Raw genomic sequence first — 72,089 nt, 5'->3', positions numbered from 1 at the left:
TCAAAGGGAGATACAGACGAGCATCAAAAGGGATACAGACGAGCATCAGAGGAGATACAGACGAGTATAAAGAGACACAGACGAGCATCAGAGGAGATACAGACGAGTATAAAAGAGACACAGACGAGCATCAAAAGGAGATACAGACGAGTATAAAAGAGACACAGACGAGCATCAAAAGAGATACAGACGAGTATAAAAGAGACACAGACGAGCATCAGAGGAGATACAGACGAGTATAAAAGAGACACAGACGAGCATCAAAAGGAGATACAGACGAGTATAAAAGAGACACAGACGAGCATCAAAAGAGATACAGACGAGTATAAAAGAGACACAGACGAGCATCAGAGGAAATACAGACGAGTATAAAAGAGACACAGACGAGCATCAGAGGAGATACAGACGAGTATAAAAGAGACACAGACGAGCATCAAAAGGAGATACAGACGAGTATAAAAGAGACACAGACGAGCATCAAAAGAGATACAGACGCGCGTTTGAGAAACTTGGTAGATGGGCTTACTGGGGATTGGGGATTGGTGAAAACCAAGTATCGGCACTGTGGGTGGAGGAGGTTTGCGATGTAGTAGCAGATATCAATTGGAATTTGTGAGGGCATTTTATGTGAGGATGTATCATTGTCCTGATAGAGGGGTGATTTGTATGATCTGGCTTATGCTTTGTATGCATGTTTGACTTTCTCTATGGCGTAATGTTCCATTTTGATGGATATGCTACGCTTCTGAGGATGCAAATGCTATATGCAATGGATTCTATATGCAAAGAGTGCCAAATAAAGGCATTAGTGAGGGAACCGGAGAGTAGGATCATTGGGGTCCGTTGCCTGTGATCTTGAGACGTCATTGTGGGTGGGCGTTGGAAGCTTCATGGTGCCAAAGATTATTGGCAACTGTGTGGAGGATTAGAACATAACTCTGTTGGGGAGGAAGTGACTTTGCTCGACTTTCTTTACATCCTATACTGCTCGGGGAATCACGAGCTTTTGAGAGACCATTCTTCGTCTGCCATATGGAAGGGGGATATGGACCTTTTCATGTGCTCCATGCTTACCAGTACTGATGAATTATATTCTGGGACTTTCATGCGGGATGATGATGACCTTTGTGACACGTCATGAGTCAAGATGATGGCTAGAACCTGCAACCTGCACAGAAAACAACGTTTGGATGCAAATGGTGCCCCTTCGAGCACTTTTATGTTTACGTAACATCATGTTTCGTTTTGATTTTGTGATTATTGCCCCCCATGTTCTCAATGCAATGTTTAATAACGAATTAAATCACACCTCGCATGCGTAAAATGAAAAGAAAGAAAGAAAGCTTTTGCATCGAAAGATCATTTTATTGATGGGATGCCTGTGAATAGGCTTCTGTACAAGGAAGCAACTCCTAAATGAGGTAGTTGCGAAAAGGAAAATACAACATGTAAAGAGCAAAATGGCAAAGAGAAATGCTCGGATTTCCATTAAAACTGATATTGCTACAGTTCCCATATCCTTGATCCTCTCAATGCTTTGCTTCAGAAGGGTAGCGGTTGGATTGATCTGTCCGTTTTGCCAAAGGCGTATAGTGGTCTTTGTGAAGGATATTCAGACTGCAGCCTCTCGCTTTTGATCCCTAACTTTTGCCTGGATCGCCCTTTCGGGTTTTCAATCCAGCGGGATACCCCTTTTTGCCTAAGTCGCCCTTTCGGGTTTTCAACTTAGCGGGTTATTCTTTTTTTGTTTTATCCCTAATTTTTGCCCAAACCCTTTTGGTTTGCCGGGATGCCCTTATTTTGCCTAGGTACGTCGACCTAGCGGGTCTTTTATGCGTAGTATTTTTTGACTGAGTCTGAATTGACTGGAAGTGGAACGTCTTCCCCATCCATCTTTGTCAGAATTAAAGCACCACCTGAAAATGCTTTCTTCACAATGTATGGTCCCTCATAGTTGGGAGTCCATTTGCCCCTTGGATCAGTGTGAATTGGCAAGATCTTCCTTACGACTAGGTCACCTGTGTGGAATTCTCGAGGCCGAATCTTCTTGTCATACGCTTTCTTGATCCTCTTTTGATACAACTGGCCATGGCAGATAGCAGATAAGCGTTTCTCCTCAATTAGATTGAGATGATCAAGCCTCGTTTGAACCCATTCTGTTTCATCGAGTTTGGCGTCCATCAGGACTCTCAACGAAGGAATTTCCACTTCGACAGGTAATACAGCCTCCATGCCGTAGACAAGAGAGAAGGGAGTTGCCCCAGTTGAAGTACGAACAGAAGTTCTATAGCCATGCAAAGCAAATGGCAACATCTCATGCCAATCTTTATACGTTCTAACCATCTTCTGGACAATCTTCTTTATATTCTTGTTAGCAGCTTCGACGGCGCCATTCATCTTTGGCCGATAGGGTGATGAATTGTGATGTTCAATCTTGAACTCTTCACACAACTCTGCCATCATTCTGTTATTAAGATTGGACCCATTATCAGTGATGATCTTGTTTGGAATCCCATATCGGCATATGATCTCTTTCTTGATGAAGCGAGTAACGACTTGCTTGGTCACGTTCTTGTAAGAAGCAGCTTCAACCCATTTGGTGAAGTAGTCGATGGCAACAAGAATAAATCTGTGTCCATTTGAAGCTTGCGGCTCTATCCGTCCAATCATATCTATGCCCCACATAGCAAAGGGCCAAGGTGATGTCAGGACATTCAGAGGAGTCGGGGGAACATGAATTCTGTCAGCATACACTTGACATTTGTGACATTTCTTCACGTACACATAACAATCACTTTCAATCGTCATCCAGTAATATCCTGCTCGCAAGATCTTTTTGGCCATAGAATGTCCACTGGAATGAGTTCCGAAAGATCCTTCATGAATTTCCCGCATGATCAGTTCTGCTTCGTGTCTATCCACGCATCTGAGCAAAACTGAATCATAGTTTCTTTTGTACAGGACGTCTCCTGACAAGAAGAACTTGGATGCTAACCTTCGAAGCGTTCGCTTATCACCAATCGTAGCATCTTCGGGATACTCTTGCTTCTCAACATACCTCTTGATGTCGTAATACCATGGCTTTTCATCATACACATCTTCAGTAGTGAGACAATGAGCAGGGAATGCATGGGCAGGCTCTTTGTAACGGAGGATCGTTATGTCTGGCACTTCCTTAGGGGAGCTAACTCTGAACATAGCCGCCAAAGTAGCCAAAGCATCTGCCAATTGATTTTCCTCTCGGGGGATGTGATTGAAAGTGATTTCCTCGAAAGCGGGCAACAACTCCAAGATATAGTCCCTATAAGGAACTAAATTGGGATGTCGTGTTTCCCAATCACCTCTTACTTGATGTATAACCAGGGCAGAATCCCCATAGACCTCAAGGATCTTGATTCTCATATCAATGGCCGCTTCGAGACCCATTATGCAAGCTTCGTATTCTGCGACATTGTTTGTGCAATCAAAGCATATTCTAGCTGTGAAAGGGATGTGAGTTTGACGAGGAGAAGTCAAAACTGCCCCAATACCATGGCCCATAGCATTTGATGCACCATCGAACGTGAGAGTCCATCGCTCTCCTGGTTCGGGTCCTTCGTTATCATCCAGTTTCATGATATCTTCATCAGGAAAGTCAAACTTCATTGACTGATACTCTTCTAATGGCTGATGAGCAAGATGATCTGCAAGGACACTTCCTTTGATGGCCTTCTGTGTGACGTACTGGATGTCATATTCTGATAAAAGCATTTGCCATCGGGCTAGTCTTCCTGTGAGAGCCGGTTTTTCAAAGATGTACTTTATCGGGTCCATTTTGGAGATCAATAGAGTAGTGTGAGTCAACATATACTGCCTCAGTCGGCGAGCAGCCCATACCAAAGCACAGCAAGTTTTCTCGAGTAGTGAGTAGCGGGATTCACAATCGGTAAACTTTTTGCTCAGGTAATAAATGGCGCACTCTTTTCGACCAGACTCGTCATGTTGGCCCAGCACACACCCCATAGATCCTTCAAGCACAGTTAAGTACATAAGAAGCGGCCTCCCAGGAACCGGAGGTATGAGAATTGGTGGCTCTTGGAGGTACTGTTTAATCTTTTCAAAGGCTTCCTGACAATGATCATCCCATCGGATATCTTGGTTCTTGCGCAGCAGTTTAAAGATGGGTTCACAGGTATCAGTGAGATGAGAAATGAACCTGGCTATGTAATTCAATCTCCCAAGGAACCCTCGGACCTCTTTTTCATTCTTTGGTGCTGGCATATTCTGTATTGCTCTTACTTTGTCAGGGTCGACCTCAATCCCTCGTTGGCTCACAATGAATCCAAGTAATTTTCCAGATCGCACTCCAAAAGTGCACTTGTTTGGATTAAGCCTCAACTTGAATTTACGCAAACGAGCAAACAATTTCCCAAGGTATACCAAATGTTCCTCCTCAGTTTGGGATTTTGCAATCATATCATCGACGTACACCTCAATCTCTTTATGGATCATATCATGGAAAAGGGTCACCATAGCTCGCTGATATGTTGCACCAGCATTCTTAAGACCAAAAGGCATCACCTTATAACAATACGTACCCCACGGAGTGGTAAAAGTAGTCTTGGTCATATCTTCAGGAGCCATTTTTATTTGATTATAGCCAGAAAAACCATCCATGAAGGAGAATACCGAATACTGAGCAGTGTTGTCGACTAGCACATCAATATGAGGCAGAGGGAAATCATCCTTCGGACTTGCCCTATTCAAATCTCGGTAGTCGACACACATGCGTACCTTTCCGTCCTTCTTAGGAACGGGTACTATGTTTGCAATCCAAGGAGGATACTCACACACAGATAAGAAACCAGCCTTCAACTGTTTTTCAACTTCTTCCTTGATTTTCAAAGCCATATCAGGTCGAGTTCTTCGTGGTTTTTGTTTTACCGGCGGACATTCTGGTTTGAGAGGTAGCCTGTGCATAACTATATCCGTGTCTAAACCAGGCATGTCTTCATATGACCAGGCGAAGATATCAACATACTCTCGAAGCAACTCAATCAACCTTCTTTTTACATCACTTTCCAAAGCGGCACCTATCTTGACTTCTCTCTTTGCTTCTTCTGTACCGAGGTTGATGATTTCTATGGCTTCCTGATGTGGCTGAATAGATTTCTCTTCTTGTCTCAAAAGTCTTGCCAATTCCTCGGGGACTTCACAATCTTCCCCACTATCCTCATCAGCTTGGTCAATTGGATTCTCAAGGATATCAAGACGTGGAACTGTAACATTATCATTTTTGATGGAATTCGAGCCGGATCTGCACGATGGATGATTTATGCCTTAGAATGTAATACATAAAAGAAAAAGAAAAAGCTTTGCCATTTTTGAAAAAGTTTTTAAAGTAAAACAAAAAATGAAAGAAATGGAACAGTAATTGCATGCGAAGATATGATTTTTATTCAATATTAAACAAATTGAAACAACATGGGGGCCCTTCTTTGTACAAAATGGTCAAAATGCTTAGGGCGAAGCATATGACTTATCGAAACAAGAAAATTACATCTCCATAAAAGTGACTCTGGGGATGTCCAAGATAGTCCAATTATTGAGTTCCTGTCCAGGCGCAGCATGGCAAATGAATTTGGAGAGATCTTCTTCATCATCATCATCCACGGCGAGAACCTGACCTCCAGAACTGGTGCTTGCACTGACGAACACTTGAGAAATGGGGGGAATCACCTTCTTTCCAGGAATTATACTGAGCTGAGTAGAGGAAGATGGTTGATACCCAAGGCCATACTTGTCTCGCTTCTCATGAACATCAATCAGCTTGCCCCAGGCACTATGGGGAGTACCAGCTTCTAAGAAGGCCTTAGCATCATTCAGAGACGAGAGGGGTGCTCCGAGTTCTTTCTTATTTTCAACGACGGGGAGTTTATCAACCGACACAATTTCTAAGGCCTGAAAAGGTGTCTCTTGTATCTCTCCCTCCACTTCAACATAACGGTATGACGCCAGATTATTGACGATCAAATCCTCTTCACCAGTGATCACAACAATCTTGTCATTCACAACAAACTTCAAACACTGATGGAGGGTAGATGTCACAGCTCCAGCAGCATGGATCCAAGGACGACCCAAGAGGCAAGTGTATGAAGGACTTATATCCATGACATAGAAGGCAATATAGAACATGTGAGGGCCAATCAAAACAGGCAGATCAATTTCCCCTTCTACGGACCTTCTGGAGCCGTCAAACGCTCTGACACTCATAGTGCATGGTCTCATCATAATCCCATCCATACTCAGCTTAAACAAAGTAGTCTTGGGCATCACATTAAGAGAAGAACCGGTATCAATCAGAACTCGAGACAACACAGCATCCAGACACTTGACGGAGATATGCAACGCTTTGTTGTGTGCTCTACCCTCAGGTGGAAGCTCATCATCAGAAAAACCCAGACAATTGCCAGCAGCAATGTTGGTCACAACCCCTTCAAACTGAGGCACGGTAATGTCTTGAGTTACGTGAGCGGAAGCCAGAACTTTCATCAGAGCATCACGATGAGCTTCGGAATGCACCAAGAGAGACAAGATGGAGATCTTGGCTTGGGTCTGATCAAGTTGGTCAATCACTTTGTAATCACTTTTCTTGATGATCTTCAAGAGTTGCTCGGCATCTTGTGCATTACGTGTTACAGGAGGATCAACAGCAACTTGCTTTCCTTTTGCTTGTGTACTAGCCTCTTTATTGGTCTCTTTAGGAGGTGGAGGAGGGGCAGCAAAGATCCGACCACTACGGGTAATGCCACTAGTGCCAGTAATATTGGTGATGCTCGAATTACCCACTGGAGGACAATCATATTTCTTCCCTCGAATATACACGGCATTATAACTCCAAGGAACAGCCTTAGAATCATTCACAGGAGAGGGAACAATAGACGAGGTTGAAGGAGTCGAAGGAACATTTGGAACCTGAATAACCAAAGGAGTCCTCGGAGCCTGAATGACCAAGGGAGTACCCGGAGCACGAATGACCAAAGGAGTACTCTGATTCTTTGACACCTCAGCAGGATAGTAAGGTATCTCTAGAGTAGCCACATCTTCGACAGGAACGACCCTTTCCACTCTAAGAACACCTTCATCCATTAGTTTCTGGATTTCTTCTCTCAACCTAACACATTCCTCAGGGTTAGAAGAACATTGCAAACAGTAGTCATGTAGTTCACACAAAACCTTTTGTTGCATAAGATATTCTCTGACAACTGCTAGCGGCATCCTTACCTCATTAACATCACTCACTAGGATCTGATCATCACATAGCTCAATAGCATGGGTCGCACCGGCATGAGGAGGCATAGGATTATTCTGCACATTAGGACCAGTAGGAGTGAACGAGATGAGCTTGTCATCGAGAAGATCCTGGACTTTCCACTTGAATGCCCTGCATTTCTCAATTGTGTGGCCGGGAGCCCCAGAATGAAATTCACAATGAGAATTCGCATCATACCCAGGAGGAAGAGGGTCAGGTGGAGGACCCATTTCGCGGAGTTGCACTAATTGACCAGCAAGTAATTGGGGAAGAAGCTGAGCATACGGCATTGGAACCGGATCTATACGCCTGTCAGGGTATCTTTGCCTCTGTGGACCTCTTTGACCTTGAGGCCTAGGATTCTGTTGGCGATTCTGAGAAACAGCAGCTTGTTGTTGTGGTACGAAAGGCTGTTGGGGTGCCATCCATGGTTGTGGAAGAGCAGCAGCATATGCTTGAGGGACATACGGACCTGGAACAGCATAAGGCATCGGATAATAAGGAGGTGGAACAGCAGAATATGCAGGAGCTCGACCTTGGTCAACAGAGGCAGTGCTAGTCTCACCTTCCTTCTTCTTCACAAACCCAGAATACGGCTTCTTACCATTACCACTTGAGTTGCTAGGATTAGTAACACCTTGAATGGTACCAGCTTTGACACAGTTCTCAACCCTCTCACCAATGATGACCACATCCGAAAAGGAAGGAGAAGTATTACTAACCATGTGCTGAAGATACGGCCCTTTTAGAGTCCCCATAAACAGATCAATCAACTCGCGGTCCAAAAGAGGAGGTTGGACACGGGACGCAAGTTCACGCCACCTCTGGGCGTATTCTTTAAAAGACTCTTCAGATTTCTGTGACATATTTTGTAGCTGGGCACGGCTGGGAGCCATAGCAGTATTGTAGTGGTATTGCTTCAAGAAGGCGTCGACAAGTTGTCCCCAAGTACTGACATTAGACCTCTCAAGTTTCATGTACCATTCCAACGGGGCTCCAGTGAGACTATCCTGGAAGAAGTGCATAAGCAGAGGTTCGTTCTCAGCGTGAGCGGCCATCTTACGGCAGTAGGAACGAATGTGAGTCTCTGGACAGGTGACTCCCTTGTATTTATCAAAATCTGGCACTTTGAACTTCGGGGGAATAACAATCCCAGGTACCAAGCACATAGCAGCAGTGTCGAAACTCGAAGTTTTAGCAACCTCAACAGCCTTAAGACGTTCTTCAAGAGCTTGGTACATCTTAGCAGTCTCAGTCAACTCAGCAGTAAGATCATGTTCAAGATCAATAACCTCATGGTGGTCGTCCACTACTTTCAGTGTCTCATTAATAGGAGTCTCTTTAGTTTTCACCCCTCCGTCAGCAGAATTGGTAGGAGTATCTTTGACCAAACTAGCGACGCTCTTTCTGAGTTCATCCTGTCCTTGAACAACGGCATGGAGAGTCTCCATAAGTTGGGCCATTCTCTCCCCCATAACATCCATATCCCTACGGAGGGCAGCTTGGTTCTGCTCAAATTGATCCATGAGTCTCTCGTTGCTCCGGGTACGGTAAGGATGTAAGAAAGTCAGCTTCGTCGTCGGAAAAGAAATCTGTTGCTGAAAGGGACCCCAATTAGTTTCTTGTACAATAACCTGAAAAATGCAATGTGATAATGTGAATGTATGAGTGCATGTGTGCGTATGACGTGATGTGCCATTTTCAGAGTATCCAAGATTTAATATTGATCCAGAATAGCTAACAATGTGACAAAAGATAAGTGTCAAGAGAAACTAGTTCTTTTTATTCATAACAAGAATTTTAAACTTGGGCAAGCCATACATTGACAAGATAGTTCAGCAAGGGAAATAAAAGACCCCATCCAACAAGTCTGGTGGTGGTCGAAACATACAGACCCAAACATCAATCCATCTGAATATAAAACAGAGGTCCTCCTTGTCTGAAGTGCTCGTCGCTCCACTTCTTAGTTTCATCAAACAGTTTCTTGGTTGCTTCTCGATCTCTTCCTTTAAGAAGGCTTTGAATCACCTCATCTTTGCGAAACAAATGCCCATCTAGCTTCTTGCAGCACTCCCTGAGTTCGTCACATCCTTTGCATTCTGGGAGATAATCCTTCTCAGATATGTCCTCCATCATTCGATCTCTGAGCTTGGCATTTTCTTCTGTTAGTCGAGTATTACGGAGGTGACTTCCTTTCAGTTGAGTCTCAATTGCCATTCTTTTAGTGGTCTCTTCTTCCAGTTTCTTTTTCAGATTCTTTACTTCAACTCTAGCATCCCTTTCTATCTTGAGCTTATAAGCTTTCAAGTCTTCTCGGTACTCTCGCTTGAGTTTCTCCTCTGCCTCTTTCATGGCCCTTTTTAGGATCTTCTGGTGATCTTCGACAGTAACAGTAGTATCTCTTTCACCTTTTTCGGTTCTAGCCCTCTTTTGAACTCTGGAAGATCCTCCCTTCAGCATTTTGGCTTCGTGTGTCAACTCAACCTTTTTCTGGTCCACAAGACAATGTTTCGGTTGCGCATCTGACTTCTTTTCGTGCAATTGGGTGCATTCCATATCTACCTGGACACGATTCTCAGCAGGTACAGTGGCAATTGGAATCTTAGGTGGCTGCTCGTACAATGGATTAACCTTCGGGAAAGGCAACAGGCGATCTTTAACTCTATTTTCAACCCAATCCGTGTAGGCTTGTTTGGCAACGGCATTCTTTTCACCTAGAGAAATCTGATCACTCGTATGGATGTCATTCCAGGCACTCACCACTTTTTCTAAACCTTTTAGATCGGTTCCCTTCTCAAAGCAAACGGATTCAAATATCTCTTTGTCCGAAGGCTTGTTTTCAAGTGCAAAACCCAGTTGACGCAGCGCTAGCTTAGGATTATAATTGATAACACCTTTTGTTCCTATGAGGGGAACATTGTCAAAAGCACCACAACTAGTTATAACCTCCTCTACGTCCATCCCAGTAGGACACCAGACAATGTCATTTTCGGTAAGCCCCATGATCCTTTGAGGCCATTTCTGAGTAGAAGTAATGAAAGGACCACTTGTAGGCAGGTGGGACTTAAACCAGGTGTATAACAACGGCAAACAATTTCTTATGGCTCCTCCTTTCCCATATCGAGAGTGAACAGAATAGTACGTATCGGCTAGCAAAGTAGGGACCGGATTCTTCTCCACAAAAAGACATATAGCAGCCAGATCAACGAACTTGTGAATGTTAGGGAACATCACGATCCCATAAATCAAAACGGCCAGAAGGGCGTTGAAGGCCTCCCACATCTTTTTGTTGGCCAACTCTTGGGCCTTCTCAACCAAGAAACTCATATAGAAACCATGGGTGTTACCATTCTTCTTCCAATTCCCAAGGACGTCTTCTATGCTCAAATAAAGAGCGTTGGCAATGTTGTTCAAATCAGGTTTCTCTGGGACACACACGAAAGGAACCTTGTGTTGAATCTTGATATTGAGAAAGTGAGAGTACTCCTCGAGAGTGGGAGCCAACTGATAGCCTGAGAAGGTGAAACAACGCAAGTCAGGATCATAGAACTGGAGAAGAGTAGACAAACCCCATTCGTCGACGTGTGAGTCCAAAAGAGTCAAGATGTTTCCATAATTCTCAGTGAACACAGTTTTATTATAACCAGTGATCAATCCACCCAATTGCCCCAACTGAACCAAACCTTCGCGATGGAAACTGTAAGTGTGAGTACGCCTTGTAGCTTCTCTGGTAGCGGTCACGTTGCTAGCCATCCTGGATGAAAAGTAATAACCTCGGATACCCTGAAAAATGGCATGCATATGAGAAATAATACTATTTTTCTTCTTTTCTTTTTTTCTTTTTTTTTTACTACATCTTTTCTTTCTTTTCTTTTCTCTTTTTTTTTTTTGGAAGGTAAATATGCCATGATGTAAATGATGCAATGGAAGTTTCCCCACATAGGAGAAGTGTGTGTTGCCTCTGGATAAGATCAGACGTTACAGGATCAAAGGTCCGGCATAGGCACAATGAAACCATGAGAACACAAGTCATCAGCAGAACAGAACGGTCACCAACTGTACCTGTCATGTATATCCCTCCCCACTCACGGGTGTAGTCTAGGTCAAGGTAGGTCAAAAAGCCAACAGAGGATTGAAAGTAGGCGTAATCATACGATATTGCCTCTTTCAACCAAGCTCTGCCCGTGGATACATGATCGGATCAATCAGACATACGTCTTCTGTCCGTCATGGCCACTCTATTCCTAGTTCCTAAGGTATCACTCATGGCCTGGGTATTGGGCCTTTTACCTCATAGAACAATCCCACCCAACCTGCAAAACAGAACAGAAGACCCCAAGGAACACAGAATATAATCCATATGCATGATGTGCAAACAGAAATAAACATGATATGCAGGCAGAAAAGTAAACATGCAAACATATATACAAGGTATAGACATAAAAACAAATAAACACCCAGTAAATAAACAAACAAACGCAGGCTAGGATCGACTCACTAAGGATGGACCAGCAACAGGTCTAGCAACATCCCCAGCAGAGTCGCCAGCTGTCGCACGCTCGCGAAAAATGAACAGAGTCGCCACCAATATATTTATCCCATAAGGGAAAGGAATACCAGGAAACCTAACAAAGGAAGGAACAAGGTCTTGCGACCAGAGAATCAAGGTACGGGAGTCGGTTACGCGAGGGGAAGGTATTAGCACCCCTCGCGCCCATCGTACTCGATGGTATCCACCTATGTTTGTTTCTATCTAAAGGGTGTATATCTATGTCTATGTCTAAATGCGAATGAATGCAAAATGTAGGGAAAATAAAGAATTGTACTCGCACGGGCCCTACCCCGCTGCCTACGTATCCTTTTCAGGAATCAGAGTTACCGTAGCTCGGCTCACGATTTTCTGTTTGTTTTTGTGTTTTTTAATTGGGCGGAGTCAACGCTCACGCTCTTGCACAAGGGGACAGCCTAGGATGCGATGGAGCGGAGATAACTTGCCCTTAGAAAGGAGAAAAAGAGATTGGTTTGTATCTTTTAAGGGTAATTCCATGATGACGAGAACCCACTACAAGGTCTCGCATCACTTCCTCACTTTTGTTTTAAGTCTGAACATTTATTAGGTTTTTTGAAGTGTTTTTGGTTGGTGTTTTTTATGGGGATTTTAATTTGTGACTTAGATCATACCAAAAAGAGTTTTTTGTTTGTTTTTGAATATTTAGAGAACGCACATCGAGGCCTACGCCACAATCGTTTCTCTAAATAACGGTTAAGAAATACATCGAGGCTTCACACCTCGATCATTTCTTCTCCGCTAGGTAAAAGAGATACAAAAAGAGTTTTTTATGAATATTTAGAGAATGCACATCGAGGCCTACGCCACAATCGTTTCTCTAAATAACGGTTAAGAAATACACCGAGGCTTCACACCTCAATCATTTCTTCTCCGCTAAGTAGGAAAGAACGTACATCGAGGCCTACGCTTCAATCATTTCTTTCCTACCATGAAATATAGCAACGGTATGATCTTCATCGATTTTTATTAAGTATTTTAAAAGTTGAAAAGAAAAAGAATGAAAGGGAACTAGCCTATTTCCTAATCTATGTTATATGATATAAGGGATTTAAAATGATAAACTATACAATTCATTAACAACAAAAACTATGCATGGAATAGGTAAAGGAAAATCAACATGCGACAAATAAAATTGAGAATTATAGCAAACAAATGATACTCACAAGCACACATAATTCTATACAAAAAAATGAGACAAAAAAATAATTCCTAAGTCTATTAGAGATTTATTTACAAAAGAAGTATTAAACAAAACAATTCAAACATATTGTGAAAAAAGGATTTATTAAAAGGATTAAAGCAATTAAGGAAAATTAACAAAAATCATGAAAATTATTCACAAACTCTAAAATACCTAAAGTCATTTTTTATACATTTTTGAGAGGAAAAGATTTATGAATTAAAAGTTGAAAAGAAAAAAAAGAAAAAAAAAAAACAAAATTAAAATTGTTCTAAAGTCTAGACAGCATGGGTGCATCAGCAGAAAGATAATGAATTAAAACTAGGTTATGAGGCAAATCTGGGCCTGCAATTAGGGGTGTGAGGAGCAGGGTTTCGCGTGAGGCCCAGCCCAGGCACATGGTGCGGCAGCAACAGAGGGGTACGGTTCTGAACATGTTACAAGGCCCAAAATTTCGTGGCCCAATACATCACTACTTCCTTTTTGTTTCACTTTGTTTCACTTTATTCCTTTTCAGCATGCATTTATTAATTTCATGTGATACTCCATGGTTTGCATTAAACGTAACATGAAGACAATATCAATAGGTCAGATTTTTTTTAGGTCATCAAAACCATATAGTCAGCCACTCATATTTAAACACCGCACACTTCAATCATTATAATAAAACAAAATCAAACTAAATGGAAGTATGAACCAATTAGGATGTGCCACGTCAAGCTCCAATGATTAAGTAAAAGACAAAATAGGATAATAGTGGGAAATGATCCAACTACAACACGCCACGCGTCCCCATCGGACTGCAGCACGCGCAGGCGACGGAGGGTTTCTCCGGTCACCTTCGCCGGCCTGACCGGCGGCGGAGACGTACGATATTTCCAGAAATCAGAAGTAATACCACCGTCCTACTCGGTTTTCAAAGCTGAGTCCAGATCCACAATTAGATTTCACTGATTCCTCTCCTATCTCCTTAACAGAGCAAAAACTTAAAAGCCCTAGCTTCTAAAACCTTCATGAAAATTAAGGATTCTTGCATTATCATCTTTCCTATGCTATGTAAGGCTCAAATACGCCGTTCAAACGAGTATACGAACGCCATGACACATAGACTGAAACCAAACATAAGCATCAAAGCTCCATACACAGATTTGCACTACACACGTTAGCGTATGCTTCATCTATCATTCTACACATGCTGAGGGGTTTAGTAATTTACCTGAAGCGAATCTTTGAATTAGAGTGACCGGGAAAGAGAAGGAGAGAGATCCTCGAGCTACCTTGCGAATTCCTTGAATCTTGATGCTGCGCTTGCTGCAGTTCTCTCACGCAGATCTTTGACTAGGGAATGAACTCGAGTTAGTTTGCAACATGATGAACCTCGAAAGTAGCAGAATGATGATGACAGGTTTCGAAGGGGAATGTGTTGTGAAGGTTATGTGGAGGAGACGGTGATGGAGGTATTGATGGTGGTGACTGGAGGTAGAGATGGTGATTGAAGGTGGTTGGAGAAGATGAAGTTGGTTATGGTTGTTGTGGTTTGTTACAGGTTTGTAACAAACTTTTTGAGTGAGAGAGAGAGAGTAGAGAGAGAGGAGAGAGTTCCAAGAATGAAGTGTGTGAGCGTGAAAAAATGGATGTGTCTTGCTTATATATTATGAGTGTTCATGGTAATTATGGTGTGGGTGTTGTGTAGTGTAGCTCCCTTACACTTAGTGAACAAGTCTCTCTTTTGTAGTAACCTCTCCATGTGCTTTTTTTTTGTGTGTAACGAATGTATAGATTCTTATAGTAACACATTGGTGAGCCTTACATGTGCACTGACAGTCTTGGGCTTGATCCTCTAACTCACTTGTCATGACCATGGTGCCTACTTCAATTGTTTATATCTTCATCTATGGTTCACCACTGATTCCAATCTTGGGCTTAAAACAAAGTGTACATGGAGTAGAAGAGGTTTGATGTTGGGAAAGTCAAGAGATGGTGTTTGTAACTCTCGCAAAATGGTCTGGAACGTGATGGTATAGCTAGTGCATGACCTGCGCGTGCATGGCATGGTTTGGCTTCACGTGCATGGCATGGATGTAATTCTGATCAAGACATGACTTTAGGGTTCTCTTTCTTATTCCATACTTGTCCAAAATTAATGATCTTGATCTCATTGGATAGAGGGCATGGCAAAGCATGTTTTAAGATCAAGCTTGTTTAAAATAAAGACTTGTGGAGGGAGAAAATTGAACCTGAATTCAGCCCACCACGTGTTTGATCAAATGCATGCGTGTGACTCAGGATTCTGGCTTGCACTCCTGGCAGCGTGTAACATGGCAAGGGCCAAACTTTGAACATTCATAAATGATTCAATATTCAATCAATTGACTCAAAGCTTCTTTCATTACATAGAGGGCATGGCAAAGAATGGAAGCATACCAAGTTTGCTTCCATGGCATTTTTGTGGAGCTCTAAACTTAGCTTGAGATTTGGCATACCACGTGCTTGATGAAATGCCAGGTCATGACCTGACTTGTGACCTGGATTGTGACTTGGTTCAAATGAGTTTTCTGAAACTTCTCACCTTAATATCTCTTGATACAAGCTTTAAATGAAAAAACTTCCAACTACAAAGTTGTTCTCCTCCATGAGAGAAACAACTTTGATGTTGGAATTTTTTCCAAACAATGCCATTTGACACGTGTAAATCAGTGCTGAAGTGGACTGCTCATCATGATTCAAAGGATCATAAATTTTCTAAGTGTTGAAAAGTTCCCATTTTTGTCTTTTTTCCATTTTTGGAAACTTTCTATCAAACTCCCGATTTTATCCATTCTTCGACTTTCCTTGACCGATTTTCCACCAAAAGTCAACATTTGAACAATTCTTCAGTTTTTTGACCCAAAAGTCAACTGTTCTGATTTTCCTGATTATTGATGAAATTCCCGATTAAATCTCCTCCAATCAAATCCAGTCAAACAAACACATCCACATAGTCGGCATGAGAAGCTTTTCACACATAGAAACCACTCCTGATTAACTGTTGACCGGAAAGTCAACTGGTTGACTTTGGTCAAGGAAACCCTGACTTAAGGAACCAGATGATTTGCAAGCTTGTACCCTCTAATCAATGCCCTGATTTGAAGCAGAGAGACACCCCAATCCAGGAGGACTTCAATGAACATAGAGCCACATGATTATACCTCAGTTTTCTCATTCTCTGATCAAACTTCTTTTGCAATGGAGCTTTTTCTTGCTCGTCTTTGAATAACACCTATGATATGAATGCATGGATATGGATTATGACCTAAGTGATGTATGTACATGAATGCAAAGCCTAAGCCAGTTAGAAGTAAAGGGGGTAGGACAAATTTGGGGTATGACAGTAAACAGACAAAGAAAGGGTCGTAATCAAAAGATTATCCAAGCCCCAACCTTCAGGTATTGGATTCAGAACACGGACGTGCTCGAGGCTTATATGAAGATGTCCTTTGAAATTATCCAAGGTATGCTTAGTCGGAACCACTCGTTCGGCGCGTTTTTTGGATTGTTCGCAAAGGATTTTGGGGACATTCCCACACACGAACCAGTCTGGAAAAGGAGGGCTTAAAGCCACACCAAAGTCAGCACTAGGTAGTGGAGGGAATTTTGGAGGATAGAGCTTGAAAGCCACTTCATAACATTGTTCAGGTCAAACATACGTGGGCAATTTCAGCTTATCCAGTTTAATGGAAAATTTTTCACGCAAAGTGACCACAGCTTCACGAACGATCCGACTAAGGTCATCAGGACTGTAGATAGTTTCAAAGAACTTTTGAAAAGCTTGAATTTCTTTAATATGGGTTGAAGTACCTTTTTTGAAGTTCGCCTGCACATCAGCAAAAGCTTCAGTTAGTTCTTGCAAAAGACTATCTGCATCGAAGATTTGCTTGTTATAATATTCTGTCCACCACTCATGAAAATCTATGGTAGAGTAGAAGGCAGGTTCGAAGGAAATCGGAGAGAGGGTCGTGATGCCAACATATTTAGAGATTTTAGACTCATAATCTTCTTCAGACGAATGCATAGTGTGAAGATACATATGATTTCTCTTTTCGTACATACATTTTGGTTTGAGTTGAACCAATCCAAATTGTCTTAATACAGGATTAGGTTGATAACAAAGAAGACAACAGTGGCTCTTTGGAGATCGTAATCGATGGTACAACAGTTTAGGCGTTAGGAAAGCCTCCCAGATAACCATGGATTCAGCTTGTTGGTCTGGAGAAGTCGCAGGAAATTCTCGTGTGAACTATTCAGGACCCACTTCTCTTTTCACAAATGGAGCCATAGAAGGACTGAAGTGGTAACATTTAGCGAACATCATCATGTATGCTCGAAAAGTTTCACGAAGCTTTACTGGTTCCTCTTTGGGAGTTAGGTGGGCTAGCCTAGTCCCTTCGACTATTCGATTTCGTATGGCCGTATCTTCTTCATCCACGATTCCTTTGCATGGAAGGTAAGCTTCGAAAGTGGCGTTGAGCCAGAGCTGTAGTAACCAGAAGGGTCCAGCAAAGAGTAGAGATCCAGTTTTGTAATCTTTGACAAGATCTGTTGCTTCGCCACGATTTTCATAAAGGTACCCTAAAATTAGCTGGCTTAAATTTAATTTCTTTCCAGCATTTATCTGGTTAGCCATACAAAGGTACCTCTTTGCCACTTGGAGAGATCTAGAACAAAAAACGCATCTTGAGAGCCAAAGTGCTAGGAATGCAATATGCTCTTCATCTGTCACTTCAGTAGTCGAGGTGTCATGATGTCTTAGGATGAATGGAGTATAAGTGGCTTTGATTTCATTAAATTGAATGGTGTCGGTGTCCATATAGTTGGGATCAAAAACTTCCCCTGTTGGTCGAAGCCCTGTGATAGCGGATATGTCGAAAAGGGTTGGGGTAATCATTCCACAAGGAAGATGGAAGGTATTGTGAGAAGCATCCCAAAAATATACAGATGCTACTAACATGGCTTGGTTGTATTCTAAGCATGTCTTAGACAATTGAATCAAATCATAAATCCCTAAGTCTTTCCAGAACGAATCCTTTTTGGTTTCTACTTTAGCCAACCAAGCATAATAAAGTTCAGGATCTTTTGCCAAAGGGATTGATCTAAATACTTTGAGAAAATTGGTCATATAATTCAATCTATTTTTCTTCGGAGCCGCGGCGGCTTCAGTCGAAGCATCATCCGCATTGGTGGTGTCAACTAAGATTAGGTTACCCCCTTAGTCTATTTGGTTCTTGCTAACTAAGGGCCTAGTCTTATAATAAGCAGGAAAGAATTTACCCTGAGAAGAACTACTATTTCCAGGTAAAGGACCCATAAAAGCATGAGTTTTTCCAGAAAGAACAAAAGGGATGATTACTTGAGAGGCGTAAATATCGCGAGCCTCTACTAAGTTTGGGTCTGGAATGTATTGCTGGTTACCCACCTGTGTAGGGCGTTGAAACTGTTGAACAGATTGGAGAGTATTTGAAGTCTCCGATGTGGGGATTTGGATGGTGGAAGACGCCATGGATGAAATTGCTTCAAGAGTTAGGTTTAAAACCTAAAAAGGGTTTTTGTGTTTAGTTTCAGAAAGATGGAGAACAAAGTTGTGTAATAAGGAGAAAACCCTGAAGGCTAAAGCTTAGGTATTTAGAGGTTTAGTAAGAACGTTTTCAAATCTTTTTGAATAAAGGTCAAAAGGACACGCGGCAAGAGCTGATTTAATCTAACGGCGGTCGAACAGTTATTAGCCTTACTCCTAGTATCTAGGAGAAATGATCACAAGTAATGACAAAACGTGGGAACGCACGCTTTGAAGAGACGTTTTTGAAAATGACAAGATGTTTTGAAAGATAAGTCATAAATGATTATGACGTTAGTCAGGTATCTTGGAACTCTAAAAGGTATGAGTAAAACGAAATCTCATCATGACAAGAAACGCCTATTTCTCTTGTTTTACGAAACAGACATTTATTGGGGGCAATTTGTTAGCTGGAGATTTTGATTGAAGAATATGTGTCTTGAAGAATTAGAGTTCGAAAAAAATGGCTTTCAATAGCCATTCTTGAGAATAAATGGCTTTTTTATGGCCATTTCCGAGGATGTTATTTATGATGAAGATGATTGAAATCGAAGCTGTGGACCTCCGATTTTTTTAATACCGGGCCATACCTCTGATCTGTAGAGATACGTGAACTGACTCTTTTTTGTCGCTTAATGCTTTCGCATTTTTTTGAAAATATCACAGAGTCGCCACCGACCTTTTATTTTATCCAATTAAGGAAAGGTTTATAAAAGAAACAGAAAAAAGACCTTTAAGAAATTATGGGTAAGGGGGTAGGTTATACAAAGGGAAGGTGTTAGCACCCTTTGTATCCATGGTTATCCATGGGCTCTTAAGTTTGCTTAGCTCACTTGTTTTTCGATCACTTTTCAATTGCTCTGAAATTGCTCATATGTGGTTTCAAATACCTTTGTAAATTGAATTTTGTAATGATCCGTGTGTGGATGTATACAAAATGCTTGTTTATCTTTCGAAAGATGTTTTGAAAAGAACGTTAACTTTGTAATAACCCGTGTTTGGATGTATACAAAGTATTGTCTTTTTTGAAAGTTTTGAAAAAATCAACAGTGTATGAGAATTTTGTTTGTTTTGATTTGAGCAAGCAAACTAGGAGGTCTACCCTGAGTTGTAAGGTCTTTATCCTATTTCCTTTAAAAATCTATCCTTTCACCGGATATAAAAGCAAGGTTCGATTTTGTACTCGAAACAGTAGAATTTTGACTTTGATTTTGAAAGGAATGAGAAGGGATTACCTCAAGAGGTGCAAGTGTGATTGTGTTTGTATTCAGATATTTATCTTTGAAGTTAGTGATCTAACGGTTCAATTTTATCTTTGACATACACGCAGTTTATATGTGCTGGAAATTAAAGTGCGGAAATGTAAAGTGCGGAAAGTAAATCTACGCTATTACATCGATTGTGCGGGAAATGTAAACTAGCCTATTTACATGAATTTGACATCCTATACATTTATCTAGGAATTTTAAATTGCAAGAAACATAAAAGGCATGTTTTTGGAATTTTTATGATTGGTTTTAATTATAATTAATGCATGATTAATTAAATTAAAATGAAGAAAAAAGATGAAAATAGATTTAAACCTAGAAATTAAGTTTAAAATATGTACAAAATATTTGTTAATTAATTTTAAAACAAAACTAATTTTTTTGGAATTTTTGGAAATTGATTTGAAATTGATTTAAGTTAATTAAAACATAATTATGCAAATAATTATACAAATAATTAAAACTTAAAAAGAAAATTATTCAAAATATGTACAAAATTAGTTTATAATATATAAACAATATTTAACACAAAGAACAATTTTTTTTATGATTTTTTGATTGGTTAGAATAATTAAAAAGCAAATATATAAATATATACTAATTAATTATGCAAAAATATTAAAATTTTGAAGAAAATAAAATATTTTTATTTCAGAAAATAATATATTATTTTAGAAGTCTAAAAATATTTTTTGTGTATTTTTTGGATTTTTAAAACTATTTTTAATTAATTTAACAAAGAAATTAAAATAAAATAGAAAATAAAATAGAAAATAAAAGGATATTGATCCTGTGTGGTTGGATTGAGGGAGTATGGTGTGCATGCATGATCTGAAGCATTGGATGACTCATTAAATGAGATCAGATGGTCCAGAAATTGAGGCACGTGGTAAAAGCTACACCTGCAAAGCACTTGATTAGTGTAAAGTTCAAAAAAGTACGCGCGCTGCTGAACCAATGGGAGGAAGACACGTCTTCGTCTTCAACCTTCAGACAAGGCTTTTAACAGCGCTTTTGTAAAAAAGCGCTATTGTAAGTGAACCCTAAATCTGCAAAATAACGAATAGGGGTAAACAAGCATAAAAATCAGGCGCGATGGCACCATTGAATTCGTCTTGTTCCACTGAATGTAACCATGTCCTTAATTTTGCTTAATTTTGGCCCTAATGAAAAACCCTAATTTTGAACTAAGCAAACCCTAAAATGGTATATGACACAAACAACCATTAAAGTCCAATTGAAGCTCCAGAAACGACCAGAGCTTCAAACCAAACACAATTATGCATCTACATCTTGTTAAATGTGCGTGAATGATGAGATATAAGTTGATTTTAGTTTGAACAAACCGTGGCCTAGGTAGCTCGATTTATGAGGTTTCAAGACTTGGAAATGATTGAGATATGTTCAGTAATGCTTGAGGAAAGTGTTTAAGTGTTTAGTTTGTATTGAAAATGGATTAAACTCAGAATTCGAATTTTGAATTTCCTTGAAATTTTTAAAGTGTTACAAGCATGGTACAAGCATAAGCATAGCTCTGAATTCGTGTCTCTCTGTTACTGAACTAAGATAGCTTATTTATAAGCTATGTGTGCTTAGAATTGAAGCTAACTTGCAGCTAGTTGCCTTTGTTGAAACTTTGGTTTTTTAATATTAAAAACCTTTGAAAACTTGACCAAGTCTTGCCCTCCTTCAATGCACCTGCCTTGCCCTTCAATTCTCTGCAGAAGATGAAGATTCCTTAGGGGTGAGTCATGCTTGGAAGTTAAGCTACCATTATCCATGCATTTTCCTTTTAATTTTAATCTTAAAGTAAGATAAAATCATGCAAAAAATGGATAAAAAAGGTATGGGCTTAGTCTTGGTCGTGGGAGGCCCATAGTAACATGGAAATGATGTTTGAATGCTGAAAACTTGGCCCCTTTTGGAAAAAATGCAATTTTGAACAATGTTGGTTTCATGCATTTTCCCAAAATTTAGCCAACTTCAACAAGGTGTAAATCCCTCAATTTTTGTCATATGAAGGAGATCTTGCACTTTTTGGAAACCTCAAAGAGTCCTCTAACCAATGTCTTTGGTCTCATGTCAAAATGATTTTTGAAGCTCCTTGTGTGTCCTTTTGAAAAAAGTGTCTTTTTGTTGACTTTGAAAATGACCTGTAATGTCTTTTGTCATATTTTTCAAATGGTGAATCCAATGACCATGGGATCAATGGCATTTGAAAGATAATTGAATTTCCTTCAAAACAAGCTTTGGTTTGAATTTTTTGGATGAAGGATGAGAGAGTTATGATCAGTCAAAGTTGAGTTGACTTTTCAGGCAAAAACCCTAATTTTGAATCTTAGGGTTTTGTTGATTTTTGATCTTTCCTTGATGAATTATGATCATCCAATGATCAAATGATGAATCCTTTGACAAAATATGGACTTTGACAAAAAATTTCATTTTTGACTGTCTGTTGACTTTTTTGGTCAAATGGGTCGTCTGTTGACTGTTTGAGCTGCTGACGGTGCGTCTGAGTGAATTGAAGTTTGAAAATTTGTATGATGGTACTTTGAGATATATGGATGTGTATGAAATCCATTTGAGCTCTCAAAAACTTGTTGCTCCTGTAAAACAAGAAAAACCCTGATTAGGGACCGTTTGTGTAGGAGACAGTTAAGCGTACCTGATTTTTGTGCAGTGTTGAGTCTCTGCTAATCGCGTGATATTCAGAAGACTTCTAGCACAAAGATCTTGGAATTTTGAATTGTGAAAGATTGATTTGATTGATGGTACAAAACACTGAGAATTGTACTGCCAGCAGTTTGGCTGTCGACTGACTGTTTAGGTATTGACGTAGCAGTTAGAGTGAAAAATCAACAGTCAAAGTTAATTTTCTTTTTTTGTTGTTTTTTGTTTTTGTTTTATGTGAAAAATGAAAGTTTATTTACATGACTTGTTAGAAAAACACAGACATAATAAATAACTAATATTTACGGTATGCGGGCAAAATTACCGATAATAACCCTGAAAATCATTTAATGCACAGAAATAGGAATATTTGACTGGCAGAAAACACACAAAATATTATCTTAGTAATTAAGCAATATTATGACAAATAGTACAACATTTAATACTGACAGTACAAATATCACATACTATATTGAACAGTACGACGAATAAACGGTACATTTAAGAAATAAGAAATACGGCAAATTTTAAGAATGACGATTAATGACCCATGCTATGAACAATAACATGTAGATAATTGGGAGTGCAACCATTGCAGGTCCACACTCTTCAGGACTATGCAGGCAGAAGAAAGTCATGATCACCGTAGCAATGGTGATGACTGTAAGAAACAGTGTCTCTATCCACTTTGCCATTCTTGTCAGGGAAGAAGAGAAAGGATGGATTATGAAGTAGAAATTTGAGAGATGAATTGGAATTTGATGTGAGATTTTATGAAAGAAAATGAGAGGTATTTATAGAATGGAAAGAAGGAAAGAGACGTTGGGGAATGATGTGATTCCGTACAAAAGGAAAATTTGAGTGGAAGTAAGATTTGAAAGAAAGTGTATGATAGTGTTGGAAAAAGGAGAGATTTGATTTTTGAAAAAAGAGATTTGAAAAGATTTTTGCAAATAATGGAATATAGTACAAAAATTAGTGGGAAACAAAAGATAATAATAATCTACTTGTTACCAGTACAGTCTGAGTTTCCTGATTCTGCGCCTGCAAAAAGATTTAACTTTGTACCAATTGTGTCAGTACCATTTATCTGTAAATAAATAAATAGCATGTGTGAAGTAATACACAGTATTTGGCGTTTGCGTAAGAATAAATTCAACTGCAGGCCAAATTACTGTATACGAAAAATTCTAAAAACTAAGTGTTTCATATGTTAGGATATTTGTTGAAATAATCCATGATTATATGAGACCCTTAATTTTCAGATTGGAGTTTTCTTGAAAAATATGTGGGCAAATTTTGGGGTATAACAGAAGCCGACTTGAGATAGATTGTCTTTGAGACTTAAGCGTTTTTCGAAATACAAGAGTACTGAAGCTTGTAGTATTTCTTTGCTTTCTCACTAAAGATCACGTTGCCACGTATCGAAAGAGGATTCAGGCGGGAGGATTTGAATTTCGAAATATTCTATGTAACCGAATGAGGACAGATGGCGCCCCAGGGATTCGAAACGCATGCATGTGAGCAACGTGGCATTTCGTTAGCGTAGGACCGTTAGGGTCGAATTAGTATAAATAAGGGTCTTAGTATCAGGATCCAGTGTATTCATTTTGTACAAATCACTCAAGTATCAAGTGTTAAGAGAAAGAGTTCATTGAGAAATGTACGTATGACACCACACTTTTCATATGTTTGTATTTCTATTTACAGAATCAAAGTATCTTTAAGTTTCCTTTACTTTTTCGCCTAGTCTTTCTTCTAATTCAAGTTTATTTATTTTCTTCGATTAGTCTTTACATTCTTGCACTTTACATTCCTGCACTTTACATTTCTGAAATTTACATTTCTTTACATTTCCGTCAAAGTTTCACTTACGTTTATAACCAGTTTATGTTTCAGTTGTGTACGTTCATTGTTAGTTTATTTCGCCAGTTATTTCTTTGTTCATACCGTAAACAAGTTTTTGAAGCAAAATACCAACAAACATGAACCAAATTATCTCAAAAGACAACTATTTGACTGTGTCCTAGGATCAATCTAGTCGATCCTGCGAGTAACCAAAGTATATTTATAGTTTGGAAGACTAGCGGTTATTTACCGAAAATCACGTAAATAGTATGACGATGTAATTGATGATTATATGTCTGTAATTGGTGTTTGGTATCGATTTTGGGTTGAGGATGTGTGAAATCGCAGGTCTGTCACAGACCTGAGAATCTGCAGAATCGCACGTCCGCTAAACGGAGCTAGGCTCGCTAAGCGGATGCTAATTATTTTTCAAAAAATAAAAAGGCTCGCTAAGCGGAGGTACCAACGTAGAAAGCTATTGTGATGCGTCGCTTGAAGCGGGGTTATTGAATTTCAGGTGCATAAGCGCGCTTGAAGGTCGCTAAGCAGACCCTGTAGCGCAGAAAATTATTAGAACTTTGAAATAGCGTATCTTTTGATCCGTGTATCCTTTCTTAGTGTCGTTTTGGGTGTTGTGAAGCAAATTAAATATTTTATATGATGAATTGGTGAGATGGGCGGTGACCCGACTTATTTTTAAAATTGATTTAATTGCTTGTGAAATGAAATATTGTGCATATATTGTGCATATATATGGATGTGTGAATATGACAATATCTTGGTGTGATGTTGGATGAGTTGTGATTGTTGTTGTCGTAATGAATGTGTGAATAATTGAATGATTGTGCAAACATGGACATACTTGATCGGTGATGAAAATGATGAGTTATGGTGAGACGATGCGATGCATCAGACCGGTGATGTTTTTAAGTATGTTATCTGTGTGCATTCATTCATATGCATTCGGTGATGGATCCCGGTGATGATTTGGATCAATGGTGGACATAATTCCCATTGTGTGGAATTTGTGTCGGTAGGGTCGTATCTCGATGAGGTTTAGATCGGTCAGGTGGATTATTTCCACGATTTATTGGTACCACATGCATAGTGTCAGTTGGTCATATGCATTGTTGTTATAACATGATTGAAATGATTTCAGTGTTATGTTTGGTGTGTATTTGTTGTAGTTGATGAATGATGATTGAAATCGAAATATATAACAAATTGGGTGAATGATACATTATGATGTTTTGTTGCTTATGAATGCATAACATTGATTAATTGTGAATGAGACTCACCCTTACTTGTTGACATTTTTTTCCAGATTGAGGAGTAGCGGCATTAGTGCTCGGTGAGGATGACTCGTAGAGTTTATCCGTTATTTTGGGTCATGCCGGTCATGCTCTGATCTTGTAACACTGGGGAACGATAGTTTTAGAATTTTATGAGATTACTCTATTTTAACTGGTGTTGGATTTTATTTTCATTAGTTGTATTGGCGATGTTTTCTTTCCACTATGATAAACATGATTATGTTTTGATAATTCGTTTCCTAATGAAACATGACTTAAGACTAAAGTTGATTTTTGATTGTTTTAAATAATTGTGACACTCTTGTTTCATGTTTTACTAAATATTCCGCTGTGAACGAATATTTTAATTTTATTAACTAATAATATAAAATTATTTTACATGGTAAGCACATGATAAGCACATGATAAGTACATGAGTGTTATTATATTCGATTTGTAATAGGAGAGAATGGTAATAAAATAAAACAAAACTGTATTCTTAAAATTTATATAAAAATAAAAGTTAAATATATAATAAATTTGATGCTATCCCTTTCAAATAGTATATTCATAAATATAAAAAATTCCACATTATCAATTTTTGAACTCTATGCATACCAATGTAAATACTTTTAGAAAAATTGACGACTAAATATTTGTAGAGATGAATAATTGTTTAAAACTTTTACAAAAGATTTAAAACGAATGTTTAAAAGAATTAATAACTTAATTAAAGTTAAAGTAAAAAATATACATATAGTTATTATTTGTAATATGAGAGCATCATTACCGTTCAAAGCATTTTTTTTTATATTTTCTTTATTTTTTTAAAGTTTTTAATATTTTGATTGATTATAATAGAATTTTTTTGGTGATTACTCATGTACCTTTGAATTTAGATGGATACCGGTACCTTCAACCAATCAAATATTATAACTTCATATCATATTACTTATTTATTTTAATTTACTTTAAAATAAATTAATTAAAAGTACTGATATCCAATTTGAATTTATGGTACTAAAATATATTAGTTATTTAATATATCTAAAAATTAAATTTTTTCAACAAAATATTTTAGTTTTGTTAAGTGAGCTCATCTACTTCACTAGACCGATTCTTAATCCCATTTTTTTGGGTAGAATATCATTGTACATTTTCTCCAATGCTTAATGTAATTCAGTACTCTCACTCCCTTAAAAGAACGAGGTTTTGTTAGGATGCTAGATCTAAATCCTAACAAATTAGAGAAAAGCTGTAAAATAAAAGAGACAATAAAATTAGACTAAGAAAATAAATTTCATTTCTTTTCATTGATTGATTTTCAAGTGTCAAAACATTACATATATATAATAATACTAATGGATAGTAAACTAAAGGCCCAATACTAATTAAAGCCCAATTCAACAACATTTAAAGATCCTAAGAACATTCTAGAGAACATTATAAAATAAAATACTAATATAAATTCTACTTCTAATTAATCATAATCCTTACTCTATCATTGCCGTCGGGTTCACTTGAACCTTGTCCTCAAGGTTCTAACATTAACCCAAAAATAATAGAAAGAGATGAGGTGTGAGAATTGGAAGTGACCATTTCTTTAATAAAGAAAAGTAAATATCTCCACTTGAGTGTGATTATGAAAGAGCAACCATTTCTTCAAAAGTGGAATCTAATGGCAGAAGTGATGATGCATTGTAATAGAGATTGATTTGAGAAAATAGCTCCACTTTTTTTTCACGTGATAGCACACAGAACCACTCACTTTTAATCACATCAATTCCTTCCTATTTTCCCAACTCAAATAATCAATCTTTTTTTATGAATAGTAGCTGACACGTTGAAGAAAGGTATTTTGTCATTTAGCTTCACATAAGATTGTATTGGGAGTGAGAGAGATAATTATACTATCACATGGAGAGATAGTACATTGAAAACCTTTCCTCTCTCTTTTCTTTCTTTCCTCATCTTCCACACCTCTGTGTTTCCTTTTCTTTCCAACAATACTAAATAATAATCCAAATTAAGGAAGCAGTATAAAAATGATAGTTGTTCTACCGGAGATCCTTGCAAACCTGTCAGTGTTCCCGATGGCCATAACAAATCCGGTGGTTTTTTTGGTGGTCGCAAAAATGGGTTTGAGAACATCATTGATTGTTGTTTCAATGTTTCTGTCATTAATATCAGAGAAGATGACACTAGAGGTGATGTCAAAGGCAACAAATCTGGTGGTGGTGGTGGAGACGATGGCTTTGATGGTTTTGGTTGCAGATCCGGTGGTTTCGCCGGAGTAGTCACCTGAGTTATCGTCGGAAAAGATGTCGGGGATACCGTCAGATTTTTCGCCGGAGTAGTCACCTGAGTTATCACCGGAAAGAATGTCGGGATACCGTCGGGTTTTTGTACCGGAGATGCTGTCGGAATGCTTGCCGGAGTAGACACCGGAAATTTCGCCGGAAAAATAATGTGTGAACCAGAATTTTCTTTTTTTTCTGTCTGTTCCTCTACATTTCTCTTGAAAGCATATTTTTCTTTAAATTTTTCATGTGACTTTTTCAGTGAATCAGAAATATTTTGAATCTGTTCTTTCAAATCTTCTCTATATTTGTTTGAGATCTCATGAGTCTCAATCACATATTGTTTTAGAGTTTCTAACTCTTGGTAAAATGTTTCTTGAAATGAATCTGTGGGCAGGTGAGTTTGTTGGGAAATGGTATAGGATGGATGTAAATGAGGTGAAATGGAAGAATGTTGATGAGATGTTGAATCTGATAGCTCTGGTGTGGGTTGGTATGAAGGAATAAAAGGAGTTGAGATATTTTGTTGATAGAATGGTGTGTAACTAAAGGGAAAGAACACTACAAGCTAAGAGAATAAAAGATACAATAAACTTTGATTTTTCATTGATTGATTTTCAAGTGTCAAAACATTACATATATATAATAACTAGTATATAGACCCGTGCGAGGCACGGGTTAAATATTTTCTAAGTAAAAAAAATATTTTAAAAACACTTATAATTTAGAAATTTTACTTATAGTAAAATTATTATTGTATAGATAAAATGTCATTGTTATTAATAGTATACATAAAAAAGTTAATTTAACTAATTTTTTTTGTAAATTATAAAATAATTTGGACATTTATAATTTATTAGTAATTTGTGTAAGTTTTAAAAACAATTAACTCGTTAAATAAATAATACCACAAAATACATATACAATCATTTAGTTTATTAATAATTTAATCATATAAAAATTACTCAAGGTAAATCATATTATAATTTTTAAAAAAATAATTAAAGATATATTGATATAAATAATTTTGATATAAGTTGCATTTGTAATTTAAAATATAAGTTAATTATTTTGATCTTTTACAATATTATCTAACTGTTTAAAATAAATTTAGATAAAAACAATAAATACAAAAGTGCGACCACGACTTAAAATTTATTTAAGTAAATAAAATATTTTAGAACCAATTATAATTTATAAATAAAGTTATAATTACAAATAATTTAAGTAAATAAAATATTTTACATCCTAAAAAGAATAAATGAAAACAAATTTTTCACTATATATTGTCAGAAATTATTTACGATTCAAATTCTTATTTTTTTTAATGAAATTATATTTAAAAACTTATAATTTCATATTTATTTATTTATTGTCAAGGATTATCATCAATGCAAATTCTAACTCAATAAAAATATGTCAAATAATATATAATCAGTTATTTTTGGATTTAAGCTCCTAATAAAAAAATAGTTTACATCATCAACAAATTATTCTTTTAAATAAAAATGATTTACACATTAATTATAAATCAATTTCATAAATCTTACTTATTCATTAAAATTTTAATATAAAAAACTAATTTTTTAAAATTCTAACTCAGGAAATGAAGAGGAGAGGATTTCAAATTGGAAACAAAGCAAGAAGATTCGAAGGATTTAACTGGAGAAAGATCACCACCGAAGAAGATGTAGTGCACCATCGTTGTTGTTTCTTTTTTCATTTATGTTCTATTTTGATTTTCGTCCTCCCTTTGTAATATGCAAATCACCATCGAAATCGTTAATGAGAATGGGTTTTGAATAATGGGATAAGGAGGTTGAGAACCGTGAAAAACATAGAGAAAAATCACGTGAGAATAAAGATGAGAGAGAGGAAGAGAGTTTTTGTCTCGTTAATTAAAGAGTAAGAATGTGTGGCTGTCAAAGAAAATGAACAGTTTATTTTGAAAAGTTTCATTGGGCTGTGTTATTTTTTAAAAAAATGAACTTTTTTTTAAATACATTCAACATTAATGAGTCGTACACTAAATATAATTATTTTAAAAAACATTTTTATGGACTTGTTTTACCCCAATATTAGGAGATTGGTCAATTAAATAAAGACTTAAACAATATGAAAATAACAGTATAAATATTTTTTTTTAAATTGTTAATTATAGAAAGGTTAAATAGACACTTGAATGATTATTTCAAAATGACATTGAAAGTTGGAAAGTTTTTGTTTTCCAACGAATTTTGAGAAGTTAAATAGACACGGGAAAAATTATTGAGTTTTTTGAATTAATTTAAAACAAATAGATATAATCAAATAAAATGATTAGAATTATATTAATTAAAACTTTCCTTTTATAGCATAAATAAAAACAGCAGCATGGACAAAATTTCTTAACTTAAAATATGTTTTATAATTATTTACAGTTTATAGTAACATTAAAATTAATTGAATAATTTAATGTTTTGTTAATTGAAAACAATATTAAAAAAAAGTGTACATTAACCTTTAATAACTAATTTAATATTTTGTTAATTGAAAACAATATTTAAAAAAATGTGTACGTTAACCTTTAATAACAAAATTAAAAAATAAAGGATTATTAAGATACTAATAATATTTTATCTTATTTCAAATACTCTATAAATAAAATGCATATAAAAAAATAATAAATTACTCTTGAACAAATTATATAAAATTTAAATATTGGATACAAAAAATTAAAAAAAAAATGATAAATAGGTAGTCATCAATAGAATTAAAACATTAAAAACATAGTAAATAACTTATTTTTATTTTGCCCATATTTGTGCTTCCTCCAACTAAAGCAACATATTAATATATCTTGTCTAATCTTTTTAATTTATTTTCTTTAGTCTTTTTGTCAAATGTTCTCTTAAAACATCCTTATTAGTTATTATGCTATAATCCAACCACATCAAAATCTTACATAAAAAATAAAATTGATATTAGAAAATGTTCGAAAATATAACTGTTTTAATTTTATCTTATTCAAACAAAAGATATTTAACAATATAAATCTACTGAATATGGATGTTTCATTTAATATTATTACCAATAAAATAATATATTTCATTTAATATTAATAAAATTATTTTTTTAACAGAAATTCAATTTATCAAAAAGCTTTTGCGTGGAAAAATAAAAGGACATAATAATTTATACGAAACAAATCGTATAGAAAAAACCATAAAGACCATTTATCAGAAAAGAAAAAGGGTCTAACTTCCTGTCTTGAAAGAGTCTCTCCATTTATAACCCTAATTTGCAAAAACAACAATATACATTGATGCATTCAGTGTTGAAAAATTGAAACCCTAATTTACAAACAAAGAGATGATGAACAAAGAGCAACAAAAATTCATAAAATAACAGAAAATATATCAATATAACTTTTCCAATCTTTTCAATGTATTTTTTTTCCATCATTTTCTATGTTAATGTTTAATGAACTTAAACACAAGATAGAAATTTCCTTTAGTCTTTTTGTCAAATGTCCTCTCAAAACATATCCATTCCCATCAAAATTCTACATAAAAAATATTTAGAAAATGTTTGAAAATAGAACCATTTGATCAAATTTTATCTTATTCAAACAAAAGGTCTTTAACAATATAAATCTATTGAATATGAATGTTTCATTTAAGATTATTACCAATAAAATAATATATTTCATTTAATATTAGTAAAATTGTTTTTTTGACAGAAGAAAAATAAAACGTAAACCAAACAACATTATTAAAATAATGAAATTCAATTTATCAAAAAGCTTTTGCGTGGAAAAATAAAAGAAAAAAATCATTTAATTATAATAAGAAAAAAACCATTTATCATAAAAGAAAAGAGTCTAACTTAAACAAAAGTATGCATTTTTTTTTTTATGGATTCAGCCGCAAAAAAATTGAAACCCTAATTTACAAACAAAAAACAATAATATGATGATGAACAAAGAGCAACACAAATTCATAAAATTACATAATCAAAATAATAGAAAACAGTGAATTCAAAGATGGAGTAACAAAAGGCCTTGCTGGTGAAGTTGCAGATTATGTTCGCGCCGGAAGCCTTTGTTGCAAATCTCGTAACATAGATATGATTTTACAATCAACGACTGCAAACCGATGAAATCAAATACACTTCATCCACTTTGGAAACATCCATTTTGTGAACATGTGAGATTGAAAGCTTCACTCGTTCTTCCTTCTTCTTTTTATTCTTCACAATACTATTACTATTCATTGTTGATGAACCTGTACTTAGAGAAAAGGAATGAAACAATTAATCGCTTGGTGGTGAGAGAGGAAATAAATAAAGACATGAATTTAGTTAAAGGAATAAACATAATAGGAAGTGCAAAGGTCTATAAACAGAATAGGAAGTGCAAAGGTTTATTGGTGTGTTTCCAATGTTATAATGACGAAATTCAAGAGGCTAATTGTTTTCCAAAACCAAATAATAAATATGGCGTGCTACTACACGTTCCCAAGGGGTGTATTGAATGCTTTGGATGCAGAGAAAAATTATTTAGGTCATTTGTACAGGTGAAACTAAAAAATAGATTTAATGAAAAGTAAATTTAATAAAATAAATACAATTATATTAAATGAAAGTTTCCTTTTATAGCATAAGAAAAAATATAAGAATGCATGAGAGAGCGACACTTGGCAAACTTGCCAAAGAACTCATCTTGCTTTTTTATTTTAAATAGATACTAATGGATAGTAAACTAAAGGCCCAATACTAATTAAAGCTCAATTCAACAACATTTAAAGATCCTAAGAACATTCTAGAGAACATTATAAAATAAAATACTAATATAAATTCTACTTCTAATTAATCATAATCCTTACTCTAATAATCCTTATTCTGGAGGAGCGGTTTGACCTGTTAGTAGGAGGTGATATCAGAGTCGCCGAAACTATGATGGCGCCGAATATGTTAACCTGTAAACGACGGAAAGAAGTAGAAAACCACGGTGGAGGTATCGACCGGATGAGTAGTATACCGGACTCTGTATTGTGCCACATCCTATCCTTCCTTCCAACCAAAACATCCGTCGCTACCATGACTCTCGTGTCTCGTAGGTGGCGTCACTTATGGGAGCATTTGCAGGTTTTCGACTTTGATGAGGACTCCTTTGATACAGTCCAAGAGTCCAAAAGGTTCAAAAAATTTGCACTTTTCGTGAATGCTGTACTCGCCTTCCGCAAATCCCGCGACATTCGAAACTTTCAACTCACATGCGACATTCAAAGTTCCAACCATCGTTGTGACTGCGCTGATATGTGGATCCGTGCTGCCATTAACCCCAGCCTTGAAGAACTGTCTCTCTCCATTGTCGCCGACTACCGGTTTGACAAGGACGTGGTCCTCCCTCGTTCGCTTTTGAATTGCACCAATCTTGTTTCCCTCTGGTAACCAAATTTAATCTCATCATGTTGTCAAAAATGATATTCTATAAAAAAATATTCATGATAAATAGATTATTCTCTAACCTGTCTTTTAAAAACAATGCAGTCTTGTTGGTGGTATCAGAATCAATCTTCAATATTTTGAGCTTCATTTTCCATCACTTAAGTTCCTCAAACTCGATGCGGATATTGTTGATTCCGAAATTGACTTGCTCTCTGCCTGCCCCGTCCTTGAAACTCTGCACCATATTTACTTTGTATCCGAATATTGGACCATAGTTCCTGTGCCACCCTCTTCTCAGAGGTTGAAATTTACCGGTGGAAGTTTCTCTTGGACTTTCCTTCAAGTAGGCAAAACAACATTGGGCATCATTGGCAACTTGCAGAGTATGGTGGAAGCGTGCATTGACTTCTTTCCCTCGCAAAAATGTGAATTTGTCGACCCTATTCTCGACTGCCTCCTAGTCGATGATCCGTCAGAGATACAGTTGCGTCATTCAACATCAAAGGTGAAGCTTTATTATCATGACAAATTACACTAACCCCCTAAATTCTGTCTAAATGTCATAAACACCACTTTTAGATTGACACAAACCTCTTTTATTTGTGTGTTGAAATTTCTAACTCCTCCCCTTAACATAACATGGTTAATCCTCTGTTAGAAAAACAAATAAAATCTCATAACTTACCTTACTTTAATTAACCCATATTCCAGCTAAACCCGTGAATTCAATTAAAAGAAATTAAATTTTAAATAAATTTAAAATTTTCTCTATTCTTATTGGATGTTTCTAAGAATATGAATTTAAGTTTGTTTTCATGCAAGTATTTCTAGATAGAGAAGAACAGGTGTATCAGTTGTTTTATTGTTGTGGGGTATGGAGAAAAAGATAAATTAATAGGTTCAACTATCTTTTGTCATTTTTACTAACTGCTACTTTTACTTTGTTAAATGAGTGGAGTTGAATGAACTTTGAAAACTAGGGATATGTTTTATATTGTGATATACCTCAGAAAGAGGTCACTATAATTTGCCCTTATTATTCTGGTTTATTACATATTTGTATGTGTGCTTTTATACTTACATTGTGCATGGACTTGCAGTGGTCACTTCGCTCTCGGATTCTAAACCATCCAGAATTTTGCTATTTACTTCATCTAAAGTTCATTCTTCCATGTTTCAACACAAATCTTATAGTCAATGTGCTTGAGAAGTGTCATATGATCGAAGTTTTCATAATCCAGTGCAACAAGGTTTGTTGAGTTCTCAAGTTTAATTCAAACAATCTTTGATTTGTTTATGTATGCATATATTTCTATCTATTTATCTATACAGACATACAAATACATGCTTGAGCCATGTTGTGTCTTGATGCTTGTAGGAGGAACAACCACCTTTAAGGACATGGGACCCAGAGTCAACAACAGTTCCTAAGTGTCTCAAATCCCACCTGAGTTATATTCACATAGAAGGATATCAAGGATTTGAAGATGACTTGACATTTGCTGAATATATTTTGCGCAACGGACTTGTTTTGAAGACAATGCTTATTTTTGTTGATACTTCAATGGATCAAACAATTAAGTACTATTCTGTCAAAAGATTAACTGATATACCTAGGGGATCCAACATGTGTCAACTTAAATTTGACCCAACTGTATCTTCTTAAGGTGAAAACTCTCACCGTCTACTTTTTTTTATGTATCAAAGTTCATTCAGCTTGGCTTAGTTCTAACTTCATGACAACTATATGTGCCTTTTTTTACAATATGCATTGCTCACAATTTCAGCTATGGTTCAACTTTAATCCAATACCAAATTATCTTTGATGTAGTTATTTCGCATGATAATGTCTAATTGGGAAAATATTCTAACCTTTTCCCCTATAACAATGTTTCCTTTAGGATTTCATGTTCATTGAAACTTACAAGATTTAAAATTTGCAAGATTTATAAGGTTGAAGAAAATGATGACCTTTACACACTATGCTTAATAATAGAAAATTTCCTAGATAATATGCTACATATAGTAACTAAGTGGTTTTCTTTGAAGTGCTCATGTTATTATAGCAAACAAATCTTTGTTTGTTTGAGGTGTTGGTGCGCACTTTGATGAATCCGGGTTATGCTGTGAATGAACCACTCTATTATAATCTGGTTATGATTTCTGTATTTATGAGATTGATTGATCTTCTAGAAAACCTAAAATAAAGAAAATAAGCTTTCCAAAAAAATAGAGAAGATATTATCATGTTTTACATTACTATTAAAACTTATAGTTAGAATCAAACCAAATCTGATCAAAATCGAAAGTGACCTGGACCGTAAATACTCATGTTAATAGTTTGAGTTTGTGGTCTCTCCATTTTTGATGATGTGACCCAACTTTCCGATCTCCACGGTTCCACTCACCGTCTCAAACACCTGTTCTTGACTTTCGTATCTTGAAAAAGTTCCGAAATCTCATTTCTAACGAGCCCAAGAAGCTCGATTCTGTGAAAGCAACACCGTTCCAGTTTGAGATCCTTAACATAGTTGTGCTACATCACTGCCATGTTAATGACTCTCATCTGCTGGGAAACCCGATTTGGGATCGGAAACCCGATTTTATAAATGGGAAACAGTTATCTGTTGTGCTCCTCTCAAGGTCTCAGGTTCGAATCCCGCTAGGTGCAAACAATTCATGTGGGGCCAGTCTATACAGAGCTTTGCTCTGGCTTTAAACGGGACCCCCGCAAGTGGACGGTGGGATTGGTCCTCTTGGATTAGCCGGTCGCAAGGCCGGATACCAAGATTTCAAAAAAAAACCTGTTGTGTTTGTATAGTCTTAAAGTTTGCCTAGGCTTAAGCCAAAATTCAATTTTGTGAAATTCAATATTTGAGCAAAGAAAAACAGAAGATCAGGTTCCAATTTATCTGTTATATGTTGTCTTTGTTATTATTAGATACCTTCACAAATTATTATATTAAGGCTATCTGTTATGAATGTGATTTGTTAAACCTTAATGTCTATGGATTGAAATTGTGACTTACTTGGTAACTTTTTGTATCTCTGCAGATTGTTTAGGTATTTGCCAGACACAGTAAATTTTATCGGCTTTGAATAACTTTTTCTGCTATATGTTTGGCAGTGTGTATTTGGAGTGCTATGATTTGGGATGCTGGCAAAATCATGTTTGTTCAAATTCTTGGGGCTTCATTAACAAGATGACATTGATATCAAAACATATAAATATGTATTTTGCATTTCAGCATGTAAGTTTTTTTTGGTTGGCTAATATCAAGACATGATATGTCAAAGGTCATACCAATTTTGTTTAAAAATCATTGGAAAATCCGAGTCATCACCTTTAAATATGGGTTTTTGAAGTCACTTGTTTAGAGCTACTATTTATCTGTATCTGTGCTTGAAGTTTGCTGCATATTTTGATCACAAGTATTTGATTTTCTTTACTAAGCCATGTTCATTGCAGCTTTAAACATGGCTGTTGATAATGTTTATAATTTTCAAGCTTCTTAGAATAAATAAGTAAATCAATGGAATTTAAGAGTGTGAGAGTTGCTTTTGAATGTTGTGTTTTCTCGAGTCATCCTTACTCCCTACATAACAAACTATAAGGCTATGTTTGGGAGTTTGGAGGGAAAGGGAGGGGAGGGCTTTAAAAAATAAGAAGAATTGGGTGAAAAGAATAAAAGGATTTTGAGTAGAGGGTTTTGGAGGGTTTGGTTTTATTCATAACACCAAAAACCCCATAAAATGGGAGAACTCAAAAATTGTATTGAAGGAGGGTTTTGAAAGGCTTATATAAATTTTCCAAATATCTTTTAGGTTGTTATACTATTTTGAAAATTAAAAATTTTGTAATGATTATGACTCTTTTATCATTCTAAACAAAATTATTTTTTCAAAAAATGTCAAATATTTCTCTATTTTTTTAAAAATTCGTTTTTGGAAGCCTTCCCCTCCCCTCCCCTCCCCTCCATACTTCCAAACATAGCCTAAGTAAATTTTGTTTTTTAAAGGCTCCTGAACACGTCATTTCCTTTGTCATTTGATGTCCTTTTGGCAATTTAATCTAAGGAAGGCACTTTAACATGATATTATATTGTTATTTAAAAATTTAGAAGCTGCAAAATAATTTAATTTCTCCTTTTAACAATCATCTACCAGTAGCATCATCACAAGTAATAAATCATTAAAAAAAAGGTCAATGTGTGCAGCATTAAAAGAGTAAATTAGGCTCTCTAATTGAAGATAGCTCTTGCAATTTTTAAACAAAGGACCAATTTTATTCCGTATATAAAAATTGTTAAAAAACAGAACAGTAATTCAGGTCTGAATATGAAGCATAAAGTAATAAAAAATCGTTTTTCAAGGCATTTGTGAGGACATCATGACCCAGACACAAATATGCTTTTCATGACCCAGACACAAATATCTTTTCATAACATAGAAGTAATAAAAAGAAAAAGGTAATACAAAAGATAAAGCTAGATCTCTAAGAATCCTTTAATCATGTGCCTAATGGATTTTGTTTACCATAAATGAAAACAGACATGCAATTCTTAAGTACTTGCAGATTCAAGATTGCATCTCTTAAGAGCCAACTATACTAAGCAGCATGAATCATAAGCTTCTAAAGATAGTTGCAATGTTGATAATCCTAGTTCTTGGAGACACAGTTTCGACCGTGGAAGCCTGCAGTTCCAATGACATGGAAGCTTTGATGAGTTTCAAGAAAGGAATTCAAATAGACACATCGGGCCGCTTAGCGAAATGGGTTGGCAAGAATTGCTGCAAATGGGAAGGTATTGTATGTGAAAATGCAACCTTTAGAGTGAAAGAGATCAATCTACCAGGATTCATTTCTAATGATGAAGGATTATTCCAAACACAGATGATAGGTTGGATTTCTCCTTCAATAGTACTTCTCACATCACTTGAAGTTATCGATCTTGGTGGTTTAATTGGTCTTAGTGGAACAATTCCACTCAACATTGGTAATCACTTAAGAAATCTCCAAAAGATTTACCTCTATGGTAATAATTTAACTGGTTCAATACCAGAAAACATTGGAGAGTTGAAGAATCTTCAAGAACTTGCTCTTCATGAAAATGAGTTATCCGGGTCTATTCCTTTGAGCATTGGAAGTTTGAAGAATCTCAAAAGATTGTTGCTTTATTCAAATCAACTTTCAGGTAAAATACCTAACTCACTCAAAAAATTGAAACTTTTGGTAGAGTTGGACGTTCACAACAACAGGCTTACCGGTGGAATACCTGATAAAGTCGGTGAAATGCTTTCTCTTCAAAAGCTTGATCTTTCAAACAATTTGTTAACTGGAAAGGTACCATTTTCACTAACTAATTTAACTGTCATTTCGGTTTTGTACCTTGACACCAACTATCTCGAGGAAGCCATTTCGTTTCCCTCGAGACCGGGTGAAATGTCTTGTTTAGCCTTCTTAAGACTCAATAACAATCATTTTGCTGGAAATATACCTTCCAATTTTGGTTATCTAGTATCACTTCAAAGAGTTTCGTTATCAAACAACAGACTTGAAGGAACACTGCCATCTAATTTAGGAAATCTGGTGTCATTGACTGAGTTGTATATCAGTGAGAATTTCTTATCTGGCCAAATACCAAAATCAATAGGCAAACTTTCTCAGCTCATAATGTTGAACATTTCTAGAAATTTGATTGAAGGACCATTACCTCAAGAGATGTCTTCTCTTCAAAATCTTCAAACACTCGATCTTTCTTTCAACCGTTTGAATCTCTCTTCAATCCCAAAATGGATAGCAAAAATGCCATCGCTTTCTCAAATATACTTCGCCGGCTGCAAAATCAAGGGCCGAATTCCAGACTTTTTACAAACAACCATCAGTCCAATTCAAGAACTCGACTTGTCGGCAAACCTTCTTAGTGGAAGCATTCCATCATGGATTGGAAGCTTAAATCAACTCTACATGTTAAATCTCTCAAGAAACACTATTTCTTCATACATCCCTAATTCTTTTAGAAACTTGCATGATTTGTCAGTTCTTGATCTTCATTCAAATAGACTAACAGGCTCCATATCTCCAATTTTCGACATGGAACAGAGTACTTTTGGAGGATCATTAAAATTTGTGGATCTTTCTGATAACAAATTGTCAAGAGGAATAGAGGAAATTGGTTTAGGAGGGCAATGTGATATTCAGTTTCTCAATTTGTCTCATAATCTTCTAAAAGGTAAGATACCAAATGGTATTGGGAGAATGAACTCTATAAATAGTTTGGATTTGAGCTTCAACGGGTTAGGATTCAAGTTACCTGGGGTGCTGGAAAATTTAACCTCATTAGAGGTATTGAAGCTGCAGGAAAATCAGTTGAATGGAAATATACCAATTGGATTTCTGAAGTTGATAAAGCTGAAGGAATTGAACTTGTCTTATAATCTTCTTGAAGGGGAAATTCCAGAGGGCAAGCCTTTGATTGATTTTCCAGAGAGTTGTTATTTTGGAAATAAAGGTTTATGTGGAAAACCTCTATCTCCTTGTAAACCTTGAGAAGTATCAAATTTAGTCCTATATAAGTTAAATCTATAAAATAGAATATTCACTTATTTCACTAGGAAAAGGATAGAGTACTTATTTCCCTTCATTCTTCATGTTTCCCTCAAGAAATAGAAACTTATGAAAACTATTGATTTTTTTGGTGGATTTGTGTAATATTGATTTTTCTTTAATTGAACAAAAATGCAGAATTTCAAACTTGCATTTATCAATGAATATTAACAACTGAAAAACTTGATTTCCTTCACAATTTTAAAGTATGAATTATTTTTGTTGAACTCAGCTGAAATGGAAAATACATATTCATACATTTGCTCCCATTGTCATCTTTTCAAGACGCCGTAAGAATCTGACCAAACACCAAACATGAATCCCCAGCTTCAGAAATCATGGCAGTCCAATCAAGCACTGCCAAACATATAACAGAAGAAGTTATTCAAAGCCCATAAAGTTTAGTTAACTATCAAGACCGAAAATTAAAAATCAGCAAATGCCTAAATTATCAGACACAAACATGATCTTAGTCAGTCCTTTGGATACAGAGGTACAAAGTTTATAACCAGTTTTAAGGATTTTAAACCGGTTTTTGACATGAAAATTTAGTTTTGAAAAATGATTTATAACTTTAAAACCCCATCTTAAACCAGATTCCTATTTTTTCTATACCAATTTCGAACATAGAATCAGTTTTTAACTTCGTATTCTTGGATAATTGTTTGTGGTGTGATATTTGGACAAAATATATCGGTTATACCAATTTGGCTGTTGATAGATGCATTATTCATTATTGTTTCAAATATCATGTTGGCAACAAATCAAAGTAAACCATTGATGTGGGTACCTACAGTAATTACTAATGATGAAACTATCTAACCAACTCTACTAAACTATATATCTATTATTCTACTAAATATGAAATGAAATGAAGTAACTAACTGACTATGAAAACAATTAATAGAAAACTAACCAATTACTCTATAACAGGATGTAATCTTTTTTTTTTTGTGAATAAGAGGATGTAATCATGTAACATTAAATAAGGATTGTGTAATTTCAAAGAAACTAACCAACTCTAATCGGATCTAATCATCTAACAAAAACTTTTGCACTTGTTATAAAGTTTTGGATGAAGGAATAGTGCAAAATATTAAAAATATCAAGATCAAATCTCAATAGTTTTTCTCAATAGTTATCCAACTCACAAATCTTAAGATCTTTCTCAATAGTTTTTTTTAAAGTTTTTCAAGATCCATCTGATCTACTCTTCTTACTACAAAATCTAACCATCCTAAAAAAAGGAAATTTTAATGTATACAAAAAAGGCATCTAAAAATCAAGTACATAATGTTGTATCAAAAACCATATTTCTATCCAAAAAATTTCAAGATCTTCCTCTACCTCTAACAGTTTGACTAACCTCCATCTGATCTACTCTTCTTACTATAAAATCTACATATCTTCTCTCTACACACTCAAACCTCCTAAGTCTAGTTTTCACACCATCTTTTCTACTATAGATGCTACCCAACACTCTTTAATACTGTCATTTCAAATCTAATCTCGAATAGTCTTACCATTCAACCAAAGCAACATCCTGATCTATGATATACTTAAAATAAAAAAAATGCTAACAAACTTATTATCATGAAACACATAATTGTGCACATGAAACCTGAAAAATCCATAATTCAGTAAGCCAAATAAAAAAGAGACAATAAGAATTCTCACCTTAAGGAGACACATTCGGGTCAAATTTAAGTTGGCATGTGACAGAGCCCCTTGGTATATCGGTTAATCTTTTGCGAGAACAATACTTGTTTGTGAGGTCCATGGAAGTATCAAATGAAATAAGCATTGTGTCCAAAATCTGTCCGTTATGCAAAATATATTCAGCAAATGCTAGCTCGTCTTCAAATCCTTGATATCCTTCTATGTGAATATATGTCAGGTGGGATTTGAGACATTTTGGAACTGTTGTTGACTCTAGCTCCCATGATCCGAAAGGTGGTTGCTCCTCCTACACGCAATAAGGGACAAAATGACTCAAAAATATATTTATGTGTGTTGATAGATAGATAGATAGATAGATAGATAGATAGACAGATAGATAGATACATATATATACATGTAATTGAACTTGGAACTCAACAAACCTTGCTACATTGAATTATGAGAACTTGAAGCACATGACATTTCACAAGCACGTTGAGCATCAGATTATTGTTGAAGCAAGGAAGAATGAACTTCAGATGATTTAAATTGCAAAATTCTGGATAATTTAGAACGGGGTTGCAAAGTGGCCTCTGCATGTACAGGATATCAACAAGTGATATGCAAAGTTAGTACAAAACTACATACATAAAGTAAGAGTACTTAGAAGTTAGAACAATAATAATAATAATAAAATTTGACCTTTGATGTGGAATGACGGAAAAGTAGATGTAAATCACCATTTTGATGGTGGAGGAGGCAGAGTATAGGGTCGACAAAATCACTCGGGCGCAGAGAAAAAACATCGAGATATGCTTCCTCCACATTTTGAAAGTTGCCAATGATACCCAGTGTGGTTTTGGCTATGCCACCAATGCCCATTGGTTTAAGCCAATCAGAATCTATTTCAAGGCAAGTCCAAGAGAAACTCCGTTGGGAAGATTTCAACCTCTTGGAGGAAGATGGCACTGGAACTTTGGTCAAGAATGAAGAATCAAAGTAAGTATCAATAGTTTGTAGCACAGGGCAGCCAGAGAGAAAGGGAACTAACGGATCCATAATGTCAATCTCGTTTTGCACAATGTCTGTATCAAGCTCCATAATGCCTGGGTCGATTTTCAACTTCTTCAACGACGGAAAATGAACCGAAGAATGGATCCTCATATGGATTGAACCAAGTAGACTGATTTCAAAAGACAGTTTACATAATAACATTCAAGTTAGCTTCAACTTATCACCTAAAGATTTATAAAAATAAATTTCATAAAATTTAAAAATAGCATTAAAATAAAGTTACCTGAGAGAAACGAGATTGGTACAGTTGAAGAAAGAACGAGGGAGGAGACAGAGTCGTGTTCCATAGGCGTTGTCAATGGTGAGATCCAGCTCTTCAAGGTGGGGCCCGAGGGCAGCGTCGAGCCACACGTCAATGCAGTCGCCGGAAAACTTGTAAAAATCCGAGATGGTGCAACTGAGATGGAATTTTCGAATGTTGCGAGATTTACGGAGGGAAAGCACGGCGTTCGCAAAAAATGCAAACCTTTTGAACAGTTTGCGAAATTCGCCGTTCCAGTCGGAGTCGTCAAAGTGGAAGGCGTCGAGATGCTTCCAGAGGTGGCGCCACCGGCGAGACACAAGGCTCATCTTCGCGACGGAGGTTCTCGTTGGGAGGAAGGAGAGTATATGGCAGAGAATAGGGTCTGGTAGAGTGCTTATCATGTCGTTTTCTACTTCTTTCAGTCGTTTCGACGCCATGGTCGTTTTCCTTGAGCTCAATTTTGAATTTCCTTTTACTTCAAATTCTGACCTAATTGCGAGTGAATCAAATTACAAAAGAGGACGTCTATTACATTTGCATCCAGAGTTCAAAGCATGGATGGCATGGACCCATACTTACACTAATGCCTCTTTTTCTAGCAATTTTTTGTTTAAAAAATATATAAAATAACAAATTAAATTTGTAACAAGAGAAAATTGTATAATCATTGTATTGTATTTGGACTATATCATGCATTAGATACATTAATTATTAAATGAATTTAAAAATTATTTTTCTCACATTAATTATTAAATGAATTTAAAAATTATTTTTCTCTTATAATATATTAATACTTCATCTCAGTGATTATTAACTATTTAAAGTGGTGTAATAAAACTCGGACTGAACCAACTAGATTGATTAGTTAAATCGAAAATTAATGAATAGGACGGTCTGATAAAGTCATAAAATTCGTGACAACTGATTTAATGAAAATCAATAATTTATCTAGTTTATTGGTTCATCGTATCCCTTAAAAGTTAGCTCTCAAGTTTATTGTATACTCTCAAGAATAACTCTTATGTTTGGATACAATAAAAAGAATGGAGCGGAGCGAGATGGAATAGAGCGGAACAGAGTAGAATGGAATAAAATCAGAGTTTGAAAATATTTTTAGAAAATTTTAAAAATTGTGTAGCGGAAAGTAAAATTGCAGAAGGTAAAATGTGGAAATATAAAGAATTTTAAGGGAAGAGATAAGACACTGAAAGTTATAGAGGTTCTGTAATAAAAGAAACGATACATAATCCTCTCCCCAACAATTGTTCTTTAGAGTATCCAATAAACTTAATAGCTTTTAGTAGGTTGATCTTACCGAAACAAGCTTTTATCACAGCCTAAGCTTGAACCTAAACTTAGTTTGGTCACACGCTAACCTAGAACCTAAACGGAGGCTTGATCACACATACTCCAAACAAAAGTTTTTCACATGTTTAGCTTCATACTCAAACAAATAATCCCTAAATGGATAAAATGTTCAACCAAGGTAAAAACAAACTTCTTTAATGAACTTATCAACTACCATTTCAGAATTACAGATTCCTCACTCGCAAAATGACTTTCTCCAAAATCACCACGGCTAAACCTTTAGTGAGAGAAAGAAAACAAAAGAATTTTTTGAGAAAGAGTGAGAAGTGAGAAATAAAATCACGTTTCTTAATGTAAAAAGGAGTGAGAAAGGTTCTCTATTTATAGAATACATGTTGGCACAAAAAAGAAAAAACTTTAAGGCCAGTAATGAAGTGCATATCGATTGGCATCATGCTCCAATCAATAGGTATGTCTGACTTAATCATTTAATAGGCTCAAAATAATAAGAAAAGATATTCAGTCAGTATACATCATTAAGATTTTGTCTTAATCACTTAGGGCACATTCTAGAACTGACCTAATCGATTATGCTAAGGTTCCAATCGATTAGCAAAGACAAAATTTTGCCCAGAGCTTTTCTGACAACTCTTAACTCATCTGGCACAACTTTAAGGTATTTTTTAAAGTGTTTCATTGAGAAAAAAATTTGAAAGTAAATTTATGTATGTGTGAGATTTTCTTCCCAATTTTGTTCATATTCATAGGTTTGGGTAACAAATAAATAAAATTTTATTTTTAAAAAAATGAACTAATTTAGCAGGGGTTATAAACCTCCGTAGTTTTTCTAAAACTGTCACAATCAGCATTGAAAATAAAACTCATGACAGTTTGAAATATTCGCAAATAACTATCTAAGGTAGTTCACTAACCGTAGTAAGTATTAACGACTGTTGGAGTGGCGATTTTCCAAACCATCGCATATCATGCTGGCGACACACACTTTTGTGATAGAACAAAAATTGTCGTAACCCAACAATTGCAGCAGTTTGAACCGCCATTTTTTCTTGTAGTGATATATTTCATTTGGTTGTCATCATCAGATAGTTAATTTCATCAAACCCTAACGATCTGGTTTCATATTTATTCGCTCTTTGGTTATCATCAAGGACAAGTTCATCTTTAATAGTTATCATCATCAAAAGTATATTCTATAACCTGCAAAACAAGGTTCCACATTCTCCCTCTTTTTATGATGACAACACATCTTTTAGGGAGGTGGCAAAAGAAATAAGATATATTTTTTGGAGTAATTAAACTCCCTCTGAATTAAGTAGGGAGTTTTCTCTATTCCCTTTAAGAGTGTACTTCTCCCCCTTTGTCGAAATCAAAAAGGCATGTAAAGATGCATTACGATAAATTTAAATATGCAAACATAGGCAATTAAACATTTAGGAAAAGGGAAAAACATTGTTTTATACATTGATAGAAATGACTAGGAATTCAAAATACAAAAATGGAAATTACGAAATTGAAAAATACGGAAAGCATGAAATAACTTGATAAACTAAGCATTATAAGACAATATCATTCAATGTCAGAGGCATCACCATCTCTTGCCATGATTTTCTTCATATCCTCGGCTAAAATTTAACAAAATTTCAAATCCTTGTCGATTTTGGTATCTTCTTCCTCATCTGGTTCTTTTTCCCATTCCTCCATGATTGTCGAGTCATCCTGAATTTATCCATGCTTGACAAGAACTTTAGTTTCTATAAGAGAAGTATAGGTGATCCTATGGTTGGTTGAGTCTTCATATTCATCCATGGTGTCAATGTTGAAGGTAGTTAGGAGCCTTGTGATAATTGGCCCATAGGGGCGTCCTGCTTTTGGAATCTCTTTGCATCGAATCATGTGGTTTATATTTCTTGGAAAAAGGATCCTAATTAAAAGGTAGTGAATGATCCAAATCTTTGGTTTCAAGTGGATGGATATGAAACAGACTTTATTCTTTTCTATAGGGTTGATGATAAAGGTATTAAGGGAAATAGAGTGTTTGAAGTTTCTAAAGTCTAGGGGTTTATCAGGGATATAGGCTACTCATATAATAGGAAGCTCAAAGATTCTCCCAAAGTGATCTTCGTGAAGGTCTATTTCCACAATCCTAGTAGATGTTCTTAAGAAGGTTCCTAAAAGTTTTAGGTTTAGGTAGAACTCTCTTACTAGATTTGGGAAGGATCTATCAGGTATTTGCATGAAGGAATCTTTGAGTGAGGCTTGACAATTTTGATGATAAGGTTTGTCACTCAAGAGGTTTGGATTCATGTACTAGGGCTGAATTACCTTTTTTACTAGAATTGTCATCTTCTCTTCTTGCTTTCGATTTAATAATCCTCTAGTGAACACTCCTTCTTGGTGTTTCTCTAGGTTTTTGACTTAAGGATACCATGATGATGCTTATGACAAAACAACTCACACAAGAAAGACAGTAAAAGAGATGAATTTTAAGATACAAGAAATAGTGAGAGGGCATACCTATTTATAGTGCGTGTTTTGACGTTTTGGTCGTGTATTTCTCACAAACAATCAATGGAGATTATGCTAATTGAAAATCAAGGCAAGATCATTCCAGATTTGAAGTGTCAATCGATTGGCTAATGGCCCTAATCGATTGGATAATCAAATCTTCTAGGTTTTTTAGAGATATTCATTACATCAAAAATTTGACTCACTTGGAGTGCACATTTGAATTTGGATTTTATTTTGAATTAAGAGCTCAAAGCCTCTCTAATTGATTTCTGTGAGGTTCCAATCAATTGGACTTTTGTTGTTCGGTCTCCTTGGTGCATTTTGGGCCTTGTGCTGGATTTCCTTAGTTTTCTACACCCCAATTCAGCCTTATTGCACCTCCTTTCTATAATACACTTAGACTCATTATTTGGTTAGTGAAAATATTTTACTAAGATGAAAAAAATTAAAACCACTATTTTAAGGGATTAATCAGAGTTTTTCGATCATTTTAACCTTAAAATAGTGTACTACCTTTCATATCAAAAGACTTTGATAAAAACTTCCTTTAAATGAAAACACCAAGCATATTATGATGTGTCCTTTTCTACACACCATTGGATGCGATAGTTGATATAACCAATGAGATGAACAAGTCCATTACAGACATATTCACTCAATTGATTATTGAGAATCTTGAGATATTCTTAAAACACTTTCTTTGATCATTGTGATTGATATTCGATGTCACCATACATTATTGGATTAGAGAGACCAAATGATAAGTCTGTAGTGTACTTATTGTTTTATTGGTTGTTTCTTTCTTTTGCTTCAGCCTATTCGTATTCCCTTTGTCCGATAACATATTCTCTACAATTTTAACCTTGCAAATCCAATTAGTGATAAAATGCTACTTCCTTCAAATACAAGGGTTGAGCAAGCCATTTATAAGACCACTTATGTTAATATCTATAAAGATGCATCACATGTCCTTCTGAAAACCCTATTTTCATCAAAGAACCTTGAAAGTAAATAAGATATCCACATTAAGATTTGACTATTATTTTAAGTATGTGCCTATAACTAGTATTACTAAAATGAACAAGGTTCCGTAAAACCCTAGCCTTTCTTCAACTATCTACCCAATACTATCTACCCAAATCAACTATTTACCCAATACTATAATATTGCCCAAACTGACTAATATACCTTTTCTTCATAAAATTATTACACTAACAAAAGGCTATCTAAGTAATTAACAAATTAAAAATTGGTCTTTGCCATTTGTGTGATTTTCATTGGACAAACTCAAATAGTTTTGTACTTCCATACATTTTCAATACATTTTCATTCTCTCTCTGTCATTTTCTCTCGTCTCCCCTCTCTTCTCCATCAAACCCTAGCCGTCGTCGGCCCTTTCTCCGGCCACCACCACCTTAAATGAAAATATTAAGCCCATTTTCATATTCTCCATCTCACGGGTGTCACAAGGAACCGATTGGATTTTTATTTCAAGCGATCTCGCCGTTGACCGTCGCCTCTCCTTCTCCGATAGTGCATCTCCTTCGTATTCCATTAATATTTGAATGTTTTTTATAAACCCCTCTCTTTCTCTCATTAACATGAAATCGAGTTTCGTTTTTCTCCATTTTCACTGTGTTTTCGTATGTTTATTGTCAAAATTGCATTTTTAATTGGTTATTATTGAACGTAAAGTGTTGAGTTTTAATTTGTGTTGTGTATTATTTCAGGGTCAGTTTTCCTTAGAAATGTAATTTCCGTGATGGTGTGGTTACTTTGGAGGCTGATAAAAATGGCTACAATGGAATTGTGGAGAATGAAGAACCAAAGGAAGAGTTGTCTTCTGATGGAGAAAGCCTGCCGTTGGATTTCCTTGAAAAGATTAATTTACAGGTTGTTTTTCCTTTCCCTTTGGTATTTGAATCTAAGAGAACTAACTGAGTTTGGATTCATGTTTTTTTTCTGTCTACTGTTTTTTGTTTTCCACTTTGTTAGATTGATTTGTATTTTCATGTTGTGTTGCTATGATGAAACTTAGTTTATTGATGGCATTCGTAGAATGCTTTGAGATACTTCGGCATTCATGTCAAACCTGAGTAGTTTATCTGAGCAAAACCCTCATATGCATCGTCCTCCGAACTCTTCATGTGAAGAATCATAACGAACCCCTTGTCTTTCTCTTTTTACAGCTTCTGTTTTTGATTTTTGATAAAAAAAATAATAATGCTTTCAATGTCTATTTCATGTGATTTTGCCCTAGCATTTGTTTCATGTCTATTTGTTCTATTGTTTTCAGGATGAATTTTTGTTGTGGCTGGATTTATGCGCATTTTACCACGATTTAAGGATTTTATAATTCGTTTTCTTGGTTGATTAAGGCAGTGACTTAAGAGGTTTTCTAACTCAGCTTTGTCCTTCAAATCTAGTGTGTTTGCACATCAGGTATTATTTGATTTTGTATTATTTTTTAATACCTCTAAGACCTAAACGTTTTAAACTACAATTGTGTCCTATGATATTGTATAGAACCGGGTAGCTCGATTGTTGTCTACTATAATCATATAATATGTATTTTATGTTGCACGACAGGAAGCTGTGCAACAAAGAGAAGTGGCTCAAAAGATTTCCCTTCAAGCATTAAGAGATGCTCGGCCACCGACACAGTTGTTTGATCCCTTAAGTATGTGTTCTTTTTACAATTCTATTTTTGGTCTATCTATGCACTTTTCATTTGTTTTCGTAACTAATTAACTTTAGTTTTGGTGTTTTCTTTCAGGATGTTTTCAAATTTATGCAAACAGAGGTAAATTTCACTAAACTCTTATTATACTTTAATGTGTTAGCAGTTTGAATCATCGTGTGGTTGAGTAGACAATAGATTGATTCCATTGTTCTCCATATTTCCTTTTAATGTCGCTATTACATGTTCTTGCTATACCTTTTATGATTAACTGTGTTATAGTTTACAATCCATTAAATCGGTTATTTTCTTCTCCATCAATCTTTTCTTTGATGCCGCCACATAAGATCTTTCTTCCTGCCGCACAAATCTTCTCTGATTCTCTATTGTAAGAACGAAAACCCTAAAAGTATTATATATTGTGTTTGGTCTTAACTTGCAGTTTGATGAATATCTAAAAATATGTTGATTGTTACTTTTGGAGATACATTCAAACTGGTGCCAAAATCATTATTTTCTTCATTTGTAAAGTTGATGTCCTTTGTGGTGGTCTTTTTACCAACACAGTTTGCCAAAATCATTATTTTCTTCATTTGTAAAGTTGATGTCCTTTGTTGTGTTCTTTTTACCAACACTTGGCTGCTGTTAGTTATTTTCTTTCATAGATTACCAAATTATCATTTTGTGATAAAAGAAAAATATTGAAATAAGATTAAGAGTTAATTGTGTATCAATTACAGGACGGGGCAATTGCACCATAAAGCTTGGATAATTTGCTATCTAGCATTCATGATTGCTAACTAAAGAAGAAAGAGCCTGCAAATAAAAAATTATGACAACTTTGGAATTATGAGAACTAACTATCCATGTCTGACTTTCCTCTCTGCAAATTCCTTTCGCCTTAATTTTGTGCCAATTGCTTCGGTAATTGCATTTTTTCTATCCTATTCTATTTTATTCCTTTCAAATAAAATGCTGACTGAAATTTTGAGGATTTTCTTTGTAGGATTTTATTTTTAACTGTGAGGTTTGTCTGTGGCCTTCATTTTTTTTACAAACTGAGACTGCCACAATGTGGCTCCAATCTTCAACAGGTTACTATGCTATTGTTTCAGAGTCATTGCTAATGTTCATATTTAGCATAGAGTTTAGGCCTGAAATATCTATCTAGCTTTAACGTGTTGTTTCAATTAATAGTTATTATTCTCCGACTAATTGCAGTATACAAGCAGGAGAAGATTGAAGAAAAATTCAAAGCTGAGGTCATCTCTCTACTACAAGGAAACTCTTTAGTTTATTTATATTTTTACAAGCCTTCATAACATTGCTAAAACTCTGGTTTCTTGAATATAGATGTGTAAAATTGGTGAAAGTATAACAGTCATATATCATTTGTGAAGGATAGAAAAACACTTAGAAAGGGGGGGTTTGAATAAGTGTAGCTTTAAAAACTTGACAGATAAAAATAAATTGCACAGTTATTTTTATCCTGGTTCGTTGTTAACTAAACTACTCCAGTCCACCCCCGCAGAGATGATTTACCTCAACTGAGGATTTAATCCACTAATCGCACGGATTACAATGGTTCTCCACTTAGTCAGCAACTAAGTCTTCCAGAGTCTTCTGATCACACACTGATCACTCCAGGGACAACTGCTTAGATACCCTCTAAGACTTTTCTAGAGTATACTGATCCACACGATCACTCTAGTTACAACCTGCTTAGATAACCTCTAACACTTCCTAGAGTATTCTGATCCACACGATCACTCTAGTTCCTTACAACTTAATGTAATTAATTCTAAGAGTATTACAATTGCTTCTTAAAAGCTATAATCACAAACTGTGATATTTCTCTTAACGTTTAAGCTTAATCTCACTAATATATTACAACAGCAATGTAGTGAGCTTTGATGAAGATGAAGATTCTGAGCTTTGATTTGAACAGCGTTTCAGCAAGTTGATATTCACAGAATAGATGTAGAAAATGGTTAACCTTGCTTCTCATCAGAACTTCATATTTATAGGCGTTGGAGAAGATGACCGTTGAGTGCATTTAATGCTTTGCGTGTTCCGTACAACATCGCATTTAATGTTATACGCTTTTGTCAACTACCTCGAGCCTTGTTCACGCTGTGTCTACTGACGTAGCCTTTAGTAGCTTTTAACGTTCCTTTTGTCAGTCAGCGTAGCTTGCCACTTGTACTTCCTTCTGATCTGATGTTTGTGAATACAACGTTTGAATATCATCAGAGTCAAACAGCTTGGTGCAAAGCATCTTCTGATCTTCTGACCTTGAAGTGCTTCTGAGCGTGATACCATCAGAACTTCAGTGCTTCTGTTCTCTTGTTCTTCTGATGCTTCCATAGACCCATGTTCTGATTCTGCTTCGACCATCTTCTGATGTCTTGCCAGACCATGTTCTGATGTTGCATGCTGAACCCTTTGAGACAAAGCTTCTGAGCGCTGAATTATGCATACTCTTTATATATTTCCTGAAAAGGAAATTGCATTGGATTAGAGTACCATATTATCTTAAGCAAAATTCATATTATTGTTATCATCAAAACTAAGATAATTTATCAGAACAAATCTTGTTCTAACAATCTCCTCCTTTTTGATGATGACAAAAACATATATAAATGATATGAATTTGCGATCAGAAAGAGCAGACGGCAAAAGACAAATTACACAGCTATAGCATAAGCATATGAATATGTCTCCCCCTGAGATTAACAATCTCCCCCTGAGATAAATAATCTCCCCCTGAAATAAATACTCGAAGAACTTTAATAAAAGACTTCCCTGATTATTTCGGTAGAGACGATCATATAAGCTTCTGTCTTCAGAGAATTCATAGCTTCTGACTTCTGCTTCCATTGGACAGCTTCAGAACTAGAATTTCCTTAGATCCCTAGAACACTCACAGCTTCTGATTCCTGCTTCCATCTAGGACAGCTTCAGAACTTGAATTTCTTTGATCTTCTGAACATTCACAGCTTATGATTTCTGCTTCCATTCAGGACAGCTTCAGAACTTGAATTTCTTTGATCTTCAGAACATTCACAGCTTCTGATTTCTGCTTCCATCTAGGACAGCTTCAGAACTTGAGTTTTCTGGATCTTTAGAACATTCACAGCTTCTGATTTCTGCTTCCCTCGGATAGCTTCAGAGCTTTGAATTTCTACCAACATCACTTCATGCTAGATTTGTATCAGAACATTGTTGAATGTACCAGAGCATCATCAGAGCATCTCTACATCCTGAAATGTTACAGAACAAAAACTAAACGACAAAAGTCAGCATGAACGAGTCAGAACATAACATGTATATTTGAACACATGATATGTATCAGAGCCATATAGGCTAAACTAATGTATCAGAGCAAATAGAATTTTGTCAAAGCAAATAGACAAATATGGATTAAATTCTATTTTCAGTGCTTCTGATTTCTGAAGCTTGATAGCACTCAGCTTGCTTCAGTTTCCATGAGCTTATTCTTTTTACAGAATAACACTTCTTATGGTTTTGCTTCTTGTGTTTGCTTTGAAGATTCTCTTCACTTCTTTATACCTGCAAAACACTTAAACAATATAGAACTTGCAGTTCTTGTTAGTAAATGCAACTGATTAAATCAAATCATTTATCACATATTTCTCCCCCTTTTTGTCATATCATCAAAAAGCAAAAAAAGATTCAGAGACAAACAAAACGAAACACACGGAGGAAGAAGATGATTGCATTGAAGTTCAAACAGCAGGTACAGAAGTACATGAAGATAAGTAAGATTAGATGCACAAAGACAGATGCAACAAAAAGAAAGAAACAACACAGACTCAATCTAAGATGGCCCTAGCCTTGACAAGATCTTGGTCAGCATCTCTTGAACCTTATTGTTGTGTCCTTCTTGCCTCACCATGAAAGCGCTATACTCAGCATTGAGTGAGCTTTGCTCATCCTGTCTCTTCTGAATTTCTTCCAGAGTCCTTGCAAGACGAGAAGATTCATCATAAGACGCTTCATCGCTTTCAACCACAGGAATAGCAACTTGATCTGTAGCTTCCATGGATAGATCATTTGCAGGGATTTCCTCAACAGGATCTGATTCAGCAACATGATCTTCAGCATCTGCTTCTTGCATAGAAGCATCTCCATATTCTGCAGCAGGAATTTCCGAGTTTCCATTCTCAAGTGCCTGAAGAATGGCAGCTAGATTCCTGGGAGCAGAAGGACCTTCAACTTCTGGTGGGTCAACAACTTCTGGAATGACCAAGCTTGGGTCTTCCTTAGATGGGTTTTCCCTCAGAAAGTCAAATAGGGTCTTGAAATCTCCTAGCAGAACAGGATAATCAGGAACAAAGATAACAATATCCCTGCATGGATTTGCTTCCATTTCAGCAGCCAGTCTTAATTGTTCCATCTCATCCAAGAAGGGCTTCTCTTTCAACAGATGTCTACCTTTGAGACTAGCAAACCAGAAGTCTTCATAATTCCTCAGAATTCCACGAGGCCGTGGGGCAGCAGCTACACAGGCTTCCTGAAGTTCTAAAAACAGAGCATCTGATTCTCTGCGAAAGATCCTCCAGAAGTTCCGCATAGCAACATCATTTAATCCAGAACTTTCAGCAATTCTGAGAGTATCAAAGGTACTTCTGAGATTTCTCTTTATGTTTTCAAAAACTACACCAATAGGATATACAGGGCGGAATTTTATTTGAGTTTTTGAAAAGGCAGGGTTGGAAGTGAAGTACGGATGAGGTTCTCTATCCAACCTATAAGAAGATTCTGCTTCAGTATCAGAATCTAACACTACCACTTCAGCTTCAGGACGAGGCTTGGGAGTGTAGTTGCAATCACGGAGCAGCTGCTCATGTGATGCAGAGGTTGGAAGAGGAGAATCACAAAGATTGTTTTGAGAGGTGGAGGGAGTATGTTCAAGGGTGGCATTGAGAGAAGGTTGAGATGGAAGGAGAGTTTGAAGAGGTGGTATATCCAGAACAGGATTTATGGTAGGTGGAGAGGAAGGAATGGTTATAGGAGAAGATGGAGGTGTAAGAACATGGACAAGGACAGGTGATTCTGATGTGGCTTTTTCTGGTTCAGGTGTAGGGACAACCTCTATTGGTGCAACTTCTGAACGAACAGCAGGGACAGAATCAGGTTCAGAAATGCATATACCTTTGGAACCTCTCAGAAAAGCTTTGGCCACATCCTCAGTCTTCTTCTGCTTTTTACTCTTCGGCTCTTCAATAATCTTTGCTTTGCCTCTAGAGATTTCTTTCCTTCTAACATAAGCCAGAACTTCTGGTTGATTCTCAGCCTCTTGAGAGACATTTTCTTCATCAGATTCTTGAAGAATCATCTTTCTTTTTCTGGTTTTCTTCTTCTCAACAACTTCAACAATCTCAGCATTGTTATTTGACTTCTTCTTCTTTTTCTCGGCTTCCTTCTTTTTCTTCTCAAAATCAGCAGAGACAGCCTTAACAACCTTTGCAATGACTTCTTCTGGGACCACTTCTTTCTTGGTGGTAGTAGCAGGATGATCAAACTTTCTTTTGGTCCTTTCTTCCTTCTTACGATTCACTTTAATAGGAGCACCTTTGTCTTGATCTTTAAGACTCTTATCCTCTTTTTGTGACTTCAGATACTTAGTTCTGACTTCAGGTACCTCACTATTGAAGAAGGTTTCAAAGTCAGCTAGTACTGGTTTCCTTCTGATTCTTGTTCCAGCTAGAGGTTGAGGAACTTTGAGGATAGTGTCAATTATTTTCATCTTCTTTAAAGAAAAAGCATTCAGACAGGCTCCAGAGGTGACAGCAAGGTTTTTGATAATACCTTCAGACTCCAGACTCTCAACAATCTTGGAATGCACCAGAAGGTTTGTAATAATTCTACCAAAAGGAATGATTGTTCCACCATTTTCTTTTCTGAAAGCGTTTCTGGAATCCTTTACTGCTTTCCACATATGGTTGAAGATAATGTAAATCGCATCAACCTTCTTCTGAGTGGCAATGCAATAAAGAATATACCTTTGATCATTACTGATGAAATCCGAGGCATGTGTTGCTTTCCTATGGTAGAAACACCCAAGAAGGATCTTTGTCCAGATTCTGTAGACATCTCTCAAATCCTTGACGTGTTTTGTTTTCTTGACATTTGGATAGAGAGTGGATAGAACATCTCCCATATCTGCCCTTTGATCAAACTCAAAAACCCCTTCAGGGTTTTTCAGATCAAACATCATTCTTAGGATGTTTTCAGTAATAACAACAAACTTTCCATGGACGAAAGAAAGTATAGATTTTGGAGCAACCACAGCATGTGCCCAGAACTCCTTGACAAGATCCGGATAAACTGGACCAACGAACTCAGCAAACAACGAGGTCCATCCTTGAAAGATTATGTCTTCTTTAAGGTGAAATTGGTTTTCTTCAATGTTGTCAAAGTCAACCATGAGTTCACACAGAACTTCCAATTCATCTTTAGGAATGGAGCATGCAACAACAGGGGTGAGTTGCAAAGTTTCTTCTTGAAGATGATGAGGAACAGATGACTCAGCATTTTGGGATGAGAAGGCAGCCATGGATGCAGAATGAGCAAAAACGAACAAGAAAAGCGAACTGGGTTTTCGATTAGGGTTTTTAGAAAACGGCTAAGAACTTTTCAAACGAGAGAATGCAAGAAGAGAGAGAGACAAGGGAGCGAAAAAGATGTAAGATATGATTTGAAAGGAATATATAGAGACGGATTTGAAAAAGAAAATAATAAGAAATATAAACTGAACAGTTCCAGAATCAAAAGAAATCAATTTTATTAAATGATGAGTGACGTAAGGAGAGAGAACGTGGTAAATGAAATGATTTATAACAGTTACCTAGGTCGGCGTCTTTTCAACTGCACGCTTTGTACAAACCGTACAGACACTGCTTCTGATCTGATCAACTTTCTCTTCTGGAAACACTCCTTCTGAAGTGTGCTGATGTAAATCTGAATGATCTTCTGATCCATTACTTCTGATATACACAGCTTCTGGAGATTCACTTCTTTGTTCTGCAGCTTCTGATAAGACAAAACTGTATCTGCAGAAATTCTTAAGCAGAACTTGGAAGACAATCCTTCTTCCCTTCAAGTGTTGAGACCAACTTGAGTCCAGGTGACATGACATGTTGATTTTTATCTTCTTTGTCGCCAAGAGAATCTGCAAAAGAAATAGTCTTTTTCTTTGGTACCCACATCTTCTTGGGTCCTTTCTTGTTAGATTTTCTTAAGTTCTGATTGAACTTGGGTTTAACATTGTAAGCAATAGGAGGAACAGCATGATAATTTTTAATGTGAGTTTCATGATATTTCCTAGGTTGTGTCACATGCTTTTTGGTGTGTGTTATGTGAAAACTTTGAGCATGTGAAGTGTGCCTAATATCATGGGAGTGGCCATACTTGAACTGATCATACAATGGCTTGTATGTGAATTTCATTTCATCAACAGGTTCAAGTTTGTATAGGGTTTCACCCTCAAAACCAATGCCGACTCTTTTGTTTCCAGACACAGCATATATCATAGAAGCTAGCTGACTTCTGCCAATACTTCTAGATAAGAACTTCCTGAAACTTAAATCATATTCTTTCAGAATATGGTTTAGACTAGGAATGGATTTTTCTGAATCAGAAGGAGATCCAACATTATTGGATAATTTTAAAAGTTTTTCTTTTAATTCAGAATTCTCCAACTCAAGCTTCTTTGTTTCAAATTCAAATAGCTTTTTCAGCTTTTTGTATTTGAGACTGATCTGAGACTTGAGTTCCAGAAGTTCAGTTAGACCGGAAACTAACTCATCTCTAGTAAGTTCAGAAAATACCTCTTCAGAATCTGATTCTGATGTAGATTCTGATCCGTCATCTTCTGTCGCCATCAGCGCACAATTAGCCTGCTCATCTTCAGAGTCTGAATCATCTTCTGACTCATCCCAGGTTGCCATAAGACCTTTCTTCTTATGAAACTTCTTCTTGGGATTTTCCTTCTGAAGTTTTGGACATTCATTCTTGAAGTGTCCAGGCTCATTGCATTCATAGCACATGACCTTCTTCTTGTCAAATCTTCTGTCATCAGAAGATTCTCCATGTTCAAATTTCTTTGAACTTCTGAAGCCTCTGAACTTCCTTTGCTTGGTCTTCCAGAGTTGATTTAGCCTTCTGGAGATCAAGGACAGTTCATCTTCTTCTTCAGATTCTGATTCTTCAGGATCTTCTTCTCTAGCCTGAAAAGCGTTAGTGCATTTCTTGATATTGGATTTTAATGCAATAGACTTACCTTTCTTTTGAGGCTCATTTGCGTCCAGCTCTATTTCATGACTTCTCAAGGCACTGATAAGCTCTTCCAGAGAAACTTCATTCAGATTCTTTGCAATCTTGAATGCAGTCACCATAGGACCCCATCTTCTGGGTAAGCTTCTGATGATCTTCTTTACGTGATCAGCCTTGGTGTATCCCTTGTCAAGAACTCTCAATCCAGCAGTAAGAGTTTGAAATCTTGAAAACATCTTTTCAATGTCTTCATCATCCTCCATCTTGAAGGCTTCATACTTCTGGATTAAAGCTAGAGCTTTAGTCTCCTTGACTTGAGCATTTCCTTCATGAGTCATTTTCAAGGACTCATATATGTCATAGGCCGTTTCCCTGTTAGATATCTTCTCATACTCAGCATGAGAGATAGCATTCAGCAAAACAGTTCTGCATTTATGATGATTCCTGAAAAGCTTTTTCTGATCATCATTCATTTCTTGCCTTGTCAGCTTTACGCCACTGGCATTTACTGGATGTTTGTAACCATCCATCAGAAGATCCCATAGATCACCATCTAGACCAAGAAAGTAACTTTCCAGTTTATCTTTCCAGTATTCAAAGTTTTCACCATCAAATACCGGCGGTCTAGTATAACCATTGTTACCGTTGTATTGCTCAGCAGAGCCAGATGTAGATGCAGGTGTAGACTTTTCACTTTCATCAACCATCTTTTACTGAAGCGTTTTTCTCTTCCTGAATCTTTTCTAAACACGGTTAAGTGCTTGCACCTTAGAACCGGCGCTCTGATGCCAATTGAAGGATAGAAAAACACTTAGAAAGGGGGGGTTTGAATAAGTGTAGCTTTAAAAACTTGACAGATAAAAATAAATTGCACAGTTATTTTTATCCTGGTTCGTTGTTAACTAAACTACTCCAGTCCACCCCCGCAGAGATGATTTACCTCAACTGAGGATTTAATCCACTAATCGCACGGATTACAATGGTTCTCCACTTAGTCAGCAACTAAGTCTTCCAGAGTCTTCTGATCACACACTGATCACTCCAGGGACAACTGCTTAGATACCCTCTAAGACTTTTCTAGAGTATACTGATCCACACGATCACTCTAGTTACAACCTGCTTAGATAACCTCTAAGACTTCCTAGAGTATTCTGATCCACACGATCACTCTAGTTCCTTACAACTTAATGTAATCAATTCTAAGAGTATTACAATTGCTTCTTAAAAGCTATAATCACAAATTGTGATATTTCTCTTAACGTTTAAGCTTAATCTCACTAATATATTACAACAGCAATGTAGTGAGCTTTGATGAAGATGAAGATTCTGAGCTTTGATTTGAACAGCGTTTCAGCAAGTTGATATTCACAGAATAGATGTAGAAAATGGTTAACCTTGCTTCTCATCAGAACTTCATATTTATAGGCGTTGGAGAAGATGACCGTTGAGTGCATTTAATGCTTTGCGTGTTCCGTACAGCATCGCATTTAATGTTATACGCTTTTGTCAACTACCTCGAGCCTTGTTCACGCTGTGTCTACTGACGTAGCCTTTAGTAGCTTTTAACGTTCCTTTTGTCAGTCAGCGTAGCTTGCCACTTGTACTTCCTTCTGATCTGATGTTTGTGAATACAACGTTTGAATATCATCAGAGTCAAACAGCTTGGTGCAAAGCATCTTCTGATCTTCTGACCTTGAAGTGCTTCTGAGCGTGATACCATCAGAACTTCAGTGCTTCTGTTCTCTTGTTCTTCTGATGCTTCCATAGACCCATGTTCTGATTCTGCTTCGACCATCTTCTGATGTCTTGCCAGACCATGTTCTGATGTTGCATGCTGAACCCTTTGAGACAAAGCTTCTGAGCGCTGAATTATGCATACTCTTTATATATTTCCTGAAAAGGAAATTGCATTGGATTAGAGTACCATATTATCTTAAGCAAAATTCATATTATTGTTATCATCAAAACTAAGATAATTGATCAGAACAAATCTTGTTCTAACAATTTGTGCATAAGCTTACTACATACTAATAACTTTGTCACGTGCAAAACCATAATAGCCATACATATAGGTTGAGTTATATTGTTATAACTTTGTTACATGCAAAACCATAATTTTTTTATGAACTTATTTTTTTCTGCCATGAATTGTTGTTTTAACTCTAAATAATTGCTACTTCTCTCGAAGTGAACAGGTGAAGGAAGTATATGTGAAGAATTTTCCTAACAATGTAATGTAAGAGCAGTTGAAGAAGCTTTTAGAACATGAAGGTGGTTCTTCCACCATCAAAAACTTCTCAAGAAAAGAAGTCTATTAGTTTGGTAGGAATGGCCGTTGGAAAGGAGATGTTCAGGGATGATGCCAAGCAGGTGATTTTAATTTATTTTAACATGGTCATGGATGATTTTCATTCTTCATTGACTTGGATTTTATATTCTCAGGCATGGACATGACTTTGCAAGTGCCTTGGGCAGGATTTTCTCCCATATATGGGATTTGTCATGTCTCCCTTGCTTCAATGTGCACAAGTTAAACCTGATGTGACAATTACATCAATGGATTCTGATGCTGAATTTGATGAAACATTAAATAATTCACCATTGGAGTCCTGACTACTTCAAGTGCTGGAATAGTTTTGATAATTAAGGCTGGCTGATAGCAGAAAAGGAATATGGAAAATTGAGCTACATCTATGTAGTGTTTTTTTTTACAATAACAAACTTAATGGATTTCATTCATCAAACAAGATTCAATACAAGGAGGTACAAAATTAAAGATACTACGCCTAGACCAAGAATTGGCCGCCTTCGCTAACGTATGGGCAACCGAATTCGCTTGGCGTTTAATGAACTTTACCTCAAAGTTCGGACACAAAATCAACAAATTCTGAATATTCTTAACAATAAAACTAAATTCGGATCTACCTACATGTGTATCATGAATAGACTGAACAACAACTTGACAATCACTTTCAAAAATAACATGAGATAAACGGAGAGAGATGGCACTTTGGATTGATTCCTTCAGGGCGGTTGCTTCCGCTTCAATAACCGAGAGAAAACCCACATCCCATGACACACCTGCTGAAACAAACCTCCCCAGATGGTCCCTGAAACACCATCCTCTATTAGTAGTACCACATGCGTTGTTGAAACCAGCAGTGATACGCTTGTAAGCCCATCCTCAAAGCATCATCCCGAGTATCTTGCCAAACCACATTATTCCTACTTCTCCAAATAACCTCCAACAAGACAGCAAATCTACCCGCATCCCTACGATCCTCCCGTCTGCTGCCCGCCAACTTTGAGAAGTAGAAATGCAACCGAAAAACACATGCCACTCGTCTTCATCTTCTAAATCACACCAAGGGCATAAAGACGGACATTGAACATGATGTTGTTGAAGCTTAGACCGCGTAGGAAGGCAGCCCCTACAAATCCTCCATAACAGATGTTTTGCTCGTGGTGGTGCAGAAATATTCCAAAGATGCTTCCAACTACCCTCAATGCCAAAAGACCGTGTATTACCTTGTAACTCTTTCAAGAGCCTATAGCCCGATTTCACACTATACTCCCCATTTTTCTCCTCTTGCCATACCAACCTATCTTCCAACACATCTGCCACTAAAGGAACTCTAAGAATAACTTCAGCCCCTTCGTTATCAAAAATTTGCTTCACCTTACCGACATCCCAATGCTTACTATCAGGAAGCAATAGATCTTTGACATATAGATCATACAAATGTCGATCTTGCGGACCATTAACCACCTTCCTTTCTCTCGGAGCCAAGGGTCCGACATGACCTTAATATTACTCCCACCTCCAATACTCCACCTACTTCCAAGCTTTAAAACATCCTTAGCCTTCCACAAACTACGCCAAACAAAACTCGGATTGTTACCAATCTTAGCATCAAGAAAAGAGGAATGAGGAAAATACCGAGCTTTGAAGATTCTGGCCACAAGAGAGTTTGGTGACGCCAACATATTCCACCCTTGTTTAGCAACCATAGCCATGTTAAAAGCTTTAAAATCCCTAAAACCCAACCCTCCTTCACTTTTCGAACAAGTCATCCTCTCCCACGCCAACCATCTAATACCTTTGTTGTTACGTTTATAGAAGGTTCTGGCTGCTATACTTTGATAGGGTTATTTGTGTTGTTCTTAGGATACCTATTGCAAATATTGATCATTTTAAAGTGAAATTATCAAAGCTGGATGCTCCAAAAGTTGAGTGGATTCTAGATGGCTACACTGTTAAATTACTTACTTTAATCAATTGGAAATTCCTGACTGTTGGTTAATAAGGAACATTTAATGTATATTATTATGATAGGTTAACCATTTATTTGTCTTTTGTACCAAACTTGATTTTGTAGTTTCTTTTTTAATTGAATTTGTAACAGTTTCTACTCTGCAATAGTTTGGAATCCAACCTGCCGATGGAATTTAAATCCAACCTGCAACAGTTTTTTAGCTTTTAGATTGGAATTGTATGAGCTGTCATAGTGACATTGGAATTGTCTGTAGAAATGCATGCGAATAATCTTGCCTCATCCATATATATCAACTGTTTTTTTTAAGACATATTATATAACATCATGCACTGATAAACTCTACACTTTGTCTTAAAAGATAATAAAAGACCAAGAGCTTTATCTTAAAGTTTGTCATAGTTATATAGTTTTTTAAGTAAATATTTTATTAACAGGTTTGTCATTCATATGCATTTATAATAATGTTTTTATGTAAAATACTTTTGATACTTTTAGTTTGTTATTAATAATTTATAAGATAAACAAAAAGTGGAAAGTCATATTATCGACGTGTAATGAAGTTGAAAATGTGGAAAGATCCATATTGGCATTTTCTCCATACCACTTTATTGTTTTATATATATATATATATATATATATATATATATATATATATATATATATATATATATATATATATATATATATATATATATATATATATATATATATATATATATATATATATATATATATATATATATATATATATATATATATTGATTTTTTTAGAAAAATATACACATTTAAATTGAAATTAATCATTATCTTAATTTAATCATTAGTTTCTATATTTATTTATTTATTTCACGGGTTATTATTAACAAAATATTTATTTTAATTTAATTAATTATTATCTTAATTTATGAGACAAAATTTTTATTTTTAAATATTATTTTAATTAATCATTATCTCATGTCTTTCTTAAATGTTCACACGTGACTATACCTTTTAATGATTTTTTCTCAATTTTATTTACTCTTTAGCCTATAGCAACTCATATTCTCTTTTTAATTGTTGTTAGGCTGTCAATTATTTAATTCAATACTTGACCCTATTTTACTATTGTGTTCTTGGCCTATCTTAAATCTTTCTTGTGAATATTATTTTAACTTATAACCTAATTTTCATATTATTAATATCTTCTTAGTAAAATTTTTTTTAGATCATTAAATTCTATTTTATAAATGCAATTTGGTCAAATTTCTTTACTTCATATTTTTTGTATCATTCAAAAAATACTACACCATAAATAATGCACCCGTGCGACAGCACGGGTCTCTGACTAGTTCTTCTGATAAAAACATGCAGCATACCCTGATATGCCCCAAAATCACAAGGACAAAAACTAAATAGCTTCAATACTTTTCAAAAACCAAATGATTCCTACCATATAATATGTGGTAATAAATATTTGACTAATTTATCTCAATTATCAGAGTTTATATTGGGTTGTGACATTACTAAGTATAGTCATTCTAGGGATGTCAACTTGCCTCCGTTAGCGGGGATTCCCATGAAGATTCCCCGTTTGGGGACCCAAAGACGGAGAAATTTACCCCCGCGAGGACGGGGATGGGGAACAAAGTCTCCCCGAAGACACTTCGGGGATAGGGGTGGCGTAAATATCCTCCGCCCTGCATAAAATAGCACAATGTCCTTGATTAATATATAATTTTAAATTATTATGTAAGTTTATTTGTCATTTCTTATAATTAATCTTATACACAAATTTAAAATATATATGTATTGTTGGTAAAAGAGCGAGATCTAAATTTAAAACAATATATTTATCATAGAGGAATAATTTTTAAATTTCTTGTGGTTAGTTTTTGAAGCTTTTTACTATTAATTTTGTTTAAAATAAAAAATCATGTTTATAAACCTTGGGGATCCGTGGGGACCCGCGGGGATCCGTGGGGATGGGGATGAGGGACAAAAGCTCCCCGTAGCGGGGATCCGAAGCGGGGATGGGGAATATATTCGAGGGCGGGGATTGTGATGGGGAATGTATTCCCCGTCCTCGCCCCGTTGACATCCCTAAGTCATTCTAAGCATGTAGCTCCAAAGCATCATTTAAATAAGAGGGGTTTCCGATGACTTTCCTCTAAACAGAAAAAATCAACAACATTACTTAAGCCAACTAGCCGTATTTCCATAATTGTGACCTTGAGTACCATGTCTTGATAAGCACCAAGCAAAAGATACTAATTCCGAGAGACTTGTAAGCTTACTGAAATGAAAAATACATATTAATATGGTTTGATTTCTGTCATCCTTCTAATGAAACTCCAAGCATTTGACCAAACATGATTCTGTCAGCTTCAAAAATCAAGAACTCCGAAGGCACACTGTCAAATCCATAGCAGAAAAAGTTATTCAGAGCTCATAAAGTTTATAATCTGCATATGCCTAAAAACTATGCTGCTATAATGTGATACAAAAAAAGTACCAATGGTTAGTCAAAGTCACATAATTTCAACCAATAGACATCATTAGGTTTTACAAATCATAATATATGGCAGCAACATATAACACAATATTAGAGCTTATATAAGTTACCTTTGCCCACCTATCGAAATTAATTTTATATAATAAATAAAGTATTGCTTATCACAAAATTGAGATTTGGCCTAAATGCTATGCCAATTTAAAGAGTGCACAACATGATCTTGGTCGCAAAATACAACAGATAACTATTGCCCAAGTAAAGAAAAAAAAAGGTAATTTTCTTGTTTCCATAAACCTTGATAGTTGAAACAACTAAATTACATTTTTCAGTATCCAAATGTGCAACAGAAGTAATGTCATTCTAACACAAATGATTTTCTTCCATAACAAACCAAATTATCTCTACTGTAAGACTTATCTTATTTTAGGTTTTCTAGAAGACCAATTTCATGAATACAAAGATCAAAACCAAATTATGTGGCTTCATCAAATTAAACACCAATGCCCCAAATAAACAAAGATAAGATAATTGGTAGTAATAATAACAAGATTCAGCATAATATCAATAAGCTGCAATAAGTGGGCATGAAATGTTTAAAAGGTTTTCATTGAAATTCAGTAAGCAAGTAAAGGTCATCGTTTTCTTCAACGTAATAAATCCTGCAAATCTCAACTATTACAAAGCTTCAAAATCCAAAATCAAGCATTGCTATAGGGGAGATACTTTAGTTTAGTCAAGAGACGAACCGAAATTAGGTCTTATAATTAGAAATCACAGCATTGCATAATCAAGAGAGGAAGGGGAAAAGGAAGCTTGAGAGCTTGAAAAGGTGATAATATGAGTACAAGGATCTTTTAGTTATATAGCATTCATAGACACTAGCCACCTCACTCACTATCTAACCTAACTAACTAACTAAAAAAAACTTAAAATTCTATGACACATTATCAATTCAGTACGCCAAATAAAAAAGAGACAGTGAGATTTTGCACCTTAAGGAGACACGGATGAGTCAAACTTAAGTTGGCATGCGACAGAGCCCCTTGGTATATCAGTTAATCTTTTATGACAATAATACTTGTGTGTTAAGTCCATAGAAGTATCAAAAAATATAAGCACCGAGTGCAAAACAAGTCCATTGCGCAAAATATATTCAGCAAATTCCAACTCGTCTTCAAATCCTTGGTATCCTTCTATGTGAATATAGGTAAGGTTAGATTTGAGACATTGGGGAACTGTTGTTGACTTTGGCTCCCATGTTTTCAAAGGTGATGATGGTTCCTCCTACGAGAAACAATGACTCGAAATCATATTTGTGTGATAGATAGTTGCAAGCATACATAGAGACCATAAATTGATTTAACTAAACTTGAGAGCTCAACAAACCTTGCTACACTGAATTACAAAAACTTGAAGCATAGGACATTTCTCAAGCACGTTGAGCATTAGACTTGCATTGAAAGAGGTTGAAGGAGGAAGAATGAACTTTAGATGATCTAAATTGCAAAATTCTGGATAATTTAGAGTGGGGGTGCAAAGTGGCCAGGGCTTCTACACCACAACAACAGGTGATTATGCAATATTAGAACAAAACTATATATATAATTACATATAAACCTTAATGACAAAACATCACCTTTGATGTGGAATGACGCAAAAGTAGATGTAAATCACGATTTTGATCTCGGAGGTGGTTGAGCACTGGATCAACAAATTCACTTTTACGCAAGGAAAGGTAGTCAAGATATGCTTCCTCCATACTCTGATAGTTGCCAATGATGCCCAATGTAGTTTTATCAAACTCTACATCAAACCATACTTCATCTATTTCAAGACAAGTCCAAGAGAAATTCACGCCGGTTAATTTCAACCTCTTGGAGGAAGGTGGTACTGAAACATTGGTCAAGAATGAAGGATCAAAGTAAGTATCTAGGGTTTCAAGTACAGGGCAGCCAGAGAGAAAGATAAGTATTGAATCCACATTGTATTTGCCGAGTTCCGCAATGTCTATGTCGACTTCCACAACACATGAGCCAAGTTTTAACATCTTCAATGATGGAAAATGAATTGAAGAAGGTTGAAAATTAATGTGAATATCACCAACAAAACTGCAATATTTTCAAATCACATGTTACATCTTCATTGATTCTGTATAAACTACTTTACATTGAATTAGGGTTACCTGAGGGAAACGAGATTGGTACAATTCAGGAGGGAAGAAGGAAGGAACACGAGTCGGTCTCCATGGCAGTTGGATATAGCAAGAGAGAGTTCTTCAAGGCGGTGCCCAATGGCGGCACGGACCCACGCGTAGACGGAATCTTCGGGAAAGTTGTTATCATCGGAGATGCAGCAGGTGAGATTGAACTTTCGAATGTCGCGGGATTTGCGGATGGAGAGCATGGAGTTCACAAAAAATGCAAACTTTTCGAAGTTTTTAGGGTTTTCGCAGTTACATTTGGAGTCGTCGGAGAAGTCGTAGACCTGGAGATGCTCCCAAAGGTGACGCCACCTGCGAGACACGAGACTGGAAGCCACGGCGGTTTTGGTGGGGAGGAATGATAGGATGTGGCACAGTAGAGAATCCGGTAAAGTACTTATCCTGTCGGTATCAGTTAGCTCCGACGTCATTGCCGCTTTGGTTACTACAATTTCAAATTCTAACCTAAAAGACGGAGCTTTTCATTGTCGAACTAGTCAGAGACCCGTGCTTCCGCACGGGTGATTTTTTTCTGGTGTAATATTTTTGTAATGATATGAATAATATAAATAAAAGGAATTATAAGCAATATGCATAATTAAAAGGAATTGTTTTACTTGAATAGAGTTTGAGTTTTATTGATTGCTCTGTTAAAAATAAAATTTTTAACAAATGCAATGTAAAATTTTAAATATAAATGAAAAATATGAAATAATTTACTTAATTGTAAATTTAACAATAACTATATAGAAAACAATGATCCACAAAAAAATGTTTAAGATAGGTTAAGAACACAATAGTAAAATTGGGTCAGGTAATTTAATAATTGACGGTCCAACAACAATTAAAAGAAAATGATATAGATCACTATGGTTTAATTATAAATGAAAAATGATCATATAAATTCAATTATATTAAATAATCATATAAAAAATACAATAAGATGGAGATAATACAAATGAAATATTAACATTTAAAAATAAAAATTATCTCTCAATTAATAGTAATTGTTGATTAAAATAAAATAGCTACTATGTTGATAATGACCCGTGAAATAAAAAAATAATTTGATGCGATATAAAATATATTTAAAAACAAATGTAAAATAAACAATAATCATGGAAATTTAATTGTATTAAATAATGATAAAAAATCGTGAGATGGAGAATTTGGTGCAAATAAATTTTTGTGAAAGGGTAATTTAGGCAATTTGGTCAATCTATTATTAATGAATAGATAGTAGATTAATTGTATTAAATAATGATAAAAAATCGTGAGATGGAGAAAAAAATAAAAATAAAGATATTATCTCTCAAATAAAGACAATGATTGATTAAAATAAAATAGACATTATGTTGATAGTGACCCGTGAGATAATAAATAAATAAATAGAGAAAAAAATTAAAATGAAAATAAGAAAGTGTGAAAAAATGTGAGAGAAATTTGAAATTTTAATTAAGATAGAGAAAATGTGTAATGATCGATTAAAAAAATTAAATATTGAGTTGATAGTGACCCGTGAAATAATTAAATATTTTTGGGAATAATAATTAAATGATCGATTATTAATATTTTTTGTGATAATAGATAAATGTTGAAAAATTAAAATGAAAGTATGGAAAAATGAAATGCGAAAGAAATTTGAAATTTATAGTAAGATTAAAATTTAAAAATAGATTATTAATATTTTTTGTGATAATAAATAAATTAAGAAAAATTAAAATGAAAGTAAGAAAGTGTGGGAAAATGAAATGTAAAAGAAATTTAAATATGACTTCCATCATCCATGACTTACATGTGATGTCATCATTCATGCAATAAAGTTGTAGGAAAAATGTTATTTAATTCGGACCAATGAAAAGCTAACACTTGGTGCATCCATTCAATAAAGTTGAAAGAGTGAATACTTAATTTGTTAGTTACAAAAATGACCTTTTATTAGTGCAAATAAATTTTGGTGAAAGGGTAATTTAGGCAATTTGGTCAATCTATTATTAATGAATAGATAGTAGATTACAAAATAGTCCATTTTTTCTATTGCGTTCGAATAAACTAGTAACAAACCCGTGCATACGCACGGGTTCTGTTCGGCAACGCGAATTTGAAAACATCATTTATTTTAAATAAAAATATTGAAAAAGGAAAAAATAGATAAATAATTAATTATTTTGTATATAAAAATATTTAGATCAATAATAGATTTTTTCCCGTATACCACTTTTGGATTAAGAATATTTAATCATAAATACCATTTCTCGTATATAAAAATATTTAGATCAACAAAATATTTTTTTCGTATACAGACTTCATTTTTGTTTAGGTATCATTTACAAAAATATCTGGATGAATAGTAAATTTCCTATATAAAAATATTTAGATCAATAATAAATTTTTTCCCGTATACCATTTTTGAATAAAAAATATTTGGGTCATAAATACCATTTTTCGTAAATAATAGATTTTGTTTCCATATACAAATATTATTTTTTTTGTTTAGGTATCATTTACAAAAATATTTGGATCAATAATAAATTTTCGTATATTAAAATATTTAGATCAATAATAGTTTTTTTTCTCGTATACCATTTTTTGATCAAAAATATATGATGATAAATACCATTTCTTGTATATAAAAATATTTAGATCAATAATAGATTTTTTTTCAGTATACAGACTTCATTTTTATTTATGTATCATTTACAAAATTATTTGGATCAATAGTAAATTTCGTATATAAAAATATTTACATCAATAGTAGATTTTTTGCCCGTATACCATTTTTGAATAAAAAATATTTAGATCATAAATAAATTTTTTCGTAAATAATAATACAAATATTATTTTTATTTAGGTATCATTTACAAAAATATTTGGATCAATATTAAATTTTCGTATAAAAAATATTTAGATCAATAATAGATTTTTCTCGTATACCATTTTTGGATTAAAAATATTTGATCATAAATACCATTTCTCGTATATAAGAATATTTAGATTAATAATAAATTTTTTCCCTTATATAGACTTCATTTTTGTTTAGGTATCATTTACAAAAATATTTGGATCAATATTAAATTTTTGTATATAAAAATATTTAGATCAATAATGTATTTTTTGAATAAATTTTTCCCGTATATCATTTTTGATTAAAAAATATTTTGATCATAAATACTATTTTTTGTATATAAAAAAATATTAATAATAATTTTTTTTATGGAAGAAAGAAGTGAGAAAGTGATGAAAGAGAAAAAAAATAGAGAATAGAGAGAGATTTAATAAGTTTTATAAAATATAAGAGTTGTATTATTTTAATAATAAAATTAAGAACTTTATGGTTCAAAGACCAAAAAACCACAATTTTAATGTGGTGGCAAAAAATTAAATAAGGGTATTTTTGACTTTTCCACAACCATTAATTTTCTTATATTATAGATAGCTGTTGATAGATGGAGGCTGGAGCACTACTACCGCCTTACTCTCTTCCTTTTCTAGCATCTATTTATGTATCTACTAGTAAATTACCGGGGCAACTTTAAATACATATTTAGATTTTTTTTAATAATTAAAAATGATAATTTTAATAAATATAGTATAATTTAACAAATAAATAATTTTTAAATATTGTAATGTACACCTTTTTAATATTAATATTTCTATTAAAATTATTAAAATATTTGAGTTTGTATAAATTTATAATTTAAATTTAATAAAGAATTATAAAAAAATTAATATATTTTTTTGTAAATTATTAAATGTTCAATAAATTGAAATGATAACATTTTACTATAATATTGCACGTATAAGAACTTTAAGCATACTCTAATTCTTAATATAATTTTTATATTTTGTATATTTATTATTTGTTAAATTTTTTAATAATGTACTTTTGGGATGTTTATCGTCGTCGTTACGCATTTGTGTGAAGTGAAGCTTCTTAAAGTTGAATATGTTTTGATGAAGACAAAAATTTTGATATCAAGAAGATAAAGATGAAATTCAAGATAAAACATTATGTTCAAGATTTTGGAGTCAATTGAATTAAGTTTCAAGAAGGTATAATGACAGTACTTATCTTCACCAAGACTTTAGATACTCAAAACATTTTATACATTTTCATCTCTAGAGTTATCAAATTATCATGCATAAAAAACATTTTTTTAAAAGTTGTTAGCACTTTTTAAATCAGGTCTGGTTAACTGACTTAATAAAATCTGATGCTGTTTGAAATTTGAATAATTATTTGAAATTCAAAAAACGTTATGCATTTGTTAAGTCAGGTATCTGTTAAAACCAACTTAACAAGTCCTATGCAAATTTGAAAAAATAATAACTTTTTTAACACATTTTCATGCACTTCTTCCTAAAAACCTTTTCATTTTAACTTGACATTTGTTCATGATATTTTTCCATGACTTCACCTAGATTCATAAAGGTGTTATGCTAAATACATGGAATTTCAAATTACAATTCACCTCTTCCAATCAAACACTTAAACTTTCAAAATTCACATTTCAAGTATTTCAACTTTTATTCAAGAATTTTTCTGCATACATTCACATCATATAAACCAGAAAATTCTTGAGCATTCTAACACTTTAGTGTTTGTGAATTATTTTCATTGGAAAGAAAGATCAATTACATTGATATATCACTTAAGATTATAAAAATGATAATTACTCTACATCTTTATTCATCGTTTATTGTAAAAAATTCCAAAGTATCAAAGATTGTTTGAGATTAGGTGTGTTTCCTTATTGTCCAAGATTATTGAAAACAAGAGAGTAGAAAAGAAAGGATTATTTTATTGTTCTACTTGGTTGGTTTGTATCCTTGCTATCCAAGATTTTTGGAAGCAAGAGAGTTGATTTTGAGAGGATTGTTCTCATTTTAACTTGGTTGATCATAAGGTGTTGTTGCCTTAGTGATTGGTTAGAAGTCTTGTATAGAAAGAATAGGTGTGTCTTATCTAAAGATCAAACAATAATAAAATATATTACATGTGGTAAGGGGACTGAAGTACTCCCAGATTGTGAGGAGAACCAGGATAAATCACTGTGTTCCTTACATTTTTTGCACTTTATTGCATTCTAACTCTTGCACCAAACTAGAAAAATAACAACAACTCATATCCATAAAACCATAATTTTAAAGTACTGAATTCACCCCCTCTTAGGCGCACTTCGAACTTACAATTTGGGGTGTACATCCCGGATAAATCATCAAGTCATTAAGTTCAAGATCCTGCCTAAATCGCCAGATAACTTAAGCGTTTCTCCCCTA

At 35.2% G+C, this 72,089-nt stretch overlaps 5 protein-coding genes and 1 non-coding gene across 6 annotated transcripts; 3 read left to right on the top strand and 3 right to left on the bottom strand.

Annotated features, from left to right (window-relative positions):
* Positions 1–1,135: 1,135 nt before the first annotated feature.
* Positions 1,136–11,044, bottom strand: LOC131618926 (uncharacterized). The gene is made up of 3 exons (XM_058890076.1): positions 10,861–11,044; positions 9,472–10,716; positions 1,136–1,161 (listed from the first exon to the last, which is right to left on the bottom strand). Exons 1-3 carry the CDS (start codon positions 11,042–11,044, stop codon positions 1,136–1,138), a joined length of 1,455 nt encoding a protein of 484 aa, XP_058746059.1.
* Positions 11,045–33,088: 22,044 nt separating this feature from the next.
* Positions 33,089–36,790, top strand: LOC131618925 (F-box/FBD/LRR-repeat protein At5g53840-like). The gene is made up of 5 exons (XM_058890075.1): positions 33,089–33,438; positions 33,542–33,944; positions 34,540–34,689; positions 34,818–35,106; positions 36,567–36,790. Exons 1-4 carry the CDS (start codon positions 33,089–33,091, stop codon positions 35,103–35,105), a joined length of 1,191 nt encoding a protein of 396 aa, XP_058746058.1. The 3' UTR covers position 35,106; positions 36,567–36,790.
* A 1,185-nt stretch (positions 36,791–37,975) lies between these two features.
* On the top strand, positions 37,976–40,113 carry LOC131620476 (LRR receptor-like serine/threonine-protein kinase FLS2). Its single transcript, XM_058891559.1, has one exon. It carries the CDS (start codon positions 38,058–38,060, stop codon positions 39,987–39,989), a length of 1,932 nt encoding a protein of 643 aa, XP_058747542.1. The 5' UTR covers positions 37,976–38,057; the 3' UTR covers positions 39,990–40,113.
* A 19-nt stretch (positions 40,114–40,132) lies between these two features.
* LOC131620477 (FBD-associated F-box protein At4g10400-like) lies at positions 40,133–43,570 on the bottom strand. The gene is made up of 5 exons (XM_058891560.1): positions 43,003–43,570; positions 42,408–42,888; positions 42,149–42,298; positions 41,724–42,012; positions 40,133–40,403 (listed from the first exon to the last, which is right to left on the bottom strand). The coding sequence occupies exons 1-4, from the start codon at positions 43,458–43,460 to the stop codon at positions 41,725–41,727; spliced, it is 1,377 nt and encodes a 458-aa protein (XP_058747543.1). The 5' UTR covers positions 43,461–43,570; the 3' UTR covers positions 40,133–40,403; position 41,724.
* Positions 43,571–48,879: 5,309 nt separating this feature from the next.
* Positions 48,880–48,973, top strand: LOC131621205 (small nucleolar RNA snoR128). Its single transcript, XR_009289530.1, has one exon. It is a non-coding gene; the product is annotated as a small nucleolar RNA snoR128 (small nucleolar RNA).
* A 14,250-nt stretch (positions 48,974–63,223) lies between these two features.
* LOC131617129 (F-box/FBD/LRR-repeat protein At4g26340-like) lies at positions 63,224–67,304 on the bottom strand. The gene is made up of 5 exons (XM_058888492.1): positions 66,792–67,304; positions 66,246–66,717; positions 65,996–66,160; positions 65,602–65,893; positions 63,224–64,508 (listed from the first exon to the last, which is right to left on the bottom strand). Exons 1-4 carry the CDS (start codon positions 67,238–67,240, stop codon positions 65,603–65,605), a joined length of 1,377 nt encoding a protein of 458 aa, XP_058744475.1. The 5' UTR covers positions 67,241–67,304; the 3' UTR covers positions 63,224–64,508; position 65,602.
* Between the last annotated feature and the right edge of the window lie 4,785 nt (positions 67,305–72,089).

The sequence above is a fragment of the Vicia villosa genome, linkage group LG7, assembly GCF_029867415.1.
Source record: "Vicia villosa cultivar HV-30 ecotype Madison, WI linkage group LG7, Vvil1.0, whole genome shotgun sequence".
Classification (NCBI taxonomy): Eukaryota; Viridiplantae; Streptophyta; class Magnoliopsida; order Fabales; family Fabaceae; genus Vicia; species Vicia villosa.
Note: the sequence above shows the minus strand (reverse complement) of the source record. Positions and strands in the feature narration are given on the sequence as shown.

Excerpts from the sequence above, each read along its gene's own strand:
- LOC131618926 (XM_058890076.1), bottom strand. The coding sequence starts at position 11,044 with ATGGCTAGCAACGTGACCGCTACCAGAGAAGCTACAAGGCGTACTCAC. Across the intron at positions 10,717-10,860 it reads CTCACACGTCGACGAATGGG|AGAAACCTGATTTGAACAAC; the intron begins GTTTGTCTACTC and ends TGTGTGTCCCAG. Across the intron at positions 1,162-9,471 it reads ACTGAAAGGAAGTCACCTCC|GTTCTAGCCATCATCTTGAC; the intron begins GTAATACTCGAC and ends TGCAGGTTGCAG.
- LOC131618925 (XM_058890075.1), top strand. The coding sequence starts at position 33,089 with ATGACTCTCGTGTCTCGTAGGTGGCGTCACTTATGGGAGCATTTGCAG. Across the intron at positions 33,439-33,541 it reads ACCAATCTTGTTTCCCTCTG|TCTTGTTGGTGGTATCAGAA; the intron begins GTAACCAAATTT and ends AAAACAATGCAG. Across the intron at positions 34,690-34,817 it reads TCATAATCCAGTGCAACAAG|GAGGAACAACCACCTTTAAG; the intron begins GTTTGTTGAGTT and ends TGATGCTTGTAG.
- LOC131620476 (XM_058891559.1), top strand. The coding sequence starts at position 38,058 with ATGAATCATAAGCTTCTAAAGATAGTTGCAATGTTGATAATCCTAGTT.
- LOC131620477 (XM_058891560.1), bottom strand. The coding sequence starts at position 43,460 with ATGGCGTCGAAACGACTGAAAGAAGTAGAAAACGACATGATAAGCACT. Across the intron at positions 42,889-43,002 it reads ACCAATCTCGTTTCTCTCAG|TCTACTTGGTTCAATCCATA; the intron begins GTAACTTTATTT and ends TTTTGAAATCAG. Across the intron at positions 42,013-42,148 it reads TCATAATTCAATGTAGCAAG|GAGGAGCAACCACCTTTCGG; the intron begins GTTTGTTGAGTT and ends TATTGCGTGTAG.
- LOC131617129 (XM_058888492.1), bottom strand. The coding sequence starts at position 67,240 with ATGACGTCGGAGCTAACTGATACCGACAGGATAAGTACTTTACCGGAT. Across the intron at positions 66,161-66,245 it reads TGCGTCATTCCACATCAAAG|AAGCCCTGGCCACTTTGCAC; the intron begins GTGATGTTTTGT and ends GTTGTGGTGTAG. Across the intron at positions 65,894-65,995 it reads TTGTAATTCAGTGTAGCAAG|GAGGAACCATCATCACCTTT; the intron begins GTTTGTTGAGCT and ends TGTTTCTCGTAG.